The 72,089-nt window shown below is 37.0% G+C and overlaps 1 protein-coding gene and 2 pseudogenes across 1 annotated transcript; 2 read left to right on the top strand and 1 right to left on the bottom strand.

Annotated features, from left to right (window-relative positions):
* Positions 1 to 21,882: 21,882 nt before the first annotated feature.
* On the bottom strand, positions 21,883 to 22,607 carry LOC117695252 (vitamin K epoxide reductase complex subunit 1-like protein 1 pseudogene; annotated as a pseudogene).
* Positions 22,608 to 40,129: 17,522 nt separating this feature from the next.
* Positions 40,130 to 41,224, top strand: LOC117695313 (melanoma-associated antigen B17-like). The gene has a single exon (XM_034486166.2). It carries the CDS (start codon positions 40,130 to 40,132, stop codon positions 41,222 to 41,224), a length of 1,095 nt encoding a protein of 364 aa, XP_034342057.1.
* Positions 41,225 to 45,307: 4,083 nt separating this feature from the next.
* Positions 45,308 to 52,523, top strand: LOC117694939 (melanoma-associated antigen B1-like; annotated as a pseudogene).
* The last annotated feature ends 19,566 nt before the right edge of the window (positions 52,524 to 72,089 follow it).

The following is a 72,089-nucleotide window of genomic DNA, read 5'->3' as shown; positions in this document are numbered from 1 at the left end:
TGAACCATCTCTGCATCACTGGAATGAAGCCTACTTGATAATGTTGAATAATGTTTTTGATGTGCTCTTGGCTTTGGTTTACAAGAATCTCATTGGGTATTGTTGCATCAATATCTCCTTTATTTTTGAATGTATTTATTTACACTCCAGATTTTATTCCCCTCCTGGTCTACCCTCTGACTGTTCCACATCCCACACCTCCTTCCCTCTCTCCTCCCTATCTCCAAGATGATGCTCCCACCCACCTCCACCCCACCAGACTTCCCCATTCCCTTGGGCTTCCTGTCTCTGACTGAACCCAGATCTGAAAGTCCTCTGTTGTATATATGTTGGGGGCCTCAGATCACCTGGTGTATGCTGCCTGGTTAGTGTTCCAGTGTCTGAGAGATCTCAGGGGGTCCTGGTTAACTGAGACTGCTGGTCATCCTACAGTGTGGCACTCCTCCTCACCTTCTTCCAGCTTTTCCCTAATTCAGCCATAGGGATCAGCAGTGTCTGTCCATTGATTGGGTCTAAATATGTGCATGTGATTCAACTGCTTGTTGGGCAGTCATGGTATGCCCCTTTTTGTAAGCACACCATAGCCTCAGTAATAGTGTCAGGCCTTGGGGCCTCCCTCTGAGTTGGGTCTTAATTTGGGCCTATCACTGGACCTCCTTTTCCTCAGGCTCTTTTCCATTTTTGTTCCTGCAGTTCTTTCAGACAGGAACAATTCTGGGTAAGAATTTTAACTGTGGAAAGACAACCACATTTTTTTTTTAAATCCCTGAAATGAGGTAAAACTAAATCAAAGGGTGAATAGGCAGGAGATGAAGTTTTAATTATTTTCTCCTTTGAACATGAAACACAACAATCAAGCAACAAAATGAAACTATAGACATAAACTTACAGACGTGGACAGACAGGTATGCCAAGGACAAACGATAGAGTTTGGGGAATACCAAAGAGGGAAGAGAACGAAAAGTCTCACCAAAGGAAGCCAGATATACCACCAAAGGGACCCAGAACCAGAACAAGCATTCCCCCAGGAGGAACCAGAGAGGAAGGAGGATATCTCCCCACTTCCTTTTGACCCTAGAAAATTTTGCTGCACCCATCTTTCATTCTTTAGGTCTCCAAAAGTCTAGACTAAACCAGAAACAATAACCAAACAAGAAAAAGAACTGTGCAGGTACAAGAAACTTAACTCCTCACAGAAGGAGTCTGCTTGGTGATGTTTATTGGCAACAAGTAAGGGGAATTTGAAGGTAAGGGGAATTCCCATTCAATGTACCAAATGTTGGAGTGCAGGAAATCATGACTCTAACCATGTGTATACCATCTCAGTTAAGCAGGAATAGTTTATTGAACACACACTATAATACTGGACGTCGAGGACTGCAAAAAAGGACTGCAGGAGCATAACTGCAGCAATAGTCTACTCTTAAAGTAGAATTCTATAGGATAAAACAGTTTCAAAAGCTTAAAGGCAAGGAGGAGAGCAGTTGGATTACAAAACAAAGTATTATCAGCTGACCTTTAAGCGGCTTGGTCCTGAGTAAAGTAAGGAGGTTGGTGGATGGGTGGTGACCAGGGAAATTTCAGAACATTAAGATAACAGCATGAGTATTATAATCATATAATTTGACTTCTTAGTAGCACTCTTCAGTGTCAACCACAAATACCACAGTGAACTCATATAAAGTAAACTTAAAAGAGATAAATTCGAGATTAAGGAAAATTTGAGAAATTAATTTTTGATCCCTTTCTAAGAGGCTCAAATATCTTGTCTAGTTTAGAGATGGGAGCAATATGTAACCTACTTGCCCTGATACAAACAAAAACAAAAACAAAGAAGAAAACAAACAAAACAAAAATAACAGCAAAAAACAGAAACAAGAGTAACTTCTAACTTCATTGCATTGCCCATAATGGAGACTCAGAGATCACAGGGAGCATGCATTGAAACACTTGGAAGTTTACCTTGGAGCTCTAGGTAAAATAGATTAGGGCAGTGGTTCTCAACATTCCTAATGCTATGACCCTTCCATATATTTTGGTGATCCCCAGCCACAAAATTATTTTTGTTGCTACTTTAAAACTGCAATTTTGCTATTGTTATGAATCATAGTATAAATATTTGTGTTTTCTAGTGGTCTTAGCTCACCCATCTAAAAGGGTCATTTGACCCATAAAGAGGTTTTGACACACAATAAGAACTACTAGAGTAGAGGATGATTCTATGTGAGACTGGCAATGAGGACACTCAGAGATACCACTTTCTTAGAGGTGATAGAATGAGCATCAAGAACTAAGACAGAGGAGACAGTATCTCTAACAACCGTGGAGAAACAAAAAGCAGGCCAGGGAAAAGGAGGAAGTAGTCTATAAATAGTAACTAGATTCCCACAAGGAATGGGAAAACAATGCCCCATAAACATGTCAAACTTTTCAAAAGTACAAGCATCCCTAGTGACAACAAACTGGTGGTTCTAGCCACATAAGAATCCCTTGAAATATTTGGGCTTAAATTAATCACCTAGAATTGATGTGACAGTCACTCCTTCATGGAAACCTTGAGTGTGAGAATCCCATTCCTTCATTCCTCAAATCTGGGAGAGTGAAAGCAATGGACTTCTTGATAAATGTCTAATATTTAAACTGAAACCATTCCTTGGGCCCTAGTACATAAAATAATCACACATTGGGGCTTAGGTACAACCTACATTGTCTGTATGAGAGACTAATTCAAAAGACAGTAAACTGATGAGGTAAACATCAGAAAATTTCAGCTGTGCAGGTCAGTTTGGTGACCAATTTAAGAGGAAAGACTGCCATGTAGAGACAAAAGGAAAAAAAGTGAACATAATCCCTCAACAGATATATTATTTTGCATGTTAAAGAACAGGCTCTCTCCCTCAGGAATGGGAATATCTTTAAAGAGAGAACTCTAGCAAGAGTCTTTTATTGAGGTGGGTAGGTGAGCTTCAGAATTAATTCAAAATTAGTGCAGCTTCAGGATGCTACAGGCATTTTTGCAGTCTCTTTATCCTAGAGTGTTTGCCCAGATAAAGATGTATAGTTTTGGGAACCTGCCTTGTCCTGACTATCAGGATGTGTATGATAGTGGGTGACTGATTTAGGTAATGCCACTAAGGGATAGGGGCTAGCTTTTCAACATAGGCATGGGGAATTTCAGAAAGCTGTAGGGAAGTGAAAAGTCTCTTGGTCATATCTGGCAGAATTTGTTCAAGGTTTGCTCCAGTGAATCTCAATTCTTAAGATATAAGGAATGAATTAGAGAGTATAGGGGATCCAGGAATAGGTATGTAGTTTCCCAGTAAACACAGGCAGAGGTCTAGAGTTGACAGAATTCTGAAAACACAGTCTAAATGGATGGTAGGTAATGATTGATATCTTCCTTTCATTAAGAAATCTGTGATACTCTAGGTGGTAAAGGCTTGTATCATCTTTTGAAGAAACTTAGTGAGACAGTATGGTTTTTTATTTATTGAAAATATATCTTTTTCTTTTTATAATATATCTTGATTGTGGTTTCCCCTCCCTCTGCTCCTCCAAGTTCCTGTCCACCTATTCTCTTCCTATTCAGATTTACTCTTTTTCTGTCTTTTATTAGAAAAAAAGACAGGTTTCTTTTGGATATCTAAAATAAAATGTAATAAAACAGAAACTAACACATTGGAATTAGACAGAACAAACAAATGGAATAAAAAGATCTTAAGAGAAGGCACAAGAGACAGAGACCTACTTGTTTGCATACTCAGAAGTTCTGTAAGAACACTAAGCTGGAAATCATACTATACATGGAACTGACCTGGTGTAGATCCTTGAAGGCACTGTGGATGCTGGTAGGTGGCATTTTAAATAGGACCAAGAGGCTCACACACATTGAGAAAAAAATATATGAGGTCTTAGGGAACCCACCTGTAAGCCCAAATGTCCTTCCTTGGTAGGACTAAGAAAGAGGTGCATTTTTTGATTCATTCTGATGGGGCCTCTACACAGCATAATGATAATTAAGGCAAATGTCAGTTTTGTGGCTTCCATGCAACCCACACCATTTGAAAAAAGAGGTGCTAGAGACTGAGGAGAGGAGTGGGGGTCCAGGAATTCAGGGAATAAATCACGAACCAAAGAGTACACATGGAGGGACCCATGGCTCCAGTCACATGTGTAGCAGAGGATGGCCTTATTTAGTATCAATGGGAGGAGAGGCCCTAGGTCCTGTGAAGGCTCCATGCCCCAGTATAGGGAAATGCCAGGAGTGAGTGGGTGGGTGGTGAAGCACCCTCATAGAAGCAGGGGTGATGGGATAAGGAGTTTCTTGGTAGGGGGAATTACCAGGAAAGGGGTAACATTTGAAATGTAAATAAAGAAAATATCTAATTAAAATTCAAAAATAGAAAACATACCATGGAACAGGTCATCCTCCATTTTTAGTGAGGTTGGAATGACAGTGTATAGCAAGAGGAAGCTGAAGCAGGTACAAGGGTAAAGGGTCAAGATTTGAGTGCACATAATTGAGGGGGTGTCTAGCTAGAAGGTGTCTTGAGGTAGGAATGGTAGTGGATAACTCCTAGTGATATGACAAGAATAAGATACAAGAGAGCTAGAAGGAGCTTCTCTATCTAATTCCAGGTGTTTGGGAATCTGTGGATAGCAGGCCCAGTAGGAAGAGAAGGGCAACTCTATCCAGTTCGCAGATTACAGATGTTACAGAACATCCCTGAGGAGAAAGAGGAAGAAATACAGGCAGAGGGAGAAAAACTGGATTTGGTCTGGTGTGTACTTGATGGAAGTCTCCTGGAGCCAAAACAGGGCATCTATGAGGGAGTCTTAGTTGATGACAGGCCACACCATATAAAAGAAATTTATTTGGCCTGGAGCCCAAGTCATGATGGTCCTTTGCAGGCAGAGTCTCTTCAGAGCATCTAAGTCTTAGATTATAAGAGATATTTTGTAGTTGTGTCCTAAACATATGGAGCTCTGGTAGGATGAGAGTCATTGGGATGCTTGGTGGAACATTTTGTTAGGTTATGGAGGGAAATGTGGGTATTTTAAGGAAATTAGGTTCAGTAAGTAAAGCATTTAAAACAGAGAATATAAACATAAGTATGGGGGTATGATAAAGAGGAAAGAAGTAGGCAAGTGGAGAATACAGAATGGGAGTAAATTTAAAAACCCAAACATAAGGAGAGGCTTGTCTTTATTTGAAGTTTTGTTTTGGGACCCATCTCAACCTAGCTAAAATTTGTTGGTGTGGAAGCAGCATCATTCACAGAAAGCATAAATTCCATCCTTGGCAGTAGCAAGATTTAGTTTTGCAGTTCTATAGAAGCCAAATTATTGAGTTGGTCCTGTAGGATATCAAGCTGAGCTGAAAATTTTAAAGGCTTTCTGAGAGCAGGTTATTCAGAGAAGTTAAGTGAAGAAGAAAAGGCTTTGGTCCAGATGTTTTAGTTCTGAGTCCTGAAAACATCCTGAGAATGGCAAGAAGTAGTTGGATAGCCCCTTCAGAGATCATCTAAATTAATTTCAGGAGTTTGGGGCACCAATGTCTCAGCTGTTTTGATCTAACAAAAGGGTTGTTCAGTTACAGTGCCTCACAGGAGGATCTATCCAAGGCACCACAATAAAACTTAACAGGTGGTAAAGATCCAGAATTTAAGTCAGGAGGTAATAACTATACAACCTTGTGGGGAACATTAACGAGACAAAATTAATGAAGATAATTTTTACACCAAGATTAACATAAGTTTTGTTTAGGAGGGTTAAATGTAATTATAGAATAGTCTGGGCCACATACCAGAGTTCCATAGAAAGACAAGTTAACTATATATTAGCTGTTAGTTAGATCAGACTCCAATATAAGGGGAAAAGCTTTGTAAAAGACAGGAGTAGAAAGTAGTTAGTTAAAATCAGCATCTAATTGACAATTTAAAAGAGACATAGTATCATATTGAGTAATTTTTATTGGATGGTTTAGCAAATAGAAGATTGTTTTAATCAGGGAACATGGGAGGTTTGGGTATGGACCCTGGAATTAGGTTTTGCTAAGGGGAATATTTGAAAACCAGGATAAAAGGCTTGCCAAATTGAATTAACACACAGCTCCCACACCTGTTAGGTTGTAGGCTTAAGTACAAGGTTCCTCTATTCACAGAATCTTCATGTGTAAGTTTGGGAGATGTTGAACACTGAGTGATTCCCATTTGCCTCTCTGTTACTTTGACATTTAAAGTGTGATGCAGACCCTAAGGCTGTACTAACACTTGGCAAAAAGAGTCCATCCCCCTGTCATGTGAAACATGAGGAGTAATTTTTCTCTTCCTTATAGATGAATAGGTTTTCATGGTCTGCTCTACATATCCAGTGCTGGACAGACCTACACAGACAGAAACAGGAGTAGAATATTTCTGGTGAGTCTTATTCTCCATGCATTTTTTATTGTATTGAGGACTCCATTCAACCTTCTCTGGTGGGATTGGGTCTAATTCAAGAGAGTGGCAGTACTTGAGCTTGGGGATGTTCTGCTATGCAGGTGTATTATAAATTAACCCATATTATTCAAGTATTTAATTTTTTTATAACTGGATTTTAAATATACATGGCTTGGGATGTTACTTTACATAAAAAAGTTTTAAGTTTATTTTAAACTTGTTTTGAGTTAACGTGCTTTAAGTTTAAATTTTAGAACATGAACAGAGGACTATGTAATGGAAGGTATAAGTTTGTGTCTTTCTCCAAGCTTGTCTCTCTAAATGAATTACATTTTTACTTACCATGGCTATAAACATAGTTTTGAGTACATTAAAATATTTAATCATTTTTAAAGAGACTGAAAATTATATTTTATGTCTTACTTATCTTTAACTGTTTTCAATAAATTAGTAACTCTCATAAGACTAGAATTTTGTAATTGTATCCTTGTTAAGATTTTGATCCTTAAATATTACATCATTAAATGCTTTGTGTATCAAAAGAAAACCTATAAAACATAGATAAAAGTCTATGGAGAGAATGATGACTTTATTGTTTTGATCCTTTTATAGTATATTTTCACAAAGTATTATGTGACTCAGCTTCTCCAAATGGCTAAAGTTTAACAAAATTAGCAAAGGCATAAGTGATTAAACATACATCTTTAAGTCAGCTTTTGTTGACTTTTATAATCTTAGGAGTTTGTAATACTTTGGGGGAGTGTAAAATTATTGTTCTCCCCACATTTCCTCCCTCAACCTCATGTCCCCTCACCCTCCCTACCTGTTCTTTCCCATATCCCAATGAGCCTACAGTCCACCGATAAAATCAATTCTATTTCCTCCTCCCAGGGAGATAATGTATACCAACCTTAGTCCCTTACTCTATACCCTTACTCTATAACCTTTCTGGGTCTATGGACTTTAGGTTGCTTATAATTTATTTGATGGCTAATATCAACATAAAAGCTAGGTTTATCATTTATAATACCATGTTTATCATTCTTGGTCTAGGTTACTTCACTAAGGTTAATTTCTTTTAGTTCCAGCCATTTGCCTGCAAATTTCACAATGCCTTTTAAACAGCTAAGTAGTACTCCATCATGTAAATGTATCACATTTCCTTTATCCATTCTTCTATTGAGGGCTATCAAGGTTGTTTTTAGTTTCTGGCTATTATGAATAAAGCTGCTATGAACATAGTTGAAGAAGTATCTCTGTGGTATATTGGAATGTCCTTTGGACATATGCCTAAGCACGGTATAGCTGGATCTTGAAGTAGATCAGTTACTAATTTTCTGAGTGACTGCCATATTGATTTCCAACATTGCTGTGCAAGTTTTCACCACCACCGGCAATAAAGGAGTGTTTTGCTTATTCCACAGCTTTGCCAGTACAACTTGTCACTTGTGTTATTGATCTTACCCATTCTGACAGGTGTAATATGGGGTCTCAAAGAAGTTTTTATATGCATTTCCCTGATGGCTAAGGATGTCAAACATTTTAAGTGGTTCCTCATTCATTGGTAATTACTTTATTGAGAATTTTCTGTTTAGATCTATATCCCATTTTTAAAATTGTATTTGGTTTGTTTTATACACACACACACACACACACACACACACACACACACACACATATATTTTTTCCTTGAGGTTTTTTTTATGTATTTGAGATATCACTCCTCTATTGGATGTGGCATCAGTAAAAATATTTTTCCATTCTTTAGTCTACCATGTCAGACAAATCTGTTTTATCTTTACAAACTGCATTTCCCTGTATGTAGATGATATTGGGTGCCTGAATTAGGTAATGACAATGAGGGTAAATCAAGCTTTATTGGAATAGAAGGTTCTTTTGTCAGGTTCTGGCAGAATTTGTTCAAGGTTAATTCAGGCAGCCCATCCCTGAATGTAGTTGGAGTCAAATCTCATAGGTGAAAGTCCAAGGCTGGGGTTTTGTTGTTTTTCTAAGCCTCTTTTTTGCAGTCTAAAATAGTGGGAATTTTACTTCTCCAATTCACCAAGGCATGTGAAAATAAGTCTTGGTGATGACATTTGTTATGCTTATGAATGCAAAGACTTGACATTTCTGGTGGAAATACAACCCTTTCCAGAAAAGAATCAAAGTTAATTGGAACCTGCAGCAATTGCTGATACTCAAGGAAGTTATATATCTGGTGCTAATGCTGTTTGGTCACTCACGTTGACTTGACTCTCACTTGAGCACCACTTATTTGGCAAGAACCTTCAGGATTTACACTTTACTCCTTTTGTGTCACATCATCCTTTCTCCCTCCTAGCTCTGTCTAATACAATAGGACCTGCAAAGAGACTTCTCCAATTCAAGCGCCTAATGTAGGAAAATTTTGTAGTTTTCTATTTATTTATTTGTTTATATATAGAAAAGAAGGTGGTATGTATTTGTGTATGGAGCAAGTACTCTTGGTTTTGCTAGTGTATACACACTTGGAGGTCAGAAGAAGATATTAGCTATCCTATTTTAACACTCTCCATCTTCTTCCTGTAAAACATATTCTCTCAGTGAACCTGAATTTGGCTTTTGATGAGCAAATCACAGCAATCCTTCTCTTTCTTTCTCCACAGTGTTAACATTACAGGGATACATAGTTATATTCTGCTTCCATGTAAGTGCTGGAAACAAGCTAAGGCTTAAACTCTACTGAGCCATTGATGCTATCTTTATTTCTATCTCCTATGTTTATTTCTTTTTTGTTTTAACTTGATCATAATTTTATTCATTTTCCCCTATATTTTATGTGGTTGCTTTATATGTTGCTTGTTTGTTTGCTTCTTTCTTCTATTCACAATCCCAGTATTAGCCTGAACTGCTTGATCAAAAACATACATCAGTTCTTCAGGCTTTTTGCTTTTTAATTTTTAAATTTACCTTTATTTTTAACAGTTTCACATATATACAATATCTTGCAATCTTATTCACTTCTAATTATCCTATTTTAAACTCCTTCCATACCATTCTATTTCACAATACAGTTCTCTCTTATTTTGAAATCAATTGCTTTTTGTAGGCCTCTCAATTTTATTAGTGTTCCTTGCATTAGTGTAGGTAGATAATTATTTATTGGAGCATTGGCAACTCACAATCATGACACCACTGAAGAAAATGACACCTCTTCTCCTAGTAACCATTAACTAACTTTTAAAAGCTTCTCAGAGAGGAGTAGGACTGCATAAGCCTTTCTGGTCTGCATGATGGAATGCTGAAAGGCCATCTTTTGTGTAGGTCTTCTGCAGTTTTCACAGTTGCTCATACATTGATAGATGTGATGGCCTTATCATGTCTAAAAGATGATATTCCACACTACTCTTTTTTCTTAAGATATTTATTTATTCCATGTTTTTGCTTTTAATGGATATGTTCTTTATTTACATTTCAAATGTTATCCTCTTTCTGTTTCCCCTCTGCAAACTCCCATCTGGTCCCCCCTCACCCTGCTTCTATGAGGGTGGGCTCTCACCCACCCACTCCCACCTCACTGCCCAGGCAGTACCCTACAGTGGGGCATTAAGCCTTTACAGGACCAAGGGTCTCCCTTGATACTAGACAAGGCTACATATGCAGCCAGAGCCATGGGTTCCTCTATGTGCCCTCTTTGGTTGGTGGTTTATTTTCTGGGAGCTTTGCGTGTCTGGCTGGTTGACATTGTTCTTCCTGTGGGGTTGCAAACTCCTGCAGCTCCTTCAGTCCTTTTCTAATTCCTCGATTGGGGACCCAGTGCTCAGACTGATGGTTGGCTGCAAGCATCTGCATCTGTATTGGTCAGGCTCTGGCAGAGCCTCTCAGGAGACAGCCATAGCAGGATCCTGTCAGCAAGCATATCTTGGCATCCACAATAGTGTCTGCGTTTGGTGTCTGTATATGTGATTGGTCCCCATTGGTTTATGTTGAATCCATTACTATTTTTTATTTCTTACATTTTCCTGATATTCATTTTATTGTTCTTGTTTGCCCATGGACAAGATTCCTTTTTATTTCATTACTTTGCTATTATTAATTTCTTACTTAAAATTTTTTATTTATTTCATATAATTTATGTCATCTTTCTTGCTATGATGTTTGGTGATACAGTTTTTTTTTTTTCATTACTTTTCATCTTATTTCTTTATGTGGTTTGTTTTGACATTGTGATTGTTGTAATATGTTTCTTTTGTATGTTACTAGAGCTTAAGTATAAATGAGAGGACTGTTCAATATAAAGCAGCCTCTATATAAAAAATGAAAAAGCAACATCTATTCCTAAGCATTAAAATCCTTACTATCAGAACAAAGCACAGAAAATATGGATATAACAACATGAATTAACTTAAAGTCCATAGGTCTTTACTTATTGAATCAATGAATATCAAAAATTAAATTACCAGACAAAAACCTCCAAAGTATAATATCAAATATGGCAGGGCGGTGGTGGCGCACGCCTTTAATCCCAGCACTTGGGAGGCAGAGGCAGGCGGATTTCTCAGTTCGAGGCCAGCCTGGTCTACAGAGTGAGTTCCAGGATAGCCAGGACTACACAGAGAAACCCTGTCTCGAAAAACCAATATATATATAGATATATATCTCAAATATGGCTTTCTAATGAATGCAGAGTGAGCATAATTTAAAAAGCTAATTATCCATATTAAAAAATGAAAACAGAGTGAAAGAAGAATTGATGAAATAATTATTCTGATAATGGAACACATACAAATCTTGACAAATAAAACCTGCATTTTTAAAGTTAAAAAAAATCTGAAAATCTCACAATTCTAAATGAAAACAAAAGAAAGACTGTCATTGATTAAATCATGAAATAATAATAATGAAAGAAATATGATGAAAGCATATAAGAATTTTGAGAGACCATTAGACTATCAATGTCTCTCCCATAAAAGTCCCTTAAATACAACTAGGCAAGAAACTAATTTAAATCAGGGAACCACACATAAAAGGGAGGCATGATAAAATGTGTATATGTTTGTGTTTGTGTAAGTGCTTGTCTCTCTGTGTGTGTGTATGTATGTATGTATGTGTGTGTATGATGATAAAAATATCTCTCAGCAGGAGAGAAAATGTGGTGAGAATGTGAAATGGGATAGAGAACAACTAACTAAGTATGGAAATATACAGCCTCAGAGGTGGGGGGACCCTCTTCATAGATGATGTCCTGGGTCCAATTCCGACCTCTAATAATAAAACAAAACGAGACAGCCATGTAATTGGAAGTCACACGTACCTTTGCTGTGTCTGAAACAGAATTCCAGTAACCACCACTGAGTGAGAATTTTCCACTACCCATTCGTGCCAATATTTCCTCTGGAGTATCATCAGGACCATTTGCAAATGGAGTGTAACTAGATTATAATAAAGTTAAAATATCAATGAATAAAATTTCTCTTATGGTTGGTAATATTTATTTTTTATAGTATTTCTGAGTAACTCAGTTAATGTAATACTTTACTGGAGTCTATCAAAATGAATAAATGACAGTAAAAAGTTTTATAGACCAAATAATAGGTTATTTTAATTAGACTTAATATATAATAATATATATGGTTTTTTTGTTTGTTTGTTTGTTTTGAGACAGGGTTTCTCTGTGTAGCCCTGGCTGTCCTGGAACTCTGTAGACAAGGCTGGCCTCCAACTCAGAAATCCGCCTGCCTCTGCCTCCCAAGTACTGGGATTAAAGGCGTGCACCACCACAGCCCAGCAACATTCTTTATTATAGATGTATGAAACTACCAAACATCAAAAATGTTTTAAAAGAACAATATATTTAGATGAAGTTACATAGGCTTTATCCATAGGCATAGTCAGAGAAATAGCAAAAAATATTAAATTCCAGGGAAACATCAAAGTAATGGAACAATTTAGAATGCCAAGTTGTCATAAACAGAAAGAAACATCATATTATGTTACAGCTAAAGTGCCAAGGTTACATAAAAGAGAACATTGATAGCTGTCAAAGAGATGTGAAAATTCAATTATGAATGGAAACCATTATGACAACTTTTGATTTCTAAGCAGAAACTATAAAATCTCAGAAATCTTAGAATGATATATTTCAGACACTGAAAGAAAATAACTTCCAACATATTTTTCTATTTCCATTAAATTTAACACTTAGAATTTAAAGAGAATTAAAGGCTTTGCAATATAAGAATAGATTAGAACAATTCATTGCACTACCCTACACTGAAAATCCATAAAGCAATCCCACATACAGAAATGTAAGAAAAATACAATTGTAAATTTTTAGGACAATATAAATTTCATTGTAAGCAGAAATGAAGAATAAGAATTAAGAAAAATTAAAATATTATTTGTCCAAACCCCATCAAACTTCTCAGGTAAGTGAAAACAGGAAATAATATAGTATATTTGAAGGTATACAAAATAGCAGAAATCAATGCATATGATTCAAAGACAAATCTGAATGTGAATAATTTTAATCATTATATTAAAATTACAAATCTAGAATGAAAGTAGTTCAGTATGAATGTAGTCTCAGTTTTAATTAGGTACGGGCAGGAAGGTCAGAATCCTGGTTATTCTTAGCTGCATTGCTTGCTCAAGTCCAGTTTATGGTACACGAGTCCTCATCTCAACACTCAACACATTGTAAAGAATGAAAATGGGTAGAAAAATAAAACATACAAAATTCCGAATCATTTTCAAGAAGCCCACCTTATATGCAAAGACATATGTAGACTGATGAGGAGAGAATGAAAAGTGGTATTTCAAGCAAACTGATTCTGAAACCAAGACTGACTATACTCTCATCATAAAAATTAGAATTCAAGCCAAATATAGAGAGATAAATATGTATGTAAAGGAAACCATGCACTAAGAAATGTTAATGACTATAAATATAAATACACTGAATTGAATATTAGTGCATTTGACTTAATAAAAATAACATTAATGAACATACAATGCTATAGAGGTCACAGTATACAAAGTCACACAAATACTTGACTTTCACCAATAGTATTTCTGAAAAAAATTCTGCAAAGAAATGTGACTGTACATCTAAACTGTATATCAAATGGATGTTACAAATTCTTTTCTTTTTTTGACCTTTGAGTCTTTAATCTAGTCTTTTTTTGGATTTTTTTTATATATTTACATTTCAGATGTCATTCCCTTTCCCCATTTCCCCTCCCTAGAAACTCCCTATCCCATGCCCCCTCTTCCATTTTGCTTTTATACCATTTTAATTACATGCAAGTATTAAGGTCAATTCAAGGCTGAGGAACTACCAATACAATAGATGCACATATTCAAGGAACATGCAAGACAATAAACACAAATAGTCAAGGAACAAGCAAGACAATAAACACAAATAGTCAAAGAACAAGCAAGGCAATAAACAAAGTTCTATGAACATTCCTATGATCACTGTTTCTAAGGGCTTAGCAGGATGACCAAAATATCTGAGCCTACTTCCCAGTCCTAGCCCAAAGTCATTTTCATGCCTGAAGACTACATCTTTGTTCTAGCCTAATATTTAGAATCCTGCCTGAAATTACTTCTTTGTTGTAGCCTAATATTTAGATTCCTACCTGAAATTACTTCTTTGTTCTAGCCTAATATCAGATTCCGGCCTGAAGCCCACTTCCTTGTCCTTGGACAATGTCAGATTCCTGCCAAACAGCCTATTTCCTTGTCATTGGCCCATGTCAGATTCTTGCCAAGCAGCCTTAAATGCTCTCTGCATCTCTTCCTTTTTTATTTCATAAACAAGACTGAGCCTGTCTTAGGTCATTTTGACAAGAATGCCTTCCTTACCCATTGTGAAAATATGCATTATCCAAAAGCAATGCATTTCTGTCTTAGGTTGGTAAGGCTCTGCACAGAACCTTACCTTTCCTTGGCTTGCCAGCCTGTTAAATTAATAACTCTCTCTGGAGGTCTATTTTCAGTTTTAAGCCATGTACTTTGGATGTTGATGTTGTTAAAGACAAGTTTTAACATGATGGGTAGGAATAAAAGTGTTCCCAGGACAAAAAGGGATAATATGATCAAGCTATATATGCCATTTTTGAAGCTTGACCAAAATAGAAATACTGACCTCCGGCCATGGGTAATTTTATCAGCAGTATCTGCCAAATCAATGCTCAGCAGAGCAGTATTCTTTAAATTTACAAGCTTCCTATGCAAAGTTAAAACATCCAGAGAGGTGTTAGAATTATGCCAAATACACAACAAGGGTTTTTTAACTTTTTGCTAATTATAGTGATTACCACTGCAAATTTTAGAACTAACACGAATCCAATGGTATTTGGCATGATACTTCAGATGGCTCCTTACTCTTATACTCTGAAACTCCTTCCAATAATTTGAATAGGATACAGACCATCAATCCATTGTTCCAAATGCCTATCTAAATCCTCTTGTATATTCAATACATTAGTAACATTTTTTGCTAAATGATTAACAAAAGTAGCTGTCTTAACTTCTTGTGTCACAGCAATTGCAGAAGCAGTGGTGCTAGCAATTAATGTAATTAAACTTTGTTATACCAGCAATAATCAAGCCCACTACACTCTTGCTTCTGCTTGAAGCCTGACTCACTTCTTTCAGTACTTGCAAGCATTTTTTTAGATGACCAAGTTTCTGTGATACTCAGAGCAATAAAACAAAAGCTGGTTGATAGAATTCCATAACTGACATGCTGGGTTTCAACACACTAACACAATTAGAAAGTATACAATCAATGCAACTTATATTAAATTTTGTAGAAGAGACAAAAGTAATTTTAACTTGACAATTAAAAGAGCTGAAATCCAGATCCTGTCCCAACTTTATCTCTTGCTAACATAACATCACAGAGAACTATAGCTGACTTCCAAATATGTCTCTGAAAATGTCCAGAACAAGCCTTCCAAATGAAGACTGTTACTTCCAATATTGAATTGATTTCTAGACTAGTATATTATTGAGCCTGAATAACTGGTCATATTTAAGAAAAATATAAAAGTCATTATAACTTCTCTTTTTTATTCTCTGTTCCACAAGGTTTAAAATCTTGAGGGAAGGCAACTTGTCCCATCTGGGGTATAAGTAAGCAAAGGTGGGTCAGGAACCTATGTTAAATACAGCTTTCTAGTCACCATTGTCAGAGCACTCAGCAAGCTCATATGTCAGCATCAATCTTGATCTCAGCCTCAGTACATCTCACCAATCACTCTAGAAGCCACCATGCTCCTTCAGCATCTTGCAGAAGAAACACAAACATGCCCTCTTCCCCATATTAAATACCTGATTGGGATCATGCCATATACTAGTAAGTGGATCCTTCACTTTCACCTAGGCATAAGTATGCCTAATTGTACAATGCCATAGATACTCAGCAGAAAGTCCCTTGGCATCCAGCATTTTTTAAAAAGAAAATTTAAAATAAAAAGAAAATGAATTAAATAAATTTGTGGCATATGGTGGTATACCTCCCCTTTTTTAATTTATGAAGATATTGTTTTCAAGTTCCATGGGCACCTTTCACAGTATCTTGTCTTTGAAAATTATGAGGAATTCCAGTAATATAGGTAATAATAAATTGCTAAAAAAAGTCTCAAATGCTGAACTGCAATAGCCAGTTTTAATCTAGGTCTATAGAGATTGTTAAATATATGCAAATCAATAAATATCACATGATCATATCAATTCTTTCAGGGAGAGAATCTGGGAGAAAAAAGTAGCATTTCTACATTAAGTATGTTCTAAAGAAGTTACACACAGAAGGATTATTCTTCAACATAATCAAGGATATCTAACATTATACTGATTGGGGAAACCTTAAATCTCCTTCACTAAAATCAGGATATGGAATCTCATTGTTTTTGTTTAATAAAGTACTCAAAATATAGTCAGAGTAGCCAGGCAAAATAATAAAATCATGATAAAAATAAGAAAAAAACGATGTTAAGTTATTCTTATTTACAAATGATATGTACCTAAAAATTCTAAATACTCCACTAGAATACTGGAAGACAGATAAAGAAATTCAGCAATGTATCAGGAATTAATGAAAATTTTTTCTCTTCCTATTCCATGGTGTTTCCTTAGATTCCATGAAGAATATTTGGCATGTTTCCCATCTATGGCTGAGCATTTACAGTTGCTTATATTTGGCACTATGAGCTGCAGTGAATTTCTGCATTAACCACTACCTAGTACAATAAGAAACTTCTCTGACCAGGTTGACAGCTGCACAAAATCTATGAATATAAATATTTAGAAAGCAGTTTGACTACTTAGAAATATGTGATCAACAGGCTTGACTTTTTGCGTATGACATTCCTAGTCATGAATTTTGACCACCTTTATAATATTGTCATTTATTCTTTTCTATGGGTCAGGTCTTAAATCTAATCATTTTCCTGGTTAACTCCATTTGCTATTACTACAGAACAGTGGGCAGGATAGAAAGGACTTCTGTGAAATGCTGTTTTCTGGGCATGGCAATGTTGTTGTACACATGAAGTAACAGCAGCTGTTGTTGTCCACACAAGACCAACATTAGAGCAGGTCAGTTAAAAATTTCAGCATAGAGTCAAGTTGGGAAGGGGCTCTCAAGGTTTTACCATATGCCAAGAAACTACTGAAAACTAATAGCTGCTGGGAGAGGGACAATCACTTTCCTTTGAGGATGTGACAACTGGTAGGTTCTTCATACTCCAGTGGATATCCATGTGCTTATGAATGTCATTAAGTGGACTCAGTGAACTCACTTTACTCACTCACTCACTCGCTCACTTACTCACTCATTTGGAAAGGCCCAGGATGTCTGTTGAGAGACAGTGTCTTCATATATATGACAGAGAAACTGAATCCATGAAATCTCAAAAATATGATCATCTAAACAAGACCTGCACAATGATAAGACCAGTTGATATGCTAATATAGATGGGGAAATCTCACAAGGTCCTATCTCTAAATGAAAAACTGGAGGCAATTAATGGATGCTGAGACAAGGAGCATCAGTCTTCGCCAGGGATGAGACCCCTGATATATTATCCAATCCAAAGAGGTCAGCATTAAATGATGAGCAATACAAAATCGATCTGCTAGTTTTTATATGTGTTTGTCTCTGTGTGTAACACAATAATAATTACAGAAGAAAAGGTACTGAATTTGAGAGGAAGTAGAAAAGACTTAGAAGGAGTTGCAGGGGGAATAGAGGTGTTAAATTAAATAAATACAGTACTCATATGAAATTCTTAAATTAAAAAAAAGGGGACATGGAAATTTGGAAAGAAATGTTATGGATCTCCTGAAGAAAGACAGAGGAGGTAGTGAGGTTATAGCAATGATCAATATGAAAACACTGAGGAAAAGTTCTTATCTCAAGGGGAACCCTCTGTGACATGGGCCAAACAGAAACAATTATTTTGGGGAAACACTGACCAACTGCCTTCTCCCTATATGAAACCCAAGATTTAGTGATATATTGGAACTAATCTGAGATTCTTGCATAGTTGTGAAGTAAAGTACTATTTGATAGCATATATTAATTTATTTATAAAATAAATATCACAAACACTAGGGTAAAGTTGGCATTTTTAAACCAGGAGATTAGCATTCTGAGAGAGGAGATAAATGAATCATACAGAATTTGGGTTAGCCACAAAGAAGACATAAAAGTATAGGATTCAAAAACAAAAACATCGAACATTAAATATGATCACTAACATAGTACATATTAAAAAGAACTGTTGTTTGTAGTACAGGCTTTAAAATTAGTGATCTAAATATACCAATTAAAATTTGGAAAGTTGTAGTTAAAACTATAAATTTTGTGTCATCTATAAGCGAACAACTAGAACTAGATAAAAAAAATAATTATAAATGGGTAGAGAGGAATAGACTATTCTTACACAAATGAAAGGAAAATAAGGTAACCATATTTATTTCAGCAAAAGTAGAATCCATATCATAAAAAAATCCAGATACAAGGGCAAAATATGGTAAGGGCTTATTCTCTTAAGAAGATACAGAACTCTTGTTGCACACTAATTAAATGTAATATGAATATGAAAAAAATACTAGTGGGAGAAATTCAGTATTAGAATTGAAATAGTCAACATCCTTTTGTGAATAGTTGACACATGCTATACTAATAAACACATAGACTTAAAATGAAGTCAATTTATTACATGTGACTTATAAAATATGTATCATAAAAATTAAAGATATGGTTTCTGACTCAAATGGAGCACAGATATATAAAGAAAGACCATATGACTTCTCATCTAACAGCCTTCATTGTGCTCCCTGACCCGCAGTTCCATCCACCTGGGTAACAGACAGTGGGATCCACAACTCAGCCCAACAGAAGCCACGCTCATGCATGGGCATCACAGACCCACAACTGGTGAAGGATGTGGGCAAAACCAGCTTCAAGAGTACGCCCACTGGCACCCACAAAAAACCACTCCATGGAACTCAAGGACAGTGAGTAACTCCCAGCCTAGTTCAAAAGACTAGGCCTCTCAAAAGACTAGGCCTCTCTCTGTTCCCCCTTTTTTCTCTTTCCATGTGTTCCTGGCCAGCTTCTTCTCTTTGACCTTTACCTCCAGTCTAACTCCTGCCTAGTTCAAAAGACTAGGTCTCTCTCTCTCTCTCTCTCTCTCTCTCTCTCTCTCTCTCTCTCTCTCTCTCTCTCTCTCTCTCTCTCTCTCCTTTCTCTCTCTCCACGTGTTCCTGGCCAGCTTTTTCCTTCTGACCTTTAGCTACAGCCTCCAACTCAAGGGCAAGATGGTGGCGACCCCCTAGCCTCCACTCTCTGCCCATCCCCCAGCCCCACAGAGAAGACTCCTACTTAGCTAACAACTGCCTTTCTGAGACAGAGCCTGCTAGCTTAGGCCTTTCCTCCTCCTCCTCCTCCTCCTCCTCCGCCTCCTCCTCCTCCTCCTCCTCCTCCTCCTCCTCCTCCTCCTCCTCCTCCTCCTCCTCCTCCTCCTTCATTTGCGGTCAGCTGCAGTCACTTAGTTCAGCCAGTTTGCCTAAAGCAGTGAGTCTGGGGTCTGCTTGCTCCCTTCCACCCTATGTTCCTTAGACCCACATTCTAGGACTTCTCCCCTTGGGTAAAACATTCCCCTTTCATTTTGAGACAGTTTCTTTCTCAGGGTTGAGAGCTCCAGGCCAGGCCTGGAGGAACTGCTCCCAAAAGCTGCTGGCTCCAACACAGCTTCCACCTGTTGTCTACACTAGATTGTTCTGTGAATATATACACAGATGATTGTCTTTTTTTTTTTACTGAGAACATATATTTTAGCAAAAAAAAAATTTTTTTTAAAGATAGGGTCTCCTGTAGCTAATGCTGGTCTCTATTTTGCTATGTAGTCAAGAATGATCTTGACTTCCTGATCCTCCTGCATCTATATCCCAAGTGATGGGAGCGCAGTCAAGCATGAACACATGGGTCAGCAAATGCTGCTTTTCCAACAGCACCTGTTAACTCTCAGTGAGAAAGGGGTCTTCATTCTATTAGGTCACAGGAATGTAACAAACAAACAAGTCATACAATCAATAATGGTGGTACTCCCAAGACTTAGGAAAGCAAAGGGAGGCCTTAATTGGTCTGGTGGATAGAACCCTCTCACATTTTCATCGAGACAAGGTTTAACTCCACTCTGCTGAGTGATGAAGGACAGGAAAGGTCATTTGGAATGGGGGACCCAAGGAACATGTTTAGCAGAGCCTTGACATGTAAGTAGCAGAAGTCTCAGCTATTAGCCACTCCACTGCCTTGGGAGACTGGGACACAGGGGTATGAGATGACCTCGCTGTACGGTTCTCGAATGAGGACTTGGTTTACCATAAAGACCGTTCAGTACTTTCTAGATGGTCTGTAACTACTTAAGAAGACAACAGCAATGCATACATAGTAAGATAGTCACGGAAATGTTCACATTCATGGGGAAACACAACTTTTGATGAAATCGGAATTAAGCTGTCTTAAGAAACTGGTTAGAGCCTCCTAAAGGAGCATTACAATTCCTATTTTATACCTGCCCCGGGCCAAAATCCTATGGTGCACCAGTTACAACTGAAGGTCATAAGCCACTCAACAATTGCCGTCTCAGAATTCGCTGTCTAGTTGCCTATTTTTTAACATATTAACCAAATCATAAACAAAAACATTGCCACTTCTCAACCCGAGGAATAAAATGGCCACACAGACCCTTCTGGTAGAATGCAAGTTCTCTGCTTCATGGTAAGGAAGGAAAGGAGGGATACTTCTGCCCCAGTTCAACACACAGAATGATTTGGTTTGAGATTTTTAAGACAGAAGGCACTTTTAACATCTCCTGTAAGATGCTAACCAGAGAAACACAGTCACCATGCCATTGGGGTTTGTTCAGATCACCTCTGGGTTTCTTCTTACTGCTTCTGGGTGGCTACCAGAGTGGGACAAAGTTTCCACATTTCTCTTCCAGGTCTTTCTACGTGTTGTGTTTCTTCTGAGTCAGCAAACAGTTCCTCCTGACAGCCCTAAGGTTTACAAATTCAGTATGTGATTCTGAAACACTTACTGACCATCCTTACTTAGTGCAAGAAGAAACGAGAAGGGGCAATACTATGGACTGACCTCAGAGCACTTGGCTTGTGCCCACTTCAGTCGTAATACTGCTGAGCTGACTGGCACCGGCCGGAATCAAGGGAATACACATGTGTATTGAGAGCTCGGCTACTGTTTAAGAGGCTTTGCCCAGAAACGCAATAGTGGTTTCAGTTTTTCTCAAAAACTACATCCACTTCCCACCATCAGTGTCCTGAGAGCCTTGGAATTAAAAGGTCTAGTCATGTGACATCCTGTACAGTTAGATCCATCAGGTCTGACTAGTCAAACTTGACTTGGCTGTTCAGACTTAGTTTCTTTGGTCTCAGTGTGGGAGATGGAAGGGAACCAACCACCCTACTGTTTCTGCTGTCCACACTGCACCAGGGCTGTCAGCGCATTTCTGTTTGCTTCCACTATCTCCACTACCTATCAGTCATGAGGAGATGACAAGTCCATGCTACACTTCAACTAAACTGTACAGTAAGTTCTGCAGGGGTGGATCCAATGTTTCTACCTTTATTTACAAATATCATACGAATGGACTCTAATTAAATCTACAGGTTTAAATCCATCGGCTAAAAACATATTACATATTGTAAACATGGCAATATTTAATACAGTATCTATTCTAAAATATTTTCATGTTCATGATTACAATTTGTTATACCTGAAATTGAATTTATACACATTAAAGAATTACTAGCAATGGCTGCTCACTTTACGGTTGAGGACCGGGGGCTAGGGCTACATTTTATTATCTCAGAAACATCTTCAAGGTAAAGTTAAAGCTTGTCTTTGATTGGCTCGGCATGTCCTTTTTTGTATCCGGATTTAAAATGAAGACTGACACAGGAATAGCTAGGGCCCCTTGTAATTTACATATTTTAAAAAATCAGTTTAAGATTCTCAGGGAAACTGTCTGTTGTGAATTAAAAAAAAAAAACTTGCAAAATAAACTTAATGAGAGTTTAAGTGTTTGAGCCTGTTGGGTGGAGATCTGCTGGCCATCGGTCAGTCTTCCTTAGGCTGCAGCTGTCGCTTCCAGGCCTCATTCAAGTAAACTAGTCGTTTGTAATTGATGAAGAGGAGGAGGAAGTTCAGCACATACATGGTGACGCAGATGATGCAAAACTCCTTCAGCACAAAGTACAGAATGTGGGCCAGGTACAAAGACCCCACCACAGACACGATGGAGGAGGTCATGAGGACCAGAGCTGCAACTGCGCTGGCTGTCATGCCAAGTAATAATTGTAGTATATAAAATATAAGTCCAAAGACACTGTTTGGCTGGTTTAATACACCATCTTTTCCAAAAATGGAACCCAAAAGACCAAATCCTCGACCCCATCTGGAGGCCAGGGCAGCAGAGCACTTCACCAGGGACCCAGGTCGCAGAGGGCCCGGTGCACCAGGTCCCTCTCCTTCTCCTGCTCCACGTGGTAGGCGTAGATGGAGAGCAGGATCCGAGCAGTGCACACTGCATACCGGGCCACCCGTTCCCACCGCGGCACCGACACTCTCAGCAGGACGGGCGCCGCCATCTTTCCCCCTCCGCCGCCGCCACCGCCGCCGCCTCCCTCCGCCTCCACCTCAGAAGCCGCTGCCTGTCGGGGCCCACAGCTGCTGCCACCGCCTCCACCGCCCTAGATGATTGTCTTTTTTTTTTTTTTTTTTTTGGTTTTTCGAGACAGGGTTTCTCTGTATAGCCCTGGCTGTCCTGGAACTCACTCTGTAGACCAGGCTGGCCTTGAACTCAGAAATCCGCCTGCCTCTGCCTCCCAAGTGCTGGGATTAAAGGCGTGTGCCACCACCGCCCGGCGATTGTCTTAATTGATGTTGGAAGATACGGATCTACCATGTGAAGAATAATTCACAAGACAGGGTTACTGAACTCTATAAGAGTGGAGAAATAAAATGGAGGATCAAGCAAATCAAGTAATATATACGCATTCATTTCTTTCTGCTCATGACTGTAGATGTGAAGTGACTAGCTGTTTGAAGTTTCTGCCTTGACTTCCCTAAAATGATGGACTATAATCAGAAATAGACACCTTTCTCTCGTAGGTAGCACTGTCAGAGTGTTTCATCACAACAACAGAAAGAAAAATAGATTAATCCAAAAATTTAAATGATATCTTACAAAGTATGTTATAATTACACAATATAGAAATTGCTAACATATATCACAGAAGGAAAATTTCTAAATATTTTGAAATTAACATATTTCTCAAGAACACAAAGGTAAATGATGGGGTCTGGAAACAAAGAAAATTTGTTTTGAGCTAAATGAAAAGAAAAAAAATGATCAGAATTCCCATATTTTGCTGAAAGGAGTGCTTAAAGGGAAATTTATAGCATTATGTATATATATACATATATATATGTGTGTGTGTGTGTGTGTTTGTGTGTGTGTATTAGAAATCAAGCAGTATTTAATATTACCATCTAAGCATTTTGTAACTCATGAAATTAGAAAAATAATAAAATAACTAAAAGTAAAAAACAAACAGATCCATACATATTAGAGTAGAAATTAATGAAATAAATCAATGATTCAATAAATTCTTAAAGACACAATCCATTATTTTCATGTGATTACTTAAATTGATGAATTCACAAAAAAATTAGGGTGAACACACAAGGCTCTCTTAAGAATAATTAATTTGGTGACATCTGTAATGTTTTATAGAAATTAAATGTGTAAGAGACTATTATGAATGACTACATACCCACAAATTTGGTAACCTAGATTAAATGAATGCATTTCTTGAAAGACACATTGATGAATATTTGAATAGATAGAACATCTGTATAGGCACACTTTTATGAAAGAAATGAAAAGATTAATATTTTCTAAACAGAAAGCAACTGCCCAAAGCAGCTCAATAATTATTTAGACTAAATAGTAAAAAAAAACGATACAAGTTCTCACCCATCTAGCACAGAAAAAAATGCCTAATTTCATTAGCTACTAGGGCATGGCAGATTACTGCAACAAGATACCACTAAATGTCTAGCAGAATGGGAAACTCTGACACTCTGGAATGATCAAATGTTGAGAAATTGTGGAACAATAGAACTCCCAAATTATGGTCATGGGGACACAAAATTTTACAACTTCACAAATTTAAACATACACTTATCACAAACATATACATATCTAATCATTTTACCCAATGATAACACTGTTTCATATTTACTCAAATGAGTAGAATGAAAAAATGAGCCTCCATAAGATTGGGCTGTAAGCAAACCTGTAGGGCATTTTCTTAATTAGTGAGCAATGGGAGAGGGCCCAGCTCATTGTGGGTGGTACAATCCCTGGGCTGGTGGTCCTGGGTTCTATAAGAAAGCAGACTGTGTTCTGGAGAGATGACTCAGTGGGAGAAGGAACTTGTAGAGCCAACCTCCAGCAGGAAGACAGGGCATCAAATGAAGGAGGGGGTTGCCATTCCATAGTCAAAACTCTGACCTATTACTGCTCCTATCTGAAAGAACTACAAGGATGGAAATAGAGAGGAGCCTGAGGAAAAGAAGGTCCAGCTACAGGCCCAAAGTGGGATCCAGCTCAAGGGGAGGTCCCAAGGCCTGACACTATTACTGAGGCTACGGAGTGCTCATAAAAAGGGATCTATCATGATTGGTCTCTGAAAGACCCAACAAGGGGCTTAAAGAGTCAGATGCAGTTATTTGCAACCTAACCAATGAACAGAAGCTGCTGACTCCTGTGGTTGAATTAGGAAAAAGCTGAAAGAAGCTGAGGAAAAGGGCTACCCTGTAGGAGGACCAATAGTCCCAATTAACCTGGACCCCAGAAATCTCTCAGACACTGGAATACCAACCAGGCAGGCCACACCAGCTGATATGAGGCCCTGAACACATATACAGCAGAGGACTGCTGGGTCCATGTTCAATCAGAGATGATATACCTAACCCTGAAGAGACTGGAGGCCCTAGGAGTTTAGAGGTCAGGTGGTGTAAGGGGTGGGGTCATCCTCGTGGAGACAGGGTGGTGGAGAGAAGGTATGAGATGTGGAACAGTCAGAGGGTGTACCGGGGGAGGGGAATAAAATCTGGAGTGGAAAGAAAGAAGGAAAAAAGAAAAGGAAAAAAAAAAACAGACTGAGTAAACTATCAGGAGCAAGCCAGTTAAGTAACACTCCCCCACAGCCTATGCATGCATCAGCTCCTGCCTCCAGGTTCCTTCTGTGTTTTAGTTCTTGTACTAACTTCTTCCAACAGCAATTGGAAGTCTAAGCCATATTCATCCTTTCCTCCTGAACTTGCTTGGTTCATGGTGTTTTATTGCAACAACAGAAATCATAAGATAAACATTAGGTTCCTTTTTGGAATACATATACTGTGTTAATGTAATACCCAGAGAAACTGTAGGAATTAGTTGTGACAGTTTGTAGGGGCTGATCATTTTTATAATTTTTCTATAAAGCTGAAAATGCTCTAAAAGTAGGATCCGCACTGAATTATTGTTTTGAAGTAGAATTCTATGTTCCTGGATAATCCATGAATATATATATATATATATATATATATATATATATATATATATATATATTGAGTTTTCTCATCTGAAACACTTTTATTACTACAAAGAAAAAAGGCATCTGCTACTAGCAATTTAACTTGTTCAAGTATATCTTGGGTAAATAAAATACAATACATTAAAATATCCATGAATGTTGAAAAAATTCATTTAAATAGTTCTGCTTAAGTCCTTTAAAAAGTAATTTTAGGCCCCTCTACTGGATCTGAGGCCTGGACCAGACCTCTGCCTGGTCTGCTCTTTTGTGGACCCCGGATTCCCCCGGAGAAATCCTGAAGGCTCCAGAGATCCCACAGCAATAGTTAGGAAGACCAACACACTACCCTAAGCCCATAGCTGGGTGCTGAGAGCTCTCAGATTCCGTCGAATACCCAAACCCTCTGCCTCTGCAGAATAGCACTCACCTTCCGGCCCTCTCCAGGATCTGAGGCCTGGACCAGACCTCTGCCCGGTCTGGTCTGTTCTTGTGTGGACCCCGGATTCCGCCCGAGACATTCTGGAAGGTCCATTCAACCCAGAGCCACAGAGGAACAACTGAACTCGGAGCATCAGACAACATATCCTGAGATATCCTAGAGGAGCCACTGCACTCAGATCAGTGGGCACCTTATGCTGAGACATCCTAGAGGAGACACTGCACCCAGAACAGCAGACACCTAGCTGGACTACTACCTTGGAGGCACCATATCCTGAGGCATCCTAGAGGTACCACTGTACTCAGTGCAGCTGGAGAAGATCACAGACATCTGGACCCGAGGAGATCAGACACAAGCAAGATAACTGGAAAGGCAGGCTTCAGTCAGAGACAGCAAGTACAGGCAGCACTAGAGTTAACCAGATGGCGAAAGGCAAGTGCAAGAACATAAGCAACAAAAACCAAAGTTACATGGCATCATCAGAACCCAGTTCCTCCATCATAGCAAGCCCTGAACACCCCATCACACCAGAAAAGCAAAATTCAGAATTAAAATCACTTCTCATGACGATGATAGAGGACATTAAGAAAGACATAAATAACACTCTCAAAGAACTTAAGGAGAACACTGGTAGACAGATAGAAACCCTTAAAGAGAAAACACAAAAATCCCTTAAGGAATTGCAAGAAAACACACCCAAACAGGAGAAGGAATTAAACAAAACCATCCAGGACCTAAAAATGGAAGTAGAAACAATAAAGAAATCACAAAGGGAGACTACCCTGGAGATAGAAAACCTAAAAAAAAGGATCAGGAGTCATAGACGTAAGTATCACCAACAGAATACAAGAGATAAAAGAGAGAATCTCATGTGCAGAAGATACCATGGATAACATTGACACAACTGTCAAAGAAAATGCAAAATACAAAAAGCTACTAACCCAAAATATACAGGAAATCCAAGATACAATAAGAAGGCCAAACCTAAGGATAATAGGTATAGATGAGGGGGAAGACTCCAAACTTAAAGGACTAGTAGATATCCTCAACAAAATTATAGAGGAAAACTTCCCTAACCTAGAGAAAGAGATGTCCATAAATATACAAGAAACATATAGAACTGCAAATAGTTTAGACCAGAAAAGAAATACTTCCTGCCACATAATAGTCAAAACATCAAATGTACAAAACAAAGAAAAAATACTAAAAGCAGTAAGGGAAAAATGTAAAGTAACGTATAAAGGCAGCCCTATAAGAATTACACCAGACTTCTCACCAGAGACCATAAAAGCTAGAAGATCCTGGACTGATATCATACAAACCCTAAGAGAACACAAATGCCAGCCCAGACTACTATACCCAGCAAAACTCTCAATCAATATTGATGGAGAAACCAAAATATTCCATGACAAAACCAAATTTACACAACATCTTACCACAAATCCAGCACTTCAAAGGATAATTGGTGGAAAACTCCAACACAAGGAGGGAAACTACAACCTAGAAAAAGCAAGAAAGTAATCTTCCAACAACCCTAAAAGAAGGTAGCTATACAAACATATCTCCACCGCCAATAACAAAAATAACAGGAAACAGCATTCATTTTTCCTTAATATCTCTTAATATCAATGGACTCAGTTCTCCAAATAAAAAGACATAGACTATCAGACTGGATACATAATCAGGACCCAACATTTTGCTGCATTCAGGAAACACACTTTTTTCTTTTTTTTTGTGAAAAAGACAGACACTACCTCAGAGTAAAAGGTTGAAAACAATCTTCCAAGCAAATGGTCCCAAGAAATAAGCTGGAGTAGCGATTCTAATATCAAATAAAATCATTTTTTCAACCAGAAGTAATCAAAAAAGATAAAGAAGGACACTTCATATTCATCAAAGGAAAAATGTACCAAGAGGAACTCGCAATTCTGAACATCTATGCCCCAAATGCAAGGGCACCCACATACATAAGAGAAACTTTACTAAAGCTTAAAGCATACATTGCACCCTACACAATAATAGTGGGAGATTTCAACACCCCACTCTCAGCTATGGACAGATCATGGAAACAGAAACTAAACTGAGACACAATGAAACTAACAGAAGTTATGAACCAATTGGACTTAACTGACATCTATAGAACATTTCATCCTAAAACAAAAGAGTAGACCTTCTTCTCAGCACCTCATGGTACCTTCTCCAAAATAGACCATATAATTGGTCACAAAACAGGCCTCAACATATACAAAAAGATTGAAATAATCCCTTGTACCCTATCAGACCACCATGGACTAAGACTCATCTTTGACATGGACAAAAACAATGGAAAGCCCACATACACTTGGAAACTGAACAATGCTCAACTCAATGATATCTTGGTCAAAGAAGAAATAAAGAAGGAAATTAAAGACTTTTTAGAATTAAATGAAAATGAGGACACATCATATCAAAACATGTGGGACTCCATGAAAGCAGTACTAAGAGGAAAAATCATAGCTCTAAGTGCTCACAAAAAGAAAATGGAAAGAGCATTCATTAACAACTTTGACAGCACACCTGAAAGCATTAGAACAAAAGGAAGCTAGTATACCCAAGAGGAGTAGACAGCAGGAAATAATCAAACTCAGGGCTGAAATCAAACAAGTTGAAACAATAAGAACTACACAAATGTCAACAAAACCAGGAGCTGGTTCTTTGAGAAATCAACAAGATAGACAAACCCTTAGCCAGACTAACCAAAGGGTGCAGAGACAGTACTCAAATTAATAAAATCAGAACTGAAAAGGGAGACATAACAACAGAAACAGAGGAAATTTAAAAAAAATCATCAGATCCTACTACAAAGACCTATACTCAACAAAATTGGAAAATCTGGATGAAATGGACAATTTTCTAGATAGATACCAGGTACCAAAGTTAAACGAGGGGCAGATAAACCATCTAAAGAGTCGCATAACTCCTAAAGAAATAGAAGCAGTCATTAAAAATCTCCCCATCAAAAAAATGTCCGGGCCAGATTGTTTCAGTGCAGATTTCTATCAGAGCTTCAAGGAAGACCCAATACCAATTCTCTTCAAACTATTCCACAGAATAGAAACAGAAGGAACACTACCCAATTCGTTCTATGAAGCTACCATTAAGCTCAAACCTAAACCACAGAAAGACCCAACAAAGAAAGAGAACTACAGACCAATCTCTCTTATGAATATTGATGCAAAAATACTCAATAAAATTCTCACAAACTAAATCCAACAACACATCAAAACAATTATCCATGAAGATCAAGTAGGCTTTATCCCAGGAATACAGGGATGGTTCAATATTCAGAAATCCAACAATGTAATCCACTACATAAATAAACTCAAAGAAAAAAACCACATGGTCATCTCACTAGACGCTGAGAAAGCATTTGACAAAACTCAACATCCCTTCATGTTAAAAGTCTTGGAAAGATTAGGAATTCAAGGTCCATACCTAAACATAGTAAAAGCAAAATACAGCAAACCAGTAGCCAACATCAAACTAAATGGAGAGAAAGTTGAAGCAATCCCACTAAAATCAGGGAATAGACAAGGCTGCCCACTCTTACCTTTCCTATTTAATATAGTAATGGAAGTCCTAGCTAGAGCAATTAGACAACAAAAGGAAGTCAAAGGGATACAAATAGGAAAGGAAGAAGTCAAAATTTAACTATTTGCAGATGATATGATAGTATACTTAAGTGATCCTAAAACTTCCACCAGAGAACTCCTAAACCTGATAAACAACTTCATTAAAGTGGCTGGATATAAAATCAACTCAAGCAAATCAGTAGCCGTCCTCTACTCAAAGGATAAACAGGCTGAGAAAGAAATTAGGGAAATGACACCCTTCACAATAGCTACAAATAAAATAAAATACCTTGGAGTGAATCTAACCAAGCAAGTGAAAGATCTGTATGACAAGAACTTCAAGTCTCTGAAGAAAGAAATTGAAGAAGATCTCAGAAGATGGAAAGATCTCCCATGCTCCTGGATTGGCAGGATTAACTTAGTAAAAATGGCCATTCTGCCAAAAGCAATCTACCGATTCAATACAATACCCATCAAAATTCCAAATCAATTCTTCATAGAGATAGAAAGAGCAATTTACAAATTCATTTGGAATAACAAAAAACCTAGGATAGTGAGAACTATTCTCAACAATAAAAGAACTTCTGGGGTAATCACCATCCCTGACCTCAAACTGTACTACAGAGCAGTAGTGATAAAAACTGCAGGGTATTGGTACAGAGACAGGCAGGAAGATCAATGGAATAGAATTGAAGACCCAGAAATGAACCCACACACCTATGGTCACTTGATCTTTGACAAGGGAGCTAAAACCATCCAGTGGAAAAAGGAGAGCATTTTCAACAAGTGGTGCTGGCTCAACTGGAGGTCAACATGTAGAAGAACGCAAATTAATCCATTCTTATCTCCTTGTACAAATCTCAACTCCAAGTGGATAAAGGACCTCCACATAAAGTCAGATACACTGAAACTAATAGAAGAGAAGTTGGGGAAGACCCTGGAATACCTAGGCACAGGGGAAAAGTTCCTGAAGAGAACACCAATGTCTTATGCTGTAAGATCAAGAACCAACAAATGGGACTTCTTGAAATTGCAAAGCTTCTGTAAGGCAAAGGACACTGTCAACAAGACAAAAAGGCAACCAACACATTGGGAAAAGATCATTACCAATCCTAGATCTGATAGAGGGCTAATATCGAAGATATACAAAGAACTCAAGAAATTAGACGACAAACAACAAAATAACCCCATTTAAAAATGGGGTACAGAGCTAAACAAAGAATTCTCAACTGAGGAAACATGAATGGCAGAGAAGCACCTTAAGAAATGCTCAACATTCTTAGTAATCAGGGAAATGCAAATCGAAACAACCCTGAGATACCACCTCACACCAGTCAGAATGGCTAAGATCAGGTGATAGTAGATGCTGGTGAGGATGTGAAGAAAGAGGAACACTCCTTGATTGTTGGTGGGGTTGCAAGCTTGTACAACCACTCTGGAAGTCAGTCTGGCAGTTCCTCAGAAAATTGGACATAGCACTACCTGAGGACCCAGCTATACCACTCCTGGGCATATACCCAGAAAATGTCCCAATATATAACAAAGACATATGCTCCACTATGTTCATAGCAGCCTTATTTATAATAGCCAGACGCTGGAAAGAACCCAGATGCCCTTCAACAGAGGAATGGATACAAAAAATGTGGTACATTTACACAATGGAATATTACTCAGCTATTAAAAATAATGAATTTGAGAAATTCTTAGGTAAATGGATGGAACTAGAAAATATCATCCTGAGTGAGGTAACACAATCACAAAAGAATACACATGGTATTTACTCACTGATAAACAGAGATTAGCCCAAAAGTTTGAAACAACAAAGATTCAACTAAAAGACCACATGAAGCTCATGAGGAAGGAAGAACAAGTGTGGATGCATAAGTATTTCTTAGAAAGAGTAACTAAATACCCAAGGGAGCAAATATGGAGACAAAGTGTGGGACAGAATCTGAAGGAGAGGTTGTATGGAGACCATTCCACCTGGGTATTCATTCCATGTGCAGTCACCAAAAATAGATGCTGATATGGATGACAGGAAGAGAAAGCTGACAGCAGCTTGATATGGCTGTCTCCTTAGAGGTCCCCCAGAGTTTGACATACCCAGAGGCAGATACTCGCAGCTAACCATTAATCTGATCTCAGGTTCCCAATGGGGAAGTTAAAGAGTAAACTGAAGGAGCCTAAAGGGTTGGTGGCCCCATGAGGAGAGCAACAATACCAAACAACCAGAGCCCCCCAAGAGTCTAAACCACCAGCCTAGGAGCATATATGGAGGGACACATGACTCCAGCTGTATATGTAGGGGAGGATGGCTTTGTTGGGCATAGGTGGGAGAGGAGATCTTTGGTCCCATGAAAGCTGAACACTGAGTGGGGGGGATCTGAGGGTGGGGAGTGGGAGTGGGGGGTAAGTGCGTGCACACCCTCATAGAAGCAGGAGGAGGGGGGGATGGGATAAGTGGTTCCTGGGTGGTGGGGGGAATGGGGTAAGGGGATAAAATACAAAATGTAAATATTATATCCAATAAAAAAGGGGAAAAAGAAAAGTTGTTAGAACCAACATCTTTAATAAAATGTCAGCCCTCTAAAAAATTATCTTGATACTAAAATTTGTTTTGAGATTTGTATATTGCAGAATGATCAGCCTTGGTGTATCTACTCATCAAGCAAGCTGAGCAGACCTGCTCAAATCTCTGAGGTCCTGGAATTCCATCTGGATGCAGTGAAGACACAGCATCAGAGGCTTATCAATTTACTCTCCCCCCCACTCCTCTTCTAATATCTCAACACCCATAATCAGCTTGAAGAAGCTAATGAAGAGTCAGTGCCCCTATTCCCTGGGCTTGGGGACTAAGGTGGTAAATGTTGGGCTGTCTTTCTAGAGAAAAGTAGTGGTTTTGTGGGAATAGAGAGGATTAGCTAGGATTTATTGCATAGCCATAACCTATTAGTAGAAATCTGTACAATTATTATTAAGATGATGTTATAATTTCTTAAATGACACCAATTTACTTTGATTACAAATTTTAAGGTTTTCATTGGTAGGAGCTTCTTATTGATATAAAAGCAAGATGAATATTGTTACTCTCATAGGCATTGTACAAGTATAACACATTTAGGAATACAAGGCTTAGACCCAGTCCTTCTTCAACTTTTTTTTAACAGATTTGAGATGGTTAGCCTGTGAGTGAAGGGACTATAACAAATTCATGGCTTTGAGTTTATTGTTAGGGTGTTTTCTATATTTTCTTTAGAAATAGCTGAGAGGAGTTAACAGACAACAGTCCAGATTACTTTACATGGATAGTTGGTTTTCAAAACGTTAGAAGTCCACAGAATTGACGTGACAAACATTTCTGTATTAATGTTCATTTTGATTAGTGACATGTCTGCTCCTGACAGCTTCCTGTATTGAATTCTAAGAAGAAATTGAACATCTTTGGAGTTACTCCAGTTATGGTGTCTAACGCGCACCCCCGAGCCCAGCATCCGTGGGAGAGAAAGCAAGAGACGCAGAGATCGGGTAGTTACTGCAAAACGAGGCTTTTTAATCTGTCTCACACACGTGGAAAGTGTGGAAGGGCTGAGCTGTGGAAGGGGCCTGGCTTAAGTACAGTCTAGAGTGACGTATTCACTTCTGATTGGCTGTTCGCTCACCACCCAACATTCAGTGACTTTGGCATGCCTTTCTGCCTAGCAGCTTCGCAGATAATTGTTTACATCTGGAGAAGACACGAGGCTAGCGCCAACTTGGGGTGGCAGATTATATTGCGGCTCCTTACAATGGTGAGACAGCCACTAGACAAGAATTGCCTCTTTCTATCTACAGACAAATTACTGTCCAGAAAAGGACACACTTGCAGAATAGTCGACTGATTATATCTGGCAAGACAGAATAATCAGCCCTTAATAATTCTGCATCACTAGGTCTATCAGATGATCCTGGGCCAGAATGCTAAAGATTCGATGCTCCAATGCTCTGTAGTATAAGGACTGTCCAGGTGTTCAGTGGTCTCTATGAATTGGCTAAGTTTTGGAAGCTATGCTTTGTGCTTCCCCCAATTATAGTTAACTCAGTCATTCTGGATTTCTGACGGGGTTGAAAACTTACAGCCTCATAGCCAATCCTGGCTATTTATCTCAAGAGAAAAGATTTGAGTGGATGGTCTTCAGCTGACATTCATTCTAAAGCTAAGGAAAAAGCCAGGTTCAGAACTAAGTGTTTTAGTTAGGAGAGATGACAGAGGTTCTGGTTAGTCAACAAAATGATGGACTGGGTATTAGGACTATCTTGTACCTCACTGGTACAAATTGGCATAATTATGCTCTAATTGTATTTTGAGAGAAAAGTTTTATTTTAACAGGAAGGGTGATATGTAGGAGGAGCTAAGGTGGGAGGAGTTCTGAGAGGAAGAGAAGGAGTAAGGAGAGGAGGAGAAGAAGGTGAGGAGAAGCTTTGTGATGAGAGAGAGAAAGAGGAGGGAGACAGGGAGGCAGATGTTCACATATCTCTACCAGTCAAAGATAGTTGATATATTCTGTTTCGTAGTGGGTTACACCTCTGATTGATCTTTACAAAACTTATAAAGCCTTTGATTAACATTTTTAAAAAAAATGTATAAGTGCAAAAAGGAAAAGGGGGCATGAGATAGGGATCTTCTAAGGGGGCAAATGGGGAAAGGGGATGGCATCTGAAGTGTAAATAAAATATCCAATAAAAAATGAAAAAATAAAAAGTAATTTTAGACTCCCTTATGGTTGCCTGTATAGAAACATCTATTAAATATATAAAATTGTGTTTTATGTTCAAAATATTATAAAAATTTTAAATATGTATTGGTATTTGAAAACACTTAATTAAAACACATAAATTTATTTTAGTTATATATATATATATATATATATATATATATTCCAAGTGTTAGTGATTGAAATATTTATTTCATTAAATATGCCTCTTTAGTGGCCGATGTGTGAGGCTATTCAGTCCAATGTGCTAATGTAATACACAGAGAAACTGTGTAGGAATGAGTTGTGACAATTTGCAGAGGCTGATCATTTTTATAATTTTCTTATAAAGCTGAAAATGCTCTAAAAGTATGATCCTCGCTGAATTACTGTTTTGAAATAGATTCTACGTTCCTGGATAATCCATGAAAAAATATATAAATATAAATGAGTATAAAATATTCATTTATATTTAATTTATTATATATATAATGAGGTGAGCCTCATTTATGTGGCCACTCTCAGGACAGCCTAGGCTACATTATATGACCTTCTTTTAAAAACTGTGTATAAGAATCAACTGTCTAGCATATCCAATCAATTAAGAAATTTGAGAGCAAATATACTAAATACAAAAGGTGGACAGGGAATGGCTCACACTACAAGGCCTCAACCCTACATAAAAGATTATAGATAACTAGGAAAGCTAAGATATAAAAAAATTCATGTCTGAAAAGAACACAAAATGGAAGAAAGTATTTGACAGTTATTTATACATCTGATAGAGGATTAGTATTTAAAATATGTAAGGAGGTAGAAAAAGTGTCCCCCTAAGGATAAATAATGTAATAAATGAATCAGAAACTAAATTGAATAGACACTCAACAAAGATGTATACATGCAATAAAAGTCCTATATTTTATGTCATCAAAAATGCAGATAATTATTAAATTTTGAGTTTATTTCACCATAGACAGAGTGTCTATTATCATGGAAATAAAAAAAATTGTGGCAAAAAGTATATATGTATATATATATGTATATATATATATATATATATATATATATATATATATGTGTGTGTGTGTGTGTGTGTGTGTGTGTATGTGTGTGTGTGTGTATAAAATCATGCATTACTGGTGGTAATGCAAATCAGTCTAGTCACTATGAAAATCAATATAGAATTTTGTAAAAATATTTCTGTAGAGACAAGATATGTTTTAGGTATACCAAACGTGGGTATATACACAAATCAATCAAAGTAAGCACATACTAATGATATCTTCTTAATCATTTTTTCATGGTACCTCCCACATTACCACAAGAAAACAGCTTATATTTCCATAAAAAATGAAAAATAATGCAAAATATTCTATGTGAACTTTTAAGGAAAGATTCACTCTACTTTCCTAAAGAAGCACAGCATTTTAAATTTATACTTAGCATCATGTGAATAAATCTTAAAAACAGTATGTTAAGTGAATGACTGCAACCATGAAAAAAGCACATATTGTATGACTCTTTTTATGTAAAATGTCTAAAGTATGTAAATCTATAAAAGAGAGACAAAAACACTGCTTGTGTAGGAATAATGTAGGGAAAATAATTGTTGGTAATGATTACAGTTTTTGTAAAGATGTGGTTAAAGCTTACAATTGCTATTGGTATGAATAAATATCAAGTTTACTTTCAGCAAAAACACTCGGATGCATACTTTTAATATTCGAATATAGTATGACATTTAAGTAAATAAAGCTATTAAAAATAAAAACTTGTTTTTCACATGTTTATAAATGTATTATATTGTTTTATTTACTCATGAAGATGAAGACTGTGAAAACTACAAGAAATTATATGTAACTGGATATCAACACGTGAACCAAAATAAAGCAGACTCAAAATTCTTGTAGAATTCTGAAAACAACAAAGAAATTGAAAAAGAAACAAAGGAAGAATAAGCAGACTAATGGAGATCAATAGAGAGTATAAGAGACTGAAGGAATATGATGAAAATATATTATACTTATTTATGAAAACATCAAAATGAAACTTGTTATTTGTACAATTAATATTTGCTGCTGCAGCTAAAATGAATTCATAATCACAAAAAGTAACTAGTTCAGGAAATAATTTGAGGACATAATTTAGAAAGATGCTATATCAAATTCCCTGCAAGATTTCAGAAGCTTATATAGATAAGATCAACAGCTAATTAAAATATGTAATAGAAAATATAACTACTAATATATCAACAATATTCAATATATTCTCAATAGAAACTAGACATAAAAGTACACATTTGTGAGATATTTATAAAAACTTACTAATAGACAGTATAATGATTTACCAACAGAAATACATCATTTATCTTTATAGAAGAAATAGTTATAAAAATATCACTTACCTTAAATTCTTATTATTATTTTTATACGTATGAGCAGTTTTCCTACATGTATGTCAATATACGGCAAGTGTGCAATACCTCCCAAAGACAGAGGAGGGCATCAGATCTTCTGGGACTGGAAATACAAATGATTGTTGAACAGACATGCGGGTGCTTGGGAAATCAAACCTAGGTCTTCTGGTAGAGCAGCTAGTGCTCTTAACCATTGAGATATTTCTCCAGCCCCAATTACCTGAAATTAATTTCATAATTATTTCTTTACATATTGCTGTGAAAACTAAAACCAACTGTGGTTTCCCATGACTAAAATATACCTGGAATAATGAGAAGAAAAAAATAGTATTGACAATAAGAGCAAGGCCTCTATATCTTAATAGAAATAGTACCTGTGTTTGAATGCATCCTGAAATGGACACAGGTCTAGAAAGACAACATAAGTAGAAGAGAGAATTGACTGTAGGAAGTTTTATTTTTTTTCTCTAGTGTGCAATATAGGGTACAGTGCATTTTAAAATAAAATCTGAAACCAGTAGAAATTCACTGCTAAAAATTTTGAACATATTCTTATTCAATTGTCAGAGGATTTAGACATGGCTATTATACTAAAGAGCTCCCTCATTTTGTCCTTAGGGTGTTTCAGTCTCCTATGCTACCTCCACTGTGACTCAAAGTCGAATAGAATTGACTAGCAGATAAAACATACTCAGACTTCTTGAAACAGTTGCACGAATTAAAATCTTTAGTCTGAATGTCCAGGCCTAAAATAATTACAGAAAATGCCTAATTATCTTCAAATAATCAAGATAAGAATCAACTTAATTTTAGCAAGGTGGCCCAGGCCTGGAACTCCAACACTCAATAAACAGGTCATTGGATTGTTAATTCTAGGCCACTGTAGGCTACATTAGGATTCCTGGGCAGCCTGAGATACAAAAGATTTAATCTTTAATCATGATAAATTGGCTAGGTTTTAGAAGCTATGCTTTGTGCTTCCCACAATTATAGTTAACTCAGTCACTCTGGATTTCTGACAGAGTTGAAAACTTATAGCCTCATAGCCAATCCTGGCTATTTACCTTGAGAGAAAAGATTTGAGTGGATGGTCTTCAGCTGACATTCATCCTAAAGCCAGGTTCAGAACTAAATGTTTTAGTTAGGATAGATGACAGAGGTGCTGGTTAGTCAACAAAACGATGGACTGGGTATTAGGACCATCTTATACCTCACTGGTACAAATCGGCATATTTATGCTCTAATTGTATTTTGAGAGAAAAGTTTCATTTTAACAGGAAGGGTGATGTGTAGGAGGAGCTAAGGTGGGAGGAGTAAGGAGAAGAAGAGGAGTAAGAAGAGGAGGAGAAGAAGGAGAGGAGAAGCTAGGTGATGAAAGAGAGAAAGAGGGGGGAGACAGGGAGGCAGAGGTTCATGTATCTCCACCAGTCAAAGATAGTTGATATATCTAGGTTGGGTAGTGGGTTACACCTCTGATTGAGCATTGCCAAACTTATAAAGCCTATGATTAACATTTTTAAAAAAATGTATAAATGCAAAAAGAAAAAAGGGGTATGGGATAGGGATTTTCTAAGGGGGGGGAATGGGGAAAAGGATGGCATCTGAAGTGTAAATAAAATATCTAATAAAAATGAAAAAAAAGAAAAAAAACTTTAAAAAAGTAAAAAATGAGAGACACCAGATATGATGGCACATAGGAACACTGAGGCAGAAAACTCATAAACGTTCTTTTCAAGAGCAAGGTCCTTAGTTAGTTCTCAGAAAATCTAAGATACAGTGAGACAATGATCAAAGATAAAAGAGTAGAAAAAAAGAAAGTGTAGCGGTGAGGATTGAGAGAAGGGGTGGGGGGAATAAAAGAAGTAGAAACTCGGAAAAGCAAGGAGGTGGATGGAGAACTGAGAGAGGAGAGAATAAATAGCTGGCTAGGGGATTGTGGAATATAGGACTAGAAGAGAAGGTGATGGATCATAGTGAATATTCAGGATCCAGCAACAAACACCTTGTAGGGCACTTTTAATGCTTTAGGGTGAAGCCGTGAACAGGAATCCTAGGCTACAAATAGCTCCGTTTTACCTTTTTCTCATTATTCTGGTGGAAATGAGATGTTTGGTTGGACACCTATTAGCTCACATCAAAATATCGCTACCCGAGGCAAAATCAACATAAAGAACAGATATGAGTTATCTGGGGACTTCATTTTCCCCCCGGAATGAAAGAGGACAGGGAAACAGGATCCAGATGGGGAGGGGGATTCAGAAGTGGTGGACTTTAACTTCCGGTTAACGGTCCAGTCGAGGAACTGCTTGGTTGGCTCCGCGCTGGCTCCTCTTGTCAGGTAAGAAAGTATCTCCAGGTGTTTTGGGTGTGGGTCCTAGGGCTTTGAGGCTAGTTGTCAAAACTCTGACAACCAAAAACCTATTGTAAATCCCCTAAACCATAGCCTACTCTCCCCAACAAAAAGGAAGCCAGTCACACAGGCCTGTTTCTGCTCTGGTAGAGTTCCGGACATGGCGGTTAGGCCAAGATATGTGTCACTTTCCTCACGTTTGTTAGTGAATGACATTTTGGGGCAGGAAGACTAACAGACAAAAGAAGAAGTCTAGGTGCTATGGATTTATAAGGAGGTAGACCAGTAATGAAAATAGAAAGATTGGGAAATTTGTCCAGTGCTGTATGGGGACGGGCTACACAGAATTGTTCGTTGTATGGTGGCCTAGGTGGATCGGGTGGGCCTAATGACCAAGATGCAGCCTCGGTTTGTCATTTGAAGAACAAGGAGGTAGCGGATTTATACAATGTATTAAAATGTATTCAGTGAGGAGCTCTGTGGAAGGAACAGGTGGCCTTACACAAGTGTTGGTATATTTTTTATCTGCTGGTTGAGTGCCTTAATTTTCTCCTGTGTGTTACTAGTGAGGATTGTAGTGTTTAGAGCAGCAGAGAAAAGTGTTGATATAACCATGGTTAAAAAAATATACACGAGGGGTCTCAATGTAAACAAAGAGGGTCCTGAAATTTATCATACGAAGCCGTAGTGGAAATGTTAAAGAATGTGTTTCTCTCACTGAGAAGCTACAACATGGGGTGCCAGGCAGTGGCCTAATAGATTCTGATTTCCTCCACAGGTTTCGTAGGAAGTGGATTGATCAGGAGAAACAGAGCAACGTGAGTACCCAAAAAGACGCCCAGAGAAAAGCAGCAAAGGGTGCATTTGTTAAAGGCAAGTTTCTCTCCACCTAGTGATGCTGTGACACTCATAGTGTTATTCTTTTCTCAGATATCTGCGTTTTCAGTGCTCCTGACTGGTGCTCCTGTGACAACTTATCATGCCTAGGGGCAACAAGAGCAAGGGCCGCTCCAGGGCCAAAAGGCAGCAGACTCGTGGAGAAAGCCAGAATCTCCAGGGTGCTCAGCCCACTGTGGAGGAGGAGGAAACATCATCCTCCCCTCTTGTCCAGGAAGATACCCTCAGCTCCTCTGATGTCAGCACTCCTCAGGGGTCCCAGGCTGCATCCTATGGCTCTCCTGAGTTAGATGTGCCATGCTCAGTTCATGATGTAGGTGCTGAGGGTGCTGTTGCAAGTGTTGAGGGTTCTGATGTTGGTGTTGAAGGTTCTGTTGCAGGTGCTGAGGAGGGGAGCGCACAGGCCTCCAAGATAGCAGCCGCAGTTCAATCTGCACGAAGAGATCCTCTGACCAGGAAGGCCAATGTTTTGATAGAGTTCATGATGGAGAAGTTTAAGGTGAAAGAGCCTTTCACACAGGCAGATATGCTGAGAGTAATCAACAGGAAGTACAAGGTGCACTTCACTGAGATCCTCAGGAGAATCTCTGTGCGTTTGGAATTGGTTTTTGGCCTTGAGTTGAAGGAAGTTGATCCCAGTTCTCAATCCTATATGCTTGTGGGAAAGCTGGGTCTCTCCACCGAGGGAAGTCTGAGTGGCAGTAGTGGGTTACCCAAAACAGGGCTCCTGATGACCCTCCTGGGTGTAATCTTCATGAAGGGGAACCGTGCCACTGAGGAAGAGGTCTGGGAATTCTTAAAGGTAGTGGGGATATATCCCGGGAGGAGTCATATAATCTTTGGAGAGCCCAGGGAATTTATCACCAAAGATTTGGTGAAGGAAAATTATGTGGTATACTGCCAAATTCCTGGCAGTGACCCCCCAAGCTATGAGTTCCGTTGGGGTCCCAGAGCCTATGTCGAAACCACCAAGATGAAGGTCCTGGAAGTTATAGCTAAGATCAATAATACTTCCCCTAGTTTCTTCACTAGTATGTATGAGGAGGCTATGATTGATGAGGCTAATAGAGCAGCAAGAAGAGTTACAGCTGTGCCTGGCAATGTTGTGACTGCCAGGAATGTCAGGGATGTCAGGGCTCATCGCAGAGGTGTGGCCCATAGCTCCTCTTCTAAGTAGTGGGATGTTTTATGAGCTAAAAATAATAAATTTGTAACTTATTCTGTAATACATGAGAAATTTTATATGCATTTTTCTTTTCTATTTTGCAAATGATCTTTTAATCAAGAGTTACCGTGCTTCACGGTCTGTTTCTTAACATTGTGCTTACATACATATTGCTGTTTTTCATGTTTAAAATGAAGTTTTGATTATTTTCAAACAAACTGAAAAAATATTTCAAAAAAATATTAAAACGTTAATTGGAACAGTGATTTTTTCTGGTAACATGGTAATGCTTGGTGGTGGACTAAAGTGATAAGACTAATTCAAAAAAGTTGTATTTTACTCTTTCTTGTAATGCTAATTGAAATAAACTTGGATTTCAGTACTCAAAATGGATTAGAAAATAAATTGTAATAAACACCAGAAAACAAACAAGCTAATTGAGAAATGGGACCTGGAACTAAATAAAATTCTCAAAAAGAACTAATACTAATAAACATTTAAAAATATTCAACATACCTCCCTGGGAAGGGGAAATAGAATAGATTTTGAGGGTGGACTAAGGGTGAGTGGGGATGAGAGCATGAGGGATCAGATGAGGGAAACATGGAGGGAGAGAATATGGGAAAGGTATCTGGAATGGGGTTGGATTTCAGGAGCCATATAGAAACTTAGTGCAGTGAAAATGGCAAGGAATCCACATGGGTGACCCTTGCAGAAACTCTTAGTAATGGGATTATGGAGCCTGAACAGGCCATCCCCAGTGGAGTCATTGGGATACCAAACCAGCCATAAAACCTTCCACCTACAGTTTGTCCTGCTTACAAGATGTGCTGGGCTAAAAGTGGCACAGAAAATGTAGGGGTAGACAACCAATGAATGTTCTTGCTTGAGACCCATGGCACAAGAGGGAGCCCACCACTGACACTGCCTGAAGAGCCAGGAACCAGAGGAAGGGTAGCCCAGATACCTAGGTTAGAACAAAATATTTCAGGCCAAAAATAATTTTAAAAAGTAAATGAAATAATTCCTAATGGTATTCTTCTACACTTGCAGATCAGACCCTAGCATAATCATCATCAGAGAGGCTTCATCCAGAGACTGTTGGGAACAGATGCAGAGGCCCACAGACAAACATTAGGTGGAGCACAGCAAATACTGCAGAAGAGGGGGAGGAAAGATTACAGGACCCAGAGGGGTCAAAGACACCATGAGAAAACTCAAATAATAAGTTAACTTAACCTGGACTCATAGGGGCTCACAGAGACTAACCTGACAATGTGAGCCTGTATGGGACTGGCCTAGGATATATATTTTATGGTTGTGTAGCTTAGTCTTATTGTGGGACTCCTAGCAGTGAGAACAGAGTCTGTCCCTGACTCTTTTGCCTGCAATTGGGACCCTTTTCCTCCTACTGGGTTGCCATTTCCAGCCTTTATATGAGAATATGTGCCTAGTCTTATTGCAACATGATATGCCATTTCTCATTGACATCCCTGGGAGGCCTGGCCTTTTCAGAAGGTAAATGGAGGAGTGGATCTCAGTGAAAGGGGCAGGACTAGGAGGAGAAAAGAGAGGGAAATCTGTGGTTGGGATTTCATATATGAGAGAAGAATAAAAAAAATTATTCAACATACTTATCCATCAAGTGAATGCAAGTTAAAACAACTTTAAAATTTCATCAAACCCTTTTTAGAATGTCGAGTATTTTTTGTTAAATGCTTTTGGGGATATTGAAAAAGGAGGACACGTCCTCATTTTTTGGAGTAGGAAATGAAATCACTATGGAAATCAGTGAGGAAATTCCATAAAACAAAAGCAAAAACAAAACAACAACAATAAACAACCTAGAAAGTGTTACCATATAATCTAACTATACCACACTTGGGCAAATATTCAAAGAACTACATTTTACTACAAAGAATACTTGCATATTCATGATCATTCATGTTCATATTCAGACATTGGTAACAGCCCAGATGTCCAAAAAAATATAAATACAAAGTTTTTAAAGAAATTTAAAAATTAAAAATGATAAAAATTTTAATGAAATTTATATATACATATATATATATATAATGATATATATATATATATATATATATATATATATATATATATATATATATAATGGAATTTTATTCAACTATAAAAAAATAAAATTATGAAACTTTTAGGTAAATAGTAGCTAGAAATAAGCATTCTGAGGTATGCCAAACCCAGATTAACAAATACAACATGTTCTCTCACAGATTTGGATGCTAGCTTTGAATCTTAAGCGTGTTTGTTTAAATTGGAATGCCCATAGAAGTCAGGAAACTAGTAAGGGAGTATGTAGGAGTTATCAATAGAGGAGGATAGAACAAAAATTGTATAAGTGGAAATGGAATAATGGAACAGGAAAGATAAAGTGGTGTGGAATTGGGAGGGCAGGGTAGAGGAGGGAGTGTGAAGGGGGGTAACTAACACTAAAGAACCTTGAAAAGCCATATGGAAATTTATTAGTATGGGAACTTCCTAAATATAGTTATATACATGTGTAAATATAGTTTACCCAAAGAAGTTTTCAGCAACAGAGACACAATGTCTTTCCAAAACAGCAAATAAAAAGCCTAGTGACATGTATGGGGTACCATGCCATTGGCCAGTGAGTTCATACAGACCTCCCTAAACATGACAGATCTCTGCCATTATTATTTTTCATTACCCTCCAGAACTTGATGGTAAGACTGTGAAGACACCACATTCTTAAGTTGAAGCACATGGAAAAATCAAACTGTCACTGACCTGGAAGCTTCATTTCTACTTGGTAGCTTTCAGAGAGCTGGAAGGTGTTATGCATGCTACTAGGGGACAAAAACCTTTAACAGTCTTCCCTGGCTATAAGCCCTGTGTGCTAAAATAATTATTGACCTGGCAAGATATGCCCACTGCTTCAATAATGGCACCAATGTTATGGGACTAATCCACCACTTTCTATTCATATTTAAGGCTCAATCCACAACACTGTTAATCCACTGTTACCCTTAAGCGGATCATGAGATCTTGGCTGTATAGGTGATAAGCTCCTGGGAAGAATTTATTACTATTATTTTCCTAAATAAGTATAGCACTAAACTGCCTCTCAAGGATTTATGCTTATTACCCATGATAAAGTGTGTCAACACCCAACAGACAAGCTCTTTTTGCAAATGATAGCATTTAACATGGAAACCTCAATTGGCCAATATGCAGAGAATAAGAATACAAGAAAAAGAATAAGAGTTCTTGGTTTTAAATGAGACATCTAATACAGATCTTTTCCCTTCACTGCTTAGGGATCATCATGGAGGAAGATAGAAAGACTGGAAGACCCAGTGAAAATAGACATCTGCAGCAAAACAATATTTGCAGGACATGAGATATGGCACATATGAGCTCACAATAACTGGATCTGCATGTACACAATGTGTATGGCATCAATTCATCTAAAATCCCAGAATGGATGGGGGGACCCCATGAAGTCCCAGACTTAGCTGAAAAGCATATGGCAATTAGTGGCTGCTGGAAGAAAAAAAAAAAAAACAGTTTATATTAGGTATACTGCCTCTAAAAGGCTACCCATGATCTAGTAGCCGACCCTATCTATACACGTGTAAATAGGTTGACTCTGTGGAGGAGGGGATGTGTGTGTGTTTGTGTGTATGTGTGTGTGTGTAGGGAGGGAGGGGGATTGGGACAGTGCACATAAAGTTGGTAAAAAATGGTTTGAAGGATGGGGTGGAATTTCACAGCAGAAAATGGTGGGTGAACTTGACAAAACAAAAACAAAATCAAACCTCCATCTTAGTTAAGTTTTCTATTACTGTGAAGAGACACTATGGCCATGTCAACTCTTATAAAGGATTATATTTATTTGTGGCTTGCTCACAGTTTGAGAGGTTTAGTCCATTATCATCATGGTTGGAAGAACGGTGACAGACAGACAGACAGACATGTTACTGGAGAGGTAGTGATGTTTTCTACATCAGGAACCTCAAGCAGCAAGAAGAGAGAGTAATACTGGGCCTGAAGCATCTAATACCTCAAGCCCACCCTCAGTGACACGCCTACTTCGACATGGCCACAGATCCTATTAGTATTACTTCCTATAAGCCCAAGTGGGCCATTTTCATTCACACCACCACAAAATTCATTCCATTTCTCAGATTATATTCATGTGAGAAATTCTCAAATAGTAGAGAATGCCTGAAACAATAAAACAAACTGAAATAAAAATAATTATGAGAAGATGAGAAAGTTTGGAGGTGAGAAGAGTATCCTGGAGTGAGTGTACTTTGAGGAACATGTGATGTTATTACAATAATAATAAACTGCATATACACACAAAATTTTTAAAGAAAAAAAAGAATCAATAGAGCCAGATTCTGTTCTATTAAAGGAATATTTGCACCAGGTTACTAGGAGTTTGGTTTGTAAAATGATAAGGAAGGATATTAGAGAATGATGAAAATAATGAGAAAGAATAATTTGAACTCAAAGCACCAATGAGAGAGGATGCTTGTGTTTTCACAAAAGAGGAATATTAATTTGATTACAGTCAAAGAAGAACAAATGAAATATCACTCCCTAATTCATGAACACTACTTTTATTTTATTGGTTGAGCAGCATTTTGCCTGCTCTATGCCTTCTGATTTACTTATTTAAAAAATACTTGCAATTACATTCTGTAAGGAAAGGTAGTTACTATGTTGGGTAAAAATCATCTTAGTAGTAACTACTGTTACTTAAAGCTTCAATTATTTTTTTAACATTGTGCAAGGTGGTTTACCTCGATTCTGTAGTGAAATCTTGCATGTTGGGGTTTGTAAGATTCCCTTTGCACATAAGCCACTGGAAATTAGTTCACAAGACTGTTACATGACAGGCAAAGGCTCAGAATTTCTCTCAAGTCCTCCTCATTTCTTCAAGCAAACCCTGTGCCATTCATTTTCTGCTCATTACATTAAAATGTTTTTTTCTGCTGTTAAATGTATAATTTCAAACTCAGAATAATGTTTTGAAGTACAGAGACCAAGGAATAAGCAATAAAAATATTAAGTATAAATAAAGAGATAGGCTGAGGCAGGAAGATTATGTTAGAGGTTCACGTCAGTCTAAGCTGCTCAATAAGGCTCACCTTGAAAAGAAAGACAGAGAAACTTCTTGATGTTACCATTGCCTACAGAGACAAAGTCAGTATCAATAAACTTCAACAAACTAGGGAGGGCCTGAAATTTAGAAATTTCAGCCTGTTCCTTTTAAAAAGTATGTATACCTACATAGAAGTTACATGAGGGATCACATCTGGGTGGTAAAAGGAAGATATAGATTACCACAACTTTGTATGTGACAACATACCTCCTCTTTTGGGTTCTCTGCTAAACCCTTCTTTGCTTTTCCAACACATCCCCTGCAAGGGGTGCAGAGAGACATTAGCCAAGTGTTGAAAGTGATGTGACATTTTTCTAGGAACCTCACACTGAAGTTATAGGACCCTTACAAATGAGAAACAACACAAAAACCACCTCTTTTTATCTTTTTTTATTGGATATTATATTTACATTTCAGATTTTATCCACTTACCCCATTCCCCCCACTACCCAGGAACCTCCTAGCCCATCCCTCCTCCTCCTGCTTCTATGAGGATATGCCCCCACCTTCCCCCCAACTCCCACCTCCCCACCCTCAAATTTCCCCCCCCCAAGGATCTCCTCTCCCACCTATGCCTGACAAGGCCATCCTCCCCTACATATACAAATGGAGTCATGGGTCCCTCCCTTTGTGTTCCCAGGCTGGTGGTTTAGACCCTGGAGAGCTCTGGTTTGTTGGCATTGTTGCTCTCCTCATGGGGCCACAAACCCTTTCAGCTTCTTAAGTCTTCTCTCTAACTTCTCCATTGGGAACCCCTAACTTCTCCATTGGGAATCCCTTGAACAGATCAATGGTTAGCTGTGAGCATCTGCCTCTGAATATGTCAGACTCTGGCAGACCTCTAAGGAGACAGCTATATAAGGCTTCTGTCAGCATGCACTTCCTGACATCCACATCACTGTCTACCTTTGGTGATTGCACATGGGATGGATACCCAGGTCGAATGGTCTCCAGACAGCCCCTCCTTTAGGTTTCTTTCCCACACTTTGCCTCCATATTTGCTACCTTGAGTATTTTGTTACTCCTTCTAAGTAGGACCGAGGCATTCACACTCAGTCTTCCTTCTTCATGAGCTTCATGTAGTCTGTGAGTTGAATCTTGGCTATTTCAAGCTTTTGGGCTAATATCCACTTATCAGTGAGTGCGTACCATGTGTGTTCTTTTGTGAGTAGGTTAATTCACTCAGGATGATATTTTTTAGTTCAATCCATTCACCTAAGAATTTCTCGAATTCATTATTTGTAATAATTGAGTAATACTCCATTGTGTAAATGTACCACATTTAAGGACACATGCTCCACTATGTTCATAGCAGCCTTATTTATAATAGCCAGAAGCTGGAAAGAACCCAGATGTCCTTCAACAGAGGAATGGATACAAAATCCACCTCTGAATAAAAATAACCACATTGATCCTAGATAATATCTGTTTCCCCCTCTGAAAGAATGAGATCAGGGTGGGAGAAAGGAATCAGTTTGTATTAGGGATGCAGCCCATAAGCATCTATTAAGTTGATATCCCATTACTCAATGTCCAGGGTTCTGAATAGCATAAGAACTGTGTTCTATATGAGCAATCTGAAAATAAGGGAGTATCTCCCTGTGATTTTATCTTTTAATTATTTTACAAATTTACAAAATCTTAAAGTATTGGGAATTTTTAGTAAAATGATAGTATGTTAGTATCATGTATGTATATTAGGAAACAGACCAGGCAAAACTGATTACTGGGAAGTAAGTTACAGTTACGGAGGAACAAGAAGCTCTGATATGCAGGATGATTAAATAATGATAATCAACTGCAATTTGAAAAAAACTGTAAGAAATAATTTTGAATTATTTCATCATAAATAATTATGCTTAATCAGATTTAAACCTTAGATGTATACATAGAAAAATACTTTACTCTCCTAATGTGTATATTGTTTATTTTGTGTATTGGGTTAAAATAAATTTGAATCATAAGTGATTGGCAGCCTTTCAATTGCTTTCATAAAACACCATAAACAAAAGCAACAAAAAGAAGAGAATTTTTTTGGCTTGTGTTTTCATAGGAATAAGAATTTATTAAGGAGAGGGGCAAGTATCAAACATGATGGCAGAACCAAGAAGCCCAGAGATGATATCAGAGATGATGTAGGAAGCAGAGAATTTGAATTAGACTTTGAGGCAAAAAACTCTCAAATTCTGCCTTCAGTGACAAATGTCCATATAGGAAAGGTGTACCTCTGCATAACCTACCCAAACAGTGCTACCAGTGTGACATTCAATGTGAGTTCTTTCTTTTGTATAAGTACTGAATAAAAATATTGGTTTGACATTTTGAGACTTAAAACTCTTTTTAAAAAAGGTATCTTCTGCCTTAATAGGAAGAAAAAGTGTGATGATACTCTGAACTTTGTAGATTTCAGAAAACTAAGGTGCAGAGTTTAATCTTATGTTCATTGAGTCACCTTGAACAAGATTTTCAGGCTGACTTGTGAAAGAGGGGCTATAAGAAAGTGAAGGATATAACCAGAGATGAAGACTTCAGAAGCAAAAATGGAGTCAGTTTCTGACAATCATTATGGTGAGGTTTCTGGGAAAGGCCTTAGAAAATTCCCTGCCACTAGAACTGAGAGGACCACATAAAGTCTTACCCCCCTAATAGCAGTCTCAAATTTTTGAGCATTACTAATATGATGTGACATATTTTCTCCTATTGTGACACAGAAGGAGTTAGAATTTGGACTGAGTTTTACTTAGTGGCCTACTCAGTCAGCTTAGGAATACTACTAGGTTTGTCCAGATGACACTGAATCTATCCTGATGATAGGGAGAATCATCCACTTTCAAAGAGTATGTTATAGAATCTATCCCTTATTCTTTGTCTGGAAAAATGAAACAAGAATTGTCAATAAAGAACCTCTTATTACTTCAGTCTTGAGGAGAACAAGGCAGTGTTGTCTTCACTATGAGAATATACACCACAGAGAGTGTTAAGAATGAGCTTGAGCCTATACCAGACATGAAAGGAATGACTGAAGGGAATGTTTGAAGTAGCTAAATAAATTACATAACAAATAATCTAACCATGCTATAGGTTCTGCCTTTGAAGACCCACAGCAGGGTTGTGAAGCTCTAAGCCCCACTTCTTATTATAGTAAGTGAGGTGAGGTGATATCATTGAACTGAATATGCAGCCATAATTAAGATGAGAGTGTATATGCTCTCAAGATCAATATGCTCATGAAGTGACCCTGAGAAGGTTCTAGTCACCCCAGAATCCATCCAAGACAGAAAATCTCTCCTGAGCTAGAACTAAGGAGTTCTGAATGGGAGTTACAAACTGAAGTGTGTCAGGAGCCAACTAGGATAGGTTAAGGCTAGCAGGTGGCCTTCCTGGAGGTGGCCCACATTTTTGTATGGCCTGCAATGGGTGAGTTCTATGAGGCAAGGTCCCAAAGAGAATTCATCTCATAACTGCTTCTTGCAGCTGAGATGTCTTTCCTGTTATTATTAAATTAATATACTAATCCCTGGCCATTATCCCACCCTATTGATCAGATTTCCCATAGATCAACATAAAGATGAACTTTCATGAATTAATGATATGTAGATAAATTAATGATACTATAGAATTCCTGACTTGATTCAAATAATTTTAGGAAGAATGTTTTAAGCAATGGTCTTAGTTGCTTTGCTAGAATGTTATAATAAATTTAGAATCAATAAGAGAATGTGCCCACTCCTCCTGATATGAAGTAACAGCTGTATATAATAACAAACACAATGAGCTTTTGTTACAAAAGTGATTATCATACTAAAAAGAGTAACAGACTTGGGATAAATTTGTGTTCAACAAAAAGCATTTAGGTTAAAGGATGAAACCACAGGTGTGCACTATGGTAAAACAAGGTCATGTAAAAAACTGTTGCTTTTAACTTATAGCAAGCTTGCATTATGAAACATTGATTTGAACTTGTTATTGTTATCCTTCTGTTACTCCCATTTTATGTACCATTTTATCTATGAGGTAATTTTCTAAAAAAAAAAAAAAATAAGTATGTCTAAAAAGGTACAAAAAGGCCAGAGAATAAAGTTTATGGATGATTGGCTTGGGAGGCCGTGCCCCATCCATTCCTCCCTCCCTCCACATATACATATACACATACACATATACATCATATACATACACATACATATGTGTGTGTGTCTATATGCACTTATGTAGGTGTATGTGTGTGTATATAAGCATGCATGAATTCTTGTGAACTGTATGAATCAGATAGTTGAGCCAAAGAAAATGTGAATGTGGTAATGTATAAATGAGAATGTGAATGTAAATGTGGGTATGAATATACAGGTTTCTGTGCATATTTTCTTGTGCAAAAGATTTTCTTTTTTTTCCCTTTGTCTCTTGTTTACAAAGAATGAACCAGCTTAGCCAGAGAAGCTTCTGGCTGCCTGACATGAGAAAGGAGAGATAGCAATAAATTCTTTACTTAGTACCCTACTGCTAGGCAACAGGTGTTAATTTCCCAAGCTAGTGGTTTTAACCATAAAATATGCAAGAAAGATTTTAGGATATTTTAGAAGATATCAGCAAGCATGCAGTATAGTTAGAGAGCTAGAAGTGTAGAGACCATCAGTCTTTAAAGCTACTTCTATGTCCAACACATTGTCCCCACTTCAGCCAATTCTGGGCCTTGCTGTCTCCCAGCAGAAGAGCCCCTTTCTTTTTCTTGTCATGGTATACAAGGAGACTTGTCATGTCAGCAACAAAAGAGTGAATGGTTCCCATGTCCTACCACCAGCTTATTAGTGAGGCAGTGCCTACAAGTAGCAGGATCATTTGTATTCCTTTGCAGGTTTCTAAATACATCAGGGTGATTGGGAGAATTGGAACATGGTGCATTTCTTAAGATCTACCACAGAAAACACCAAATGTCATACTCCTTAAAGCTACACTAGAATTTTCAGGTTGAAGGTCTATACATCCTCACAATATCTCTTATATACTCATCCCTTGTTCTCTTGCCTATACTTCTAATTATTGTAGCCACCATGTCTAGGGGGTCAGTAGAATAAGCATCACAACCGCTTGAAGAATAAAAAACCACAACCAAGAGAAAGGCCATCCTGAAGAAGATGTTTCTCAGGAGAAAGTTTGTCATAAAGGTGATGATTCTCAAGATTATAAAGAAGCACATGATAGTGAAGCAGTAGAAGAAAAACCTCCTTGCTCTTCCTCTTCTGTGCCTGGGGAGATTCTTGAGATGCCACCTGCTTCCAAAACAAGTAGTGATGCTGGATGGCCTTCCTGTGTACCATCATCCCTCACTGTTTTTGGTGATGATTTAGAATTTGATGAAGGACCTTACTGTTACTGTGGGAAGAACTCATTATACTCAGACTATCAAACCTGCCACGAGACTCCATGCAAAAATTGCCTATGTATATGACTTTAGTGGAGCAGTATACACTCTACAAATTTAAAATGAAACAACTCATTGCCAGAAAAGATTTAATAAATTTTATTGAACCAAAGCACCAATACAGACTTAATGAGATACTTAAGAGAGCTTTTGAGAACATTGAAATTGCATTTGCAGCTAGTGTGATTGAAATTGGCTCAACTAATCACTTTTATGATCTAGTCAGCCTGCTAAAACTCCCCAACAAAGGAAAGGTTTGTGCTGGCAGTGGTTTACCAAAAACTGGTCTTTTTATGACCATCCTGGCTATGATTTTCATGAAAAGTAACTATGTTTCTGAGGAAGACATTTGGAAATTCCTGAATTTTATGCCAGTGTACCCAGGGTAGAAACATTTTATTTATAGAGAGCCAAGGAAGCTCATCACTCAAGATTTTGTGAAACTGAAGTACCTGGAATACAAGCAGATACCCAATAGTGATCCTCCATGCTATTCGTTCCAATGAGGTCCAAAAGCTTACACTGAAACTACCAAGATGAAAGTCCTAGAATTTATGTCTAAAGGCAGTGGCATTGAACCTAGTACCTTTTCCATACGATATGCAGAAGCTTTGAGAGAAGAAAACCAAAAGGCCAAGATAAGAAAACGATATCCCATCCTGACACTAAAACATTATCTAGCACATAGCCATCACCTTGTGCAGAAGGTTATGACACCTCAATAAATTATGAGACATTTACTAAAGATAAGAAAACCTATCACATTTGAGATATTCATTGAAGCAAGAAAGAAAATCACAAAGAACAAAAGAATGAAATGTCAAGCAATAAAGAATAACCAATAAGAATTTTTGCTCATTTTAATCTTTTAAATGTTTTATATATATTAATAGATTTAAATCATTAATTACATAAGAGTAACTACGTCTCAAGAAATTAGGCTTCTTAATCAGTGTACTTCTTAAGCCAAAGTATCTGCTGGGGTTCAGGAATTGCTATACCAATCATACAAACACTAATCTCAGTTAAGGAAGTTTATTGAAGATACATCTATATGACATCAAACAATTCTCAGAGCAGTCATTTTATAGGGAATAAAAACAGGTAGGTTCAATAGTTTAAAAGGGAATAAGTGGAACAATATTACATTTGTCTTACTAGACAAAGTATTATCATCTAACCTTTAAGCTAAATGGTCCTGAATGTGATAAGAATGGTGGTAGATGGGTAGTGAACAGGGAAATTTCATAACATTGAGATAAAGGAGCATAGGTGATTCAATCATAACTTTTTGGCTTATTAGTAATATTATTCAGTGTAAGCTATGAATAATTACTTCTGGGAAGTGGAGTCTGAGAACTTGAACTTAATTTCACCTTATGAGTAAAATGGAGACTGAATACAAAATGGCTACTGTTCTGTTAAAAGAAGTAAGCCTCAACATTCCCCTCTTTGAGTTGTTCCTGTGAATCAAATCATTGATTCTTCATTTTTTTCTGAGGCCAGGGGGGATCTATTAAACAAACTTTTATGCCAACTTTTATTGGTGTTCATAATTCTGACAGGTCTTGATCAATTAATTTGTTGACTTAAATATTTGAAATTTTGGCCTCCCTTAATAAGTGCTGCTGCTCCCATGCTGACAGACCCTGCTATGTCCATGCCTACTGGGGGGGGGGCACTACTATTGGAGATGCCCTGGCCATCTGGGATCAGTGTAGAAATCCCAGGTGTTCCCAGCCTCCTTTTCTGGAATAATAATATACATGAGGCAATAAATCTACTTGTAAGCAAAAGTAAGAAGTTTCGGGGAAGATAAAGGGACTGATACAGGGAGTTACTCCAAAGGCACAAGCAAACCAAGTGCTTTAAACTCGTACAGTGATCATCTGTAAGTGAATTGTTGCATTACAGTGCTAAAAATTCAGAGACTCTGATATTTATATGAGTCTGAATGTAAGCAGAGGCCTTGTCCTTCAGTCCCTCCCATTATCAAACTGTGCTCATGCACCCAAGGGCATCATTAGTTTCAGTGACAGGGTTTAACACTTTCTTCAGACCAATGATATCTAAGACCTATTATAAGTGGGCTGGAGTCTCTGGATGGTGAACATCATTCCACGTTCCCTTCCTAATGCATAAAGACAGAGTTCCCAAGTCTTCTCTGTATCCCATACATTGTATATATAATTTGTTAAATCTTAATTTGAATGGAGTTGATTTTCCAAGTTTTTCAGAGTGGTTCTCATCCCTCTGTAACTGAATATAATTTTTATCAGTTACTGAGGGAACTAATGTTTTATATGCTCACGTAGTACAAACCTTGTCTTTGCATTCAGGGTCTCCATTTGAAGATCAGGAATATTATCTGAAGGGTAGATAAACTGTTTTCCATATTCTGGACCCTATATCCAAAAGACCCAGAGAATGAGCGATTGTATGCTTGCAGTCCTTGGAAACCTATTCCATTTTGGCTCAAATACTTTATATAAGTCAAAGGTGAGGGTGGGAAAATGATAGGCATTTATACTAGTAATTAGGCCCCACTCTGTAGTTCTAATCAAAGCCCATATATGTGGTATGGGAGCATGTGCTTCAGCAGGTCTAGACAATGTAAAATAAAAAACTAGTCTCCAGATTCTTCTACCAGTCTGATTTTTAACAGGTCTTGTGTGTCTTATCTGATGATCCATCGATAGTCTGGGTACTGATGTTTCCAGGGGGTAAACTTCAGATGGATGAATCTAGGATTGGATCCCATCTATTTTCTTGTCTCAGGATGTTCACGATCATGAGTGGGGTCCTTTTCAGCATGTGCCCAGGGAGGTTCTGTTTTGACTTAGCATTTCAGGCTGTAAAGTGAGAAAATGGACATCTTATCTTTCTTCTGTAACTGAATCTTGCTGACATTAGGACATTGTCTTGGAGGCTCACAGAGACCAAAATGGTAGGCAAATGCTGGGCAATGAGGCACTTATCAGAAGCATCTGATTAGGTGATCCAGATGATAGACAGGAACAATCACATCAACTGGACTGGTTAACATCAGCTTTCAGCAAGTCAGAGTTCAGCAGGTCCACAGAGGATCCCTGGATCCCTGTCTGTCAGCCAGGTGAAAATCTGTTGACACAAATATAGACTAGGGACAGAAGTTAAAATTGTCTAGTAATTGGGGAAGATAAGAAATTCCAAAACCAAAGGAAAAAAATCTCATTTTCAAGAAAAGGCAGGTGTACTTATTTAGAGTCCAATTGATGTGTGGCAAGTGGATCCAAATCTTATGACTTTTTTGATTCTATGAAACTTATCTGAACTCTAGTTTATAAAAGGATGTACATTAGTTTTACCATTGTTTTGAAATTCATATTTCAGAAAAAGTAAACAGTTGTCTGTAAGACGGGAGTAGATTCATGCTTTTGAGACCTAGTAAAAGCTATAGATTTGGGTTAAAAGGCATGGAACATTCTTTCTCAGTCCAGAGGGCTAAATATACAGATTGAACAGAGATGTTTTAGCATGATGAGAAGCACCTTTAAGTCTACATTCAGAAGACAACCAAAGAGAATTTAAAATCTTGAGCTTGTGCTTCATCAGTTTATCAAAACTCCAATGATCTATTTAAAATTCTGAGCTTTGCAAACATGGAGTAACAATAATTTTTTCAAAAACATATTTTTTAGACTCTCCAATATTTATAATTTAGATTTCCCAACCTTAAACATCTTGTTAAATCGTTTTCCTATCATTTTCCAAGTTTTTTTATATCTTCTAAGCTTTATCACCTGCATTATTAATATCAATCATTTTCAGACTTATAAACATTTTTTCAGACCTTAAGAAAGTTTTAAATTTTATAATTTTCCTATGCAATAATTTATTATGAGACACAGGTGTTGATTATTGAAAGCAGTCATTAAATGAAGCTTGGGAGCAAGGCAAACTTTTTTGCCCTTTTTACTAACATAGTGGTGAGTGGTGGATTACCTTGAGATGAGGAGTAAGTTGTCTGTTTTTTTAATTTATCCATCATTGTGATCAGAGATTGTCTCCTACCCGTGTCCAACCACCTGAATAAGGCAACGGCAACCATGTTCTTCTTCAAGCAGTTTATTCAGCTATCCCTGTACAGGGAGCTTCTTCTCTCTTCTCCTCTCTTTCTTTCCCCAGCTCCCACAGCCCCTTATAAGCATTGCCTTAATCCTATCAGCAGCTGCCACGAAGTCACTGGAGATTGGCCATTCTCATATATGGAGTTGTCTTTTCTCTCAAGCAATGCCTATGCGAAGCTCCACCTTGTAATGGCGAGAGCGGAGCCGCTTCCCAGAAGAGATCTGCAGAAGGATCAATTTAATTTAAAATCTAAATGGCCTCTGTATCAATTAAAATGAGACTAGTTGACTTTTTATTACCTAGACAGCTACCCCAGAATCCTGTGTTGCTTTGGCATCAAAGGTAAATGCAGTCTTTGGCCATCAGTCACAGAAGATGAGAGGCTTTTTACTGTGGAGGAAGAATATGGGAGAAACTGACCTAACCTTGAACTTACTTGAACTTAAGCAACCTTAGGGAGTCAATTCTCCAATTTTCCTTTGTCCACAGTTCAGGCCAGGTCCAGGTTGTGGTCAAGGCTTGGGGGCAGTAATGCCAAGTGGCTATCATACCAATATCCTGGTGGTACCCTTTGTCATTGTGCTCATATCTTCTTGAAGATCTTGGGAGGTCACTGCTAGGATTCAGGAGTTTCTGTCTATCATAGTAAGTTTAAACATATTAAATGTCATATTTAGCAGTTCTCTAAATATTTTGAGGGCTAGTACCTACCTAGCATATCTGAGTTAAATAGTCCTCTGTATTTAGGTATCTGCTCTAAACTATGTCTTGTAAACATAAAACAGGAGGCTAAATAAACCTTAATATTGAAATTAACTGCATTACATCTTAGTATGACTTCATATATATTTCTGAACATATTAAAGAATTTGATCATTTACAAGGTTCCCAACTGTCAATCCTAGTTATGTTTGAGCCTTATAATTGTAGTTTTGTGTTGAAAATACTATCAAAATAAAATCTTTTAAACCCCAAAACATACTCTGTAAAGAGACTAGGAACTTTTCTGACCCTTGCTGAGAGAGCTCTTATCTGTTCAGCTCTTTGGCCTGAAAGGAGGGGGGCTTTTGGAGCTTTGCTGGAGATCAATCAAACTGAAATGAAGAGGGTTGGGTCTTAACAGCCAGAGATTCTTGATCTTTTTAATGCTGCAAACCTCTACAAAATTTTTAATCCTTAATTTTTATTCCTGACACCATTACTATACTTTACAGAGCAAAGTATACCTGATATAATGAAAAGGAAAAGCTATACCAGATTAAAAGACCTCAGGAATGTATATATTATTGACATCTTATTGCATTAATCAATAGCTGTATATTTTGCAAATTGAAGCTATGATAGTCCTAAACAAGAAGGGGTTTCCTGTTTAAGCTGCAGTAACTTTTCTGATTATGGATTATTTCTTTTGTAAAAATGTAAAAGTCATTCCAGACTTTTACAGTTCCTCTAATGCAATTAGGATGACTGTCTCAAAGTAACCGACAGCTTTCCTGACAACTCACCTTCTCTCTCTTCTGCTAAGAACTATAGCATGCTTCTGTTTTATTTTAAAACTATCTGCTATCATATCCACCATCAGATCCATCTGCCATCATAGGGACTTCTCAAGCTTTTCTTTTTTCATCATATTTGTCTCCTGCCCCCTTCATTGGTCCATACTTTTATTGCTGTTATCCATTATAATTTCTAAAGTCTAAAAAGTATCCATTAAAATTAACTCCTTTATTGTAACCAGCATATAGCAACAAAGACATTAAAATAAAATATTCAACAAATTAAAAAATATCCCATAGCTTTATATATTTAACTATAATTTTAAAATGTTCCTTTTGCAATATCAAAAAGTATCTTTTTAAAGAATAAAGACATAGAGCATAATCATAATTTTTAGAGACAAAACCATGTTTTTAGCAATTTAAAAAAAATCCAGTGTCTCTAAATTCAATACCAAGTGCATTATTTTCATGTTACAAAGTTTGGCTGCCAGCAATAACAGTTCTTGTATATGAATGAATGAAGTTACAGCTTTAATACCTCTTTAAAGAAACATTTTTAAATCCTATTTTCCGTAATTCTGATTTCTAGGACAGGATTTACATAAAAATATTATCCCAATTTAAAAGTGTCTTTAGAGCCTGTTTACCTGGGTTGGCTCATGCCATGTGTTGTTGCACAGAATGGCTTTAACCTTGAGCCAGCTTTCTATTACTGGTGTTACAGATTTTTTAATCATACACCATAAATTATAAACAAATATTTTATTTTCATTAAATTATTTTATTTATTTACATTCCAAATGTTGCCCCATCCCTCATCCCCCCTTAGAGTTCTTCACACCAACTCTCTCTTTGCATCTGAAAGGGTGCTCCCCACCCCACCCCCCACATCCACCCCCTCACATGCCCATCCACTCCCACCTTAGTCACCCCAGCATCCCCCTTCCCTGGGTCATCAAGTCTCTAAAGGATTACGTGCATCCTCTCCCACTGAGGCCAGACAAGGTAGCCCTCTATTACATAAGTGCTAGGCACTACAGGCCAGTCCATGTATGCTCTATGGTTGGTGCCTTAGTCTCTGGGAACTCTGAGGATTCTGGGTTAGTTGATACTGTTGCAATTCCTATGGGGTTGCCATTCTCTTCAGCTGCTTCAATCCTTCCCCTAATTCTTCCATAATGGTTGGCTGGCTATAAGTATCTGCATCTGTCTCAGTCAGCTGCTGGTAGAGCCTCTCAGAGGAGAGCCATGCTAGACTCCTGACTGCAAATATAACATGGCATCAGTAATAGTGTCAGCGTTTGGTACCTGCACATAGGATGGATTCCAAGTTGGACCAGTCATTAGTTGGTCTTTCTTTCAATCTCTGCTCCATTTTTGTCCCTGTATTTCCCTTAGACAGGAACAATTCTGGGTCAAAATTTTTGAAGATGGGTGGGTAGCCCAATCTCTTCACTTGGGTCCTTGTCTATCTACTGGAGGTGGTCTCTTCAGATTCCATCTCCCAACTGTTAGACATTTCGACTAAGACCATCTTCATTGAGTCCTGGAAGCATCTCATATCCCAGATCTCTGGGACTTTCTAGAGGATCCCCCAGCCCTTACACCTGACAGCTGCATATTTCCATTCATTCTCCTGGCCCTCTGGACTTCTGTCCTGTCTCCACACCTCTCTCCCACCCAGATCCCCCCTCCCCCTGCCTTCCATGATTATTTTGTTCTCCCTTTCCAATCTTGATTGAACTATCCTCACTTGGGCTTTCCTTCTAGTTAAACTTCATACAGTCTGTGGAGTATATCATTGGTATTCTGTACTTTTTGGCTAATATTCATTTATCAATGAGCACATCCCACATATGTCCTTTTGGGCTTGGGTCACCTTGCTCGGGATGCTTTCTAGTTCAATCCATTTGCCTGCAAAATTCATAATCTCTTCATTTTTAATAGCTGAATAGTATTCCATTATGTAAATGTACTACATTTTCCATATTCATTCTTCTATTGAGGGAACATGGATTGTTTCTCATTCTGGCTATTACAAATAAGGCTGATATTAACATAGTGGAGCATATACCCTTGTTGTATGGTGGAGAATCTTTTGGATTTAAGACCAGGAGTCATAGAGCTGGGTTTTCAGGTAGAACTATTTTCAATTTTCTGAGGAAAATTGAGTTTTCAGAGTGGTGGTACCAGTTAGCAATTCTACTATAATGGAGGAGTGTTCCTCTTTCTCCACATCCTGGTCAGCATCTGCTGTTGCCTGAGTTTTTGATCTTACTCATTCTGACTGAGATAAGGTGGATTCTCAGGTTCGTTTTTATTTGCATTGTCCTGATGACAAGGGATGTTTAACATTTAAGTGCTCCTTGGCAATTAGAGATACCTTTGTTGAGACTTCTCTGTTTAGCTCTATATAACACTTTTTAAATTAGGTTATTTGGGGGTTTTTTGGAGTCCAACTTCTTGAGCTTTTTAATATATATTTTGGTTATTAGCACTCTATCTGATGTTGGATGAATGAAGATCTTTTCCCAATCTGCAGGTTGCTGTTTTGTCTTATTGACACTGTCCTTTGTTTTATAGAACCTTTTCAGTTTCATGAGGTCCCACTTGTAAATTGTTGATCTTAGAACCTGAGCCATTGGTATTTTGTTGAGGAAGTTTTCACCTGTCTCAATGCATTTGAGGGTATTTCCCATTTTCTCTTGTATTTGATTCAAAGTATCTGGTTTTATGTTGAGATCTTTGATCCACCCATATGGGTGAAGATAGCTGAAACAATTCTGAACAATAAAAGAACTCCTGTAAGAATCACTATCCCTGATCTCAAACTATATTATAGACCAATAGTGATAAATACTGCATGTTATTGGTACAGAGACCAATTGGTTGATCAATGCAGCAGAATCAAAGACCCAGAAACAAACCTACATACTCTAAGTAAAGACAATTGTTTAATATTTTTGGTAAAAAGTCCAGAAACATACAGTGAAAAACAGGAAGCATCTTCAGCAAATGGTACTGTTTGTTCTATTTGGATGTCTGCATGTTGAAGAATACAAATAGATCCATATTTGTGAAACCACACAAAGTTTAAGTCCAAATAGATCAACAATCTCAACATCAAAGTGGATACACTGATTCTAACAGAGAAACTGGGAAATAGCCTTGAATGCATTTGCACAGGGGGAAATTTCCTGAAGAGAACACCAGTGGCTCAGGTTCTAAAATTAAAAATGATAAATGCAACATTTTGAAAACAAAAAGCTTCTCTTATAGGTGTTGGGAGCTGCACTAGTTCCACATTTGGGTGGCCAAAAAATGTTGCGGCCTGAGCAAAATGTTGAGGCCCGGGCTGCCCCGAGTTTGGCGGCCACTGTATCCTGGCCCAGTCCGTGGGTCGGGGTTCAGCAAGAGAGAGAGTGAGGGCAGTCGCGAGGAATGGAGACCAGACAGAGTGTGTTTCAATCCCGTTTATTCTTCAGCCTCTCTTCCTCTAAGTGTCGCATTCTCTCCAAGTCCCAAGTCCTAAGTTTCTAGTCCCTAGTTCCTAGTCCCTAGTGCCTCCAAGTTCCAAGTTACTTCTTCCAAGTTCTCTTTCAAGTGCCTGCTACCTAATGCCTAATTTCTACTCCAAGTTGTACTCTGTGAAGTGTCTGATTCTCTCATCCTTCTTCTGTCTGCCTCTGACTTTTTTATATGTCTCACTTCTAAACCATGCCTTTTGGTTACACCTTTAATCATGCCCTTAGGTCTTGTCTCTAAATCTGATCTCTAGGTCACTCTTAAATCACACACCTTTAATCTCACACACCTTTAATCTCACACACCCAAGGTATCTAAACCAAGATTATCAGAGTGTGCTCAGCTGTTGTAGGCTATTGTAATCCAAGTCTCATGTCAGTGTATATGGCTCAAGATGGCTGCAAAGCTGATAGCCGCTTTCTGCTAAAAGTCAGCCCCCAACATATAGGCACTGTCAATATGACGAAATAGGAGCCTTTTTCTTTGAGAAAAAAAAACCTTCACTTACCCTACATCTGATAGAGGGCTAATATCCAAAATAGATAAAGGAAACAAGAAGTTAGACTACAACAAATACAAATAACTCAATTAAATAATGGGGTATGTTAAGGTTTGGTCTTATGCCATTGTAATCCTAAGTGTGGGACCATCAAAACCTGGTTGTCCCAGAGATGAGAGAATCCACATGTAAGATACTAAGTGGCCTTCTACATCAAGATGCTAACACCCAATAGCTGGGCAGAAGAGACATAGATGGTGTTTAGGTTTTGCAGTCTTTGGGTCAGAGAAGGACCACTGGTGTGGAAGAACAGAGTACAGAAGAAGAAATTAGAAACCACTGTGGGTTAGGAGTCAATAGAACATGGTTCTGTGGACTGCCCAATAGGAGTTGAGAGCAGCCCAGATGAAACATAGTAAGTAATAATTTGGGATTATTGATAGAAAAGTAGATTCTAATGGCATAGAGAGTAGTATCTGTCCATCTCTTGTGTTGTTTAAGGTTTATGGTAAATATAAATGTTGTGTGTGCTTTTCATCTGGAAACTTAAATGGTCTAAGGCAGGGTAGAAACCCAGGTGTGGATTAAATAATTTCTACAACAGGGATACGAACCTAAACAGAATTCTCAACAGAGGAATCTTGAATGGTCAAGAAGCACCTAAAGAAATGTTCAACATACTTAGTCATCAGTAAAATGCAAGTCAAAATGACTCAGAGATTTAACCTTTCATCCATCAGAATGGTTAAAATTAAAAAACAAAAAACTCAAGTGATAGCTCATGTTAGCAAGGATGTGATGCAAAAGAGTCACTCCTCCATTACTGATGAGAGTGGAAACATGGACAATGACTCTGGAAATCAACAAAACCATTTCTGAGAAAATTGGAAATAGTTCTACCTGAAGACCTAGCTATACCACTCCTGAGTGTATACCCAAAAGGTGTTTTACCATATCACAAGGACATTTTCTCTCCACTATGTTCATAGCAGCCTTATTCATTTTTTTTATTTATTAGATATTTTATTTACACTTCAGATGCCATCTCCTTCCCCCATTCCCCCCCCAGTAGAAAATCCCTATCCCATGCCCCTTTTTCCTTTTTGCATGTATACCTTTTTTTTTTTTAAAAAAAATGTTAATCATAGGCTTTATAAGTTTGGTATTGTTCAATCAGAGGTGTAACCCACTACCCAACCTAGATATAACAACTATCTTTGACTGGTGGAGGTACATGAACATCTGCCTCCCTGTCTCCCCCCTCTTTCTCTCTTTCATCACCTAGCTTCTCCTCTCCTTCTTCGTCTCCTCTTCTTACTCCTTTTCTTCCTCTCAGTACTCCTCCCACCTTAGCTCCTCCTACACATCACCCTTCCTGTTAAAATAAAACTTTTCTCTCAAAATACAATTAGAGCATAATTATGCCAATTTGTACCAGTGAGGTACAAGATAGTCCTAATACCCAGTTCATCCTTTTGTTGACTAACCAGCACCTCTGTCACCTATCTTAACTAAAACATTTAGTTCTGAAACTGGCTTTAGGATGAATGTCAGCTGCCGACCATCCACTCAAATCTTTTCTCTCAAGGTAAATAGCTATAAGTTTTCAACCCTGTCAGAAATCTAGAATGACTGAGTTAACTATAATTGTGGGAAGCACAAAGCATAGCTTCTAAAACTTAGCCAATTTATAGAGACCTCTGAACACCTGGACACTCGCTCTACTTCAAACCGTTGGAGCATCTGTTCTTCTGCCTTCTGGCCCAGGATCATCTGACAGACCTTAGTGCTGCAGAATTATTAAGGGCTGATTACTCTGTCTAGGCAGATATAATCAGTCGACTATTCTGCAAGTGTGTCCTTTTACTTTGATTACCAATTTTAAGGTTTTCATTGGCATGAGCTTCTTAGTGATATAAGAGTGAGATGAATATTGTTACTCTCATAAGCATTGTACCAGTATAACACATTTAGGAATACAAAGCTTAGACCCAGTCCTTCTTTAACTTTTTTTTAACTGATTTGAAAAGGTCAGCCTGTGAGTTAAGGGACTATAGCAAATTCATGGCTTGGAGTTTATTGTATGGGTGTACTCTATGTTTTATTTAGAAATAGCTGAGTGGAGTTAACAGGCAACAGTCCAGATTACCTTACATGGATAGTTGGTTTTCAAAACATCAGAAATCCTTAGAATTGACATGACAAACATTTCTGTATTAATGTTCATTTTCATTAGAGACCTGTCTGCTCCGGATAGCTTCCTATATTGAATTCTAAGAAGAAATTGAGCATCCTTGGAGTTACTCCAGTTGTGGTGAGACAGCCACTAGGCAAGAATTGCCTCTTTCCTTCTACAGACAAATTACTGTCCAGCAGCCTTATTCATAATAGCCAGAAATTTCGAAACAGCCCAGATGTCCCTCAACTAAGGAATGGATACAGAAAATGTGGTACATTTACACAATGGAATATTACTCAGCTATTAAAAACAAGGCTATTATGAATTTTACATGTAAATGATGGAACTATAAAAATATCATCCTAAGTGAGGTAACTCAGACCCCAAACCACATGCATGGTATGTACTCACTAATAAGTAGATATTAGCCAAAAGTACAGAATACCTACAATATAATCCACAGACCATGAAGCTAAACAAGTAGGAAGGCCAAATGAGGATGCTTGAATTCCACTTATAAGGGGAAACAAAATAATCATGGGGGTCAGAAGAAGTGAGGGAACTGGGTGGGGGGAAAGGAGGGGAAAAGGTAAACAGGATCATATATGGGGAGAGACAGTAGAGAAGCCCAGAGAGCCAGGAGAATTAATGGAAATATGAAACTGCTGGGAGTAGGGAGTGGGGGAACCTCTCGAAAGTCCCAAAGACCTGGGATTGGGGAGGCTTCCAGAGCTCAGTGTGGGTGACCTTAGCCAAAATGCCCAACAGCAGGATATGGAACCTGAAGAGACTGCCTCCAGTAGTCAGACAGGACTCCCAGTGGAGGGATGGAGACACCAACCCACCTACAAAACATATGTATATATTTTTTCTGTGTTTAAGTCATAAACATAAAAGCCAGGACTGTGATAATGTGGGGAAAGGTCTTAAGGACAGGGGAGTAAGAAAAAAGATGAAAATGAAACATTTATCGTAAAAACAGAAAAAGGTCTAGTTGGACTTGAAGGGCACCAAAAAAAGTAGATAAAGGAGAATGAGGGTAGTAACAGTAGAGGAAGAATTAAAATAGCATTATGACATCTATTGCTTTGTATGCTAACTTAAAACATTATATATATATATATATATATATATATATATATATATATATATATACATATATATATGTATATATATATAAACATATATATATGTGTGTGTGTGTGTATGTATGTATGTATGTGTGTATGTATGTATTTATGTATATGATTTTTGGGACAGGGATTCTCTGTTTAGACCTGGGTGTCCTGGAAATTGCTCTCTAGACTAGCCTGCTAAACTTGAGAGATCCTCTGCCTGCTGAGTGGTGGGATTAAAGGTGTGTGCCACTACCATCTGGCTTAAACAGTAATTGTTACTGGTCCAAAATAGATCTTATTTTGCTGTTGCATAATTTGAAAAATCAAAATATGTTAAATACTATTAATCCCTTGTTTAAAACAAGTCTGTTCTCAGTAGTCTAAACAGATTCAATAAATGCTTGGATTCCTGGCAAATAAATGTATTAATGTCAGAGTACTGAATTTATTATATACATTACATTATATTATATTACATTATTATATTGTATTATATTATATTTGGTGCTATTTTGTTGAACTATTCTCTTGGAATTGGTTACAAATGGAGATTTATGTTAATTCTTTCAACCAGTAGATAAATACATCAGCATATATATTTCCAAGCCACATAATTGAAAGAACTTTATATAGAACACGTATTTAAAATCTCATATTGAAAGCATATAGAATGAAATAAGTAATCAAGGATCCTATAAATATTTTTAAAAGATGTATGAACTTCAAAGTGTATAATTGCTGAATTTATTCAATGTAATAAAGAAGTATGGGTAATAGCAAAATATTCAGAAAAAGTTAAAGACATCATTGAGACATTGTAGTTCTTAGCCGTGGGTCAGTATTCAGATTTTTAAAATATTCATGCTAAGAAATCTATCATTTATCAATTTTGAAAACAAAAATACGAACTTGTAAATCAATTCTACTTCTTTGGTATAAATTATATTGCAATGTCACAAAAATACTTTTGATTGATGTTAGTTTCCTGTGTTCTTTAAATTGCACTTATTAAAACATAACTTTTATCTAATACATATTTTTAATACTTTCAGAGCCTTTATTACTGAAATAGGAATTAATATTTAAAGATTAATTATTTTTCAAATTGCCTAGTTAAATTAACATCTGTGACAGATTAAATATTAAATACTAAGTTAAGATAACAAAATCTTCCAAAATTTAAGAAATAGGCATGTGAACTCCATTTTCAAAATTTCAGCAATGAAAAATTATAAGCATGCTAAAGTCATCAAAACTGCTGAGATATTTGGACTACCAAAATTAAAATAACAAGTAAGACTAATTGAAATGTGTAAATTGTCACACAGTTTCTAACATTGAGGGAATAGTGTTAATCAAGTAACAAGTAAGACTAATTGAAATGTGTAAGTTGTCACACAGTTTCTAACATTGAAGGAATAGAATTAATCAGGGACTTCCTTTTTAAAATTTTCCAAATAGGTTTGTAGTTTATATTTATCTTAGAGTTTGTTTTTAAAATAACAATTTTTATTTCTCTTAGCATTCTCAATGAAGAGTTTAAATCAGCATACCTGTATACATTTTCTGACTTTGTTTTTAGATAACTTAAAATTCTATTAGAATTTAAAGTGTCTTGAGTTCTTTAATCAGTGGATCACAATCAACATCATTATGGTACTGGATATTTTTTTCTGTTGTTATTGCTTCTGGGAATTGAAACCAGGGACAGTTCATAAACTAAGCCAGAACTTTGCTAGATGACTAATGTGCCATAATCTGAAGCCTAACTCTTTTGTGTGTAAGTAATCATACATATCATTGTACATAAGGTGATTTATTTTTGGCACTCTTGATATTTTAATGATTGTATGGCAGTATATAGATATACCTATACTTTGCTTTTTTGCATACAATAATACCTCATTAAAATTGCACATATTAAGTTATTTAAATTTGGCCTGGAGGTACAAACCTTGTGCCTTACTCCAAGCACTTGGGAGGCAGAATAAAGCAGATGTCTGTAAGTTTGATGACAGCTGCCTGGTCTACATAGTGAGTTTCGGGCAGCCAGTGTTAAATAGCGAGAAGTTTTCTAAGACAAAACAAAACAACAAAAACAAAACTATTACAAATTATGAGATTACTTCTTTCTCAGGAACTATCAATATTTGCTTTTACGGAAGGCAATGTTACAGTTTATTGCTACTATGACTTAGAGTATCTCTTCACATGCATAAAGGGTTTTAGAACTCCTTCCTGATAAAATGTCTATTTACATTTCTTCTATTGTAGCATATACATTTTTCATGTCAATTTGTTAGAACATTTCCTATATTAAAGAAATTAAGCAGATGTGTTTCTTTACCTTTATAGTGCAAACTGTAAATTGTTTTGTGATACATTTTCATGTATTTGACATTTAAAAATAACTTTATCTTTTTCTTTATAGTCTTTGGGCATCTAGACATTATAAGAATTTTTTGTCTTAACTGCCATTGCTTAGATGATAATGATGATCCCATTATATGAGATTTTTCAGGATGTTTTGATGAGTTTCATTTTGATATTTATATTCATTAGCTATCTGAAATCAATGCTAAAATATTGCATAGGAAGGTTACCATGTTATTTTCCCTAGTGCACTATGAAATATGTATCTTTTATTTGGTAATATACATATTCTCTCTACTAGCCATGTTTTGTGTCTTGTTCTTAAAAACTATTAGACGTGCCTGTTTGCTTATCTACTAATTATTTGTATTTTATACATTGTAATATACATGATCTAATGAATGACCATTATATAGCTCAGTTCCATTAAAAAGATTTAAATTTTTAGAAAAATATAGAGGGTATTATCCTCAAGTTCTGCTTGAAATACAGTAGATTATCTAAATAAAAAAAAAAAAACCTGTTATGTGAATGCTGTAGTGGTGGCCATAGAATCTGGATCTGGTGAAATAGCATTAATAGAGGTCCTTTTCATCAGCCAGAATAAATAGACAAGGAACTTAACCTTTTGGTTGAATTTTATTATCATTATACAGTCTTTTAAAAGGAAGTTTAATTTCTCCACTATGCTGTAATGAACCCCTTTTGTAATATTTTCTTGTTGTAGCTGTTGTTTAACTCGAAGTTGCAGCTTTGGAAATACTACTTATAGGATGATTTTCCCAATATAGAATATTACTTCATTTGTTTCTAGTGCTGATAAGTTTTCCATGACATTTTTTGACAAGTTTGGGAATGTTTGAATATATGTATGCATAGCACTGCTTCTTTTCAGCTTGCTCACGTGATTTGACTAAAATTGATTTTCTGGTGATAATAATGAGTACATGTGTCATTGTTTGTATGTCATTGAACTCCTTGTTTAATTTGGTTCTTTGTGACTGTTATTTATTCTCTATAGCTTGCTGGATGAAACTAAATCCCTGTGTTTAGTTGAGCATATAAGTGATTTGAATTTGTATAGGTTCCATAGTGAACTCTATGAGGTATTGGGCAGCACTGCAACTCAAATGCTTTAAAATTACTATGAATGTTTAATATTTTGAATAATGTTACAAAAGATACTCTGCATGTATATTCTGTAAATATTTAATTGAAAATAATTATGGATCATATTGGGATCATAATTTTTCCTTCCAGAACCCCTCCCAGTTTCTCCTAACCTTTCCACCTACCCTACCCAATGCCACATCCTTTCTTTTATTCTCTTTTGGAAAACAGGAAAACAACAATAACAACAAACTGAATAAACAATTATAATAAAAACCACAAAGAACTATTTGTTCCATGAAACAAATAATGTGCCTTTTGCTGTTAACTTGATTTTATTTAAATTAATATAGTAATTGATGTGGAACCATCACTTTGACAGTATTGACTGCCCATTCATGAGCACACTGTCATTATCTATTCACTTGTATTTTTTGTCTTTTAATAATATTGTTTTCTATTTTTTTCATGAAGCCACCACATAGCATTTTTCTGAATAACTTTCCTAAATGATTAATAGTTTTTTGAGTTATACATGTCACCTAGTCGATTTCAAAGTTAACATATAAAAATGGAACAAGTGTTTAAAAAAAGCTATAGTCCTTTAAAAAAATTATATTACTATGTTCAAACATGTTAGGGGTTTTTTTTTAATACAATTTCTATATTTTTCACATTGGTCCACCTTCTGTATTATCATTTATTAAATTCTAAAATGTTTGAGTTTTTACAAAATTTGTTCAAAGGAAACTTAATATCACTGCTACCAACTAAAGACAATGTTAAGTAAAATAAATGATCAATTTAGGGGGAAAACAAACTATTTTCTTCTTAAAGCCACATCTTAATTCATTGGTGAGTTCGAATTTACTGATTTATGTAAATCTTAAGGTTTCATTTGACATTAATACAGCATCAACTTTTGATTTTTGTTATAAATATATATTGACTAGTAGTATACGTTTTGTATTATATATGTATGTACATTTATAATTATATATCTTATATATGCCATGAACTGATATGCAGTGCTTAGCTCTGCCAAATACTATCTTAGACATCTTGCTAATTTAATCTTGTATCAATTCTATAAGGCCAAATGTTATAAATTTTAGATAATAAAATAGACTCCTGGCCCCTCTTTATTAGCCATCTACCTTTAAATGACTACATTAAGATCAAAGAAAAGTAAACAAATTTTTAACAATGTTTCTTTTGTTTAATGAGTATACTTATTAATAAGATTCATAGACCAAGTATTTGTGAAATTTACCATTATTATTACTAGTTTTCAGTTAATTTCTTTTATTCCTTTATGCTAAATCAAATAAAACGTGTCTTGCACATCTACAGTGCAGACACTGACCTTTCCACTCTAATTAATATCTGGAAAATATTTTATTAGCTCTTATTTTGTTTTCTCTACAAAGATAGAAAGCATTGCACCAATTGTTATTGCTTTCCCATGGAATGTTTTTTCTTCAGTCCTGAAATCTTGTAAAATAAATAGTTAAAAGTCAGTTAGATTCTACTCTTTCCTTTGCCTTTAGAGAATGCCTAATACACATGCACATGCACACATGCATACACACATGAACAAACACACATACACATGCACACATATAATTTTGTTTACATTTGACTTTTAAACAAAGTAACTGTATATGTGAGTTTTATGCAATTGGTTGTTTTGATATATTATATACAAAATTATAAGACTAGAAATCGCTTAACAAATCTAATTGCCTCCAGTTAGGATGTGTTCACACAGAAAATTTGTATGTACCTGGTCTTTTTATTCATTTTGCTGCTCTTTTTAGTTTCTTCAAAAATAATCCATATTGAATTAAATCATGTACTATTCAAAGCCAATAAATTATTCTTGTTTATTTGAATATTTTAGGTAAACTTTTATTTATTTATTTATTTATTTATTTACTTTTATACCATTTTAATTACACGCAAGTATTAAGGTCCTAGGTTGAGGAACTAGCAATACAATATATGCCCATAGTCAAGGAACAAGCAAGATAATAAACACAAATAGTCAAAGAACAAGCAAGGCGTTAAACCCAATCATGTGAACACTCCTGTGATCACTGTTTCTAAGGGCTTATCAGGGTGACCAAAATATCTGTGCCTACTCCCTGTCCTAGCCCAAAGTCATTTTCATGTCTGAAGCCCACTTCTTTGTTCTAGCCTAAGTTTAGATTCCTGCCTGAAATTACTTTGTGCTAGCCTAATATTTAGATTCCTGCCTGAAATTACTTTGTTCCAGCCTAAGATTTAGATTTTTGCCTGAAGCCCATTTACTTGTCCTTGCCCAATGTCAGATTCTGCCAAGCAGCCTATTTCCTTGTCCTTGGCCCATGTCGGATTCTTGCCAAGCAGTCCCAAAGGCTCTCTGCCTCTCCTCCTTTTTTTATTTCATTAACAAGAGTGAGTCTGTATTAGTTCGTTGTGACAAGAATGCCTTCTTTACCCATCGAGGAATATGCATTGTCAAGAGCAATGCACTTCTGTCTTAGGTTGGTAAGGCTCTGTGCAGAATCTTACGTTTCCTTTGCTTGCCAGCCTGTTAATTTAATAACTCTGTCTGGGGGTTCATTTTCAGATTCAAGCCATGTACTTTGGCTGCCAATGTGTTGATGTTGTTAAAGACAAGCTTTAACATGATGGGCAGGAATAATATAGGAAAATATTAGGAACCTTTCATTGGTTTTTCTTTTGTTTCTTTTATGTACATAATTAAATTTTCATTTTTGCTTTATTATTTCCATTCTTGGATATAAGAGAACCTTTAATGTAATGTTTTATATTATTATCTTATAACACTCAAGCCCATATACAAAACTTATAACTCAGTGTAACAGATAACATTTAGAATGCAATTTAAAATGTATTCTTTATCATGTTCATTTTCATGTATTCAATAATACATATTCTGATTAAATCATTCAAGCTTTTTACAGAGTGTGTTATTTATCACTGATTTATTTTTTGTTAATTTTCATATGGAAAAGACAAAGAATAACATTTTACTATTTGCATTTTAATCCCCTCCCTCCCCCTTTCCTGTCTGTCAGTTCTTTTCTCCCTCATTTCCTCCTTCCTCCCTCCTTTCATTCCTCTTTCATTAAAAACATGTGTATTTGGAATCTAAAGCCTATGCAACAATGCATTTACAAAAAGCACTATTCAGTCTTTCTCTATTCTTAAGCATTTTTTTCCCAATTTAGGTACTGCCTTCACTGACATCTGTGGCCTCTGTAGATTATACTTTGTTTAGCATACATCTACCATTTTTTAGTTAGCTTCCTAAATCTGAAATTGGAAGAGTGCCTTTTGTTCTTTCATTTTATCTCTCAAACAAATGTTAAAATTGTTGTATTTATTAAAAAGTAAGACTTATACTTTACCAGTAACATATGAAGTGGTCAGGAACTTTTATCTATATCTTAAATCTTCTAGGTTTGATAGGTTAAAAAATAAGTGTCAATTCTATCATTTGTCATAAAACTATTAAGCTTGGAAAATTCTCATCACTACCGATGCATGTATATTAGATGTCAAAAGCCGCTGATTTCATGGATGGAACTTGATTTTTAATTTTGCGATGCATACCAATCATGGAAAAATTTCTAAGCAAAACCAGTCATATTGTTCATTTTTTATCAAAGGGTGAGAAAAGCCTTTTAAAGAAAAGTAATATTTTAAAAAGATATTTTTCTGTTACATGTATGTTTAAGTTTCTGTTTGCATACCTTATATCCCTGGAATCCAGAACAGGGTGCTGAATCCCTTGAAACATGAGTTACAAGTGATTATGAGCTTCCTGGTGTGGATTCCTGGGTCTTTAGTAAAAACAGCAAGTGCTC

This window comes from Arvicanthis niloticus, chromosome X (assembly GCF_011762505.2).
Source record: "Arvicanthis niloticus isolate mArvNil1 chromosome X, mArvNil1.pat.X, whole genome shotgun sequence".
NCBI lineage: Eukaryota > Metazoa > Chordata > Mammalia > Rodentia > Muridae > Arvicanthis > Arvicanthis niloticus.
The sequence above is the reverse complement of the archived record's forward strand: the minus strand, read 5'-3'. Positions and strand labels throughout refer to the sequence as shown.

Bases quoted from the DNA above. Each gene is read 5' to 3' on its own strand.
- LOC117695313 (XM_034486166.2), top strand. From the start codon at position 40,130: ATGCCTAGGGGCAACAAGAGCAAGGGCCGCTCCAGGGCCAAAAGGCAG.